Source organism: Scardinius erythrophthalmus (assembly GCF_964197995.2).
Source record: "Scardinius erythrophthalmus genome assembly, chromosome: 11".
NCBI classification, from domain to species: Eukaryota; Metazoa; Chordata; class Actinopteri; order Cypriniformes; family Leuciscidae; genus Scardinius; species Scardinius erythrophthalmus.
In genome coordinates this window covers 5,330,634-5,402,722 of record NC_138231.1, presented here as the reverse complement: position 1 = coordinate 5,402,722, position 72,089 = coordinate 5,330,634, and the positions used below count along the sequence as shown (strand labels likewise).

At 37.7% G+C, this 72,089-nt stretch overlaps 2 protein-coding genes across 2 annotated transcripts; both read right to left on the bottom strand.

Moving 5' to 3' along the window:
- Window positions 1–22,046: 22,046 nt before the first annotated feature.
- Window positions 22,047–35,874, bottom strand: tfap2b (transcription factor AP-2 beta; the record flags this gene model as incomplete). The annotated part of the gene is made up of 7 exons (XM_081378330.1): window positions 22,047–23,983; window positions 28,495–28,636; window positions 29,212–29,330; window positions 29,593–29,812; window positions 31,733–31,790; window positions 33,141–33,653; window positions 35,794–35,874. 7 exons carry the CDS (start codon window positions 35,872–35,874, stop codon window positions 23,683–23,685), a joined length of 1,434 nt encoding a protein of 477 aa, XP_081234456.1. The 3' UTR covers window positions 22,047–23,682.
- Window positions 35,875–41,684: 5,810 nt separating this feature from the next.
- Window positions 41,685–50,625, bottom strand: tfap2d (transcription factor AP-2 delta (activating enhancer binding protein 2 delta); the record flags this gene model as incomplete). Its single annotated transcript, XM_081378618.1, has 8 exons — window positions 41,685–41,901; window positions 41,984–42,097; window positions 42,676–42,817; window positions 43,327–43,445; window positions 44,277–44,442; window positions 47,334–47,394; window positions 49,435–49,932; window positions 50,587–50,625. 8 exons carry the CDS (start codon window positions 50,623–50,625, stop codon window positions 41,685–41,687), a joined length of 1,356 nt encoding a protein of 451 aa, XP_081234744.1.
- Between the last annotated feature and the right edge of the window lie 21,464 nt (window positions 50,626–72,089).

The window sequence follows — 72,089 nt, the reverse complement described above, 5'->3', positions numbered from 1 at the left end:
CTACTTGCGACAATTAAATTCCTCCGCCTAAATACTGATTTATAAATATTTCTCTACTCTTGTGGAATTCATAGAGGTACTTTAGCAAAAGATATGAGCTTCACATTTCTGTTTTCAAACATCTACAGTGTTTCTACTTTAAACCCATTTCCCATTAATTTACACTTAATAACAAATCTAAACTGTTGTCTGGTTATTGACAGGACGCCACAAAGTCTGTAAGCCAGAACATTCCTTATAACAGTGTATAATGTCTCCCGTCTGCTGTCTTAACTCATTCAATACTTATTTTAGCAACAAACATTGTATTGCAAGTGGATCAGACCAGCGGACAGTTGGTCGTGAACTCTGACGGCCGTGTGTGTGTGTGTGTGTGTTACCCTCATGAATGTGGACTGTTTGAGGGGAAAGACTGTTCAGATCTAAATCCCCTGAGTGCAGACAGGACCCCAGATCAGACAAACTAACCCCCCGGACCCTCCCACACACACACACACACACACACACACACACACACACACACACACACACACACACACACACACACACACACACACACACTCCCTCAGGACACCCAGCATTCAAACCACCTGTGGTCACTGCTCGTTCCACCCTGCAGCCACCTTTTAATGAAGCCCTGCTGAGGTGCATTCTGGGAGAATTTAAGACACATTTTCTGTGCCAGCCAATCGTGAGCATATCAAAGCCGACACTGTGACCTGATTGGATATAAATATGCAATCACGTGAATGAATGCATGACCGTATGTGATTGTGTCTCTTTCTAATGAAAGTGTATGTGTGGGTTTGTGCATTATTATCCATTTCACAACAAGATCTTCAGATCTTTATAGTTTTGACTATATATATATATATATATATATATATATATATATAGTAAGTAGAATAAAGGTTCATGGACACTAGGGGTGGGCGATATGACCATAAAGCCAATCTTATTTCACAATATAGTTATAGTCTTCACTGTATGAATTAAATATAAATGTATTCTTATTAAAGCTACAAAAGTTATCAGTCAAGAGTGGTAAGTTATTCTCTCTTTTGTTGGATTAAAGTCCCCATGAAATAAAAATTTAAGTTCTTTGGCTTTTTGAATGAATATGTTAGCCTAACACCGTGTCCTAACTACACGTGACGCGACGCCGCGACACGCGATAAAAGGTTATTTTCCATGTTATTCAGAGTTTTTGTCCTAACCAGGCGTGACGGCGACACACGGCGTTTCTAATTTAGAAACGGTTTCTATTTTTCTGCGACGTCGCGCTGGAATAGCCTAACAAACACAAAGTGTGGCAATGATAATCTCAGGTACTGTTTATGTGCTTTATTTAATGTTAAAAGCGTGTAATGTGACTTTGAATATCATTTAGTGCTCCAGCTTTGTAGCTGTAAAAGCAACAATGGATATAATTCACCTCAGATCTTGAAATTAAACAAATGGAAACAAGAACGTTAAAACTGTGAACAAACAAGTGTATTATTTGACAAAGATTGTTTTAGTAACTCAGTAGCCTATGTATTTTTTAAATGGTGTAATATTTGTGAATTTGATTATGTAGCTACTTATCCATTTTCTTGCGAGTGCCGTCAAGATTACTCTCTAGTGCTGTGCACTTGCCGCGAGACTCCGCCCACACGCCGTTCTGATTGGCTGTGATTTTTGATTGACGTTGTGGCGTCTCACAGTCGCGTCGCGTCTAGTGTGGACAGACACATTGCCTGTCGCTGGAATTTTATCGCGTCGCGTGTAGTTAGGACACGGTGTAAAGGTTATCTAGTTTGCTCCAAAACAATGATAAAATTCACATTTAGAAGATATAAGCATTCAAAACTTTTGAATATGAATGTGATGCACCAACATAAAGTACACACTTTTCAAACTACACATCCTCAGCATGACTATACACACTGTTTTGCCTTAGTAACAGTTTCATATTAAATCTAAAAGGGGAATCTATTACACTGTGGCTGTCATAAGCTGTCAAATGCGACTTTGCCGAGTTCAACGGCTCTGAACGAGCTGTGATATAAACAAAATGCTATTGGCTATTTTTAAAAAAGGGGAGGAGCTGCTTGACATGTCCCGCCCTGTCTTCCTGTTTCAGTGGAAATTACGTCGGCATATTGAATAATGCTGCGCATTTCAAGGCATGTCTTTAACATTAATGACACAGAGAGCAGGTTTATTAGGTTGCTGTCACTTTAAGACCGAATGCACAGATCCACTGATACACATCCAGGTTACACACAACTGTTTACTTTCACTTGAGGCATAGTGTGTTTACATGAATACTCCACACGATGGGCATTTTAAAATAACTGTGTATATTCGACGATTCAAGCGCAATAAGACGTGAAAGAGAATTCAATTTGCAAGCGCATGCTGAGAGACGTGGCTTTCTGTTCACACGCTTCATCTGTCGGTCATCGTGAGCACCACTTCTTTTTCACAGCTTATCGTGCTTAATAACTCTTTTTTTACATCAAGCACATCCCTTTCTTTTATAGTCTCATTCATGCGTTTCATTCAATAGTGTCATTAGTGCTGCGCTACTCTAATATATTTACATACTTGGATATACAAGATATAGCAAAATCTCTAAAGATTGTATATTGTAGCCATGTTTCCGCCACAGAATAAAACAATTTAAAAGATAATTGCGACTTTTTATCTCACAATTCTGACAATTCTTTTCTCAGAACAGCAATTGCAAGTAATAATGTCAGAATTGTGAGATATAAACTCGCAATTGCGAGAGAAAAAATGTATGAAAACGTTTCGCAAGTTGCGAGTTTTAAAGTCAGAATTGCAATATATAAAGTTGCAATTGCGAGTTATAAAGTCAGAATTGTGAGATATTCGCAATTCTGACTTTATAACTCGCAATTGCAAGTGTTTATATCATGCTATTCTGAGATTTTTTTTATTTATTCAGTGGCGGAAACAAGCTTCAGTTACAGTGAACTGTGCTTTTGTTGGTTAATCTGTACAAAAAAATGTTTCTCATTTTCTAAAAGAATAATGTTCATTCTTTCTGTCTTTCTACCTCTATAAATCTATTAAAAAACTATGCGGGTGCCATCAGAGATTTTAGTCCTAAGAAACATCTGTATGAGTAAGTCTGTAGAATTCATGAGCTATCCACAGTTCAGACTTCAATGACAGTAGAGTGCAAGAGAATGAAGAGGAGGGGAATAGAGCGAAATAAACCCCATGTTGGGAAGAGAACCGTCCCCTCGCACACGACTTCTCATCCTGAAGTGCAAAGCGGCAGGAACGTCGACTGCTCCTCCAGTTTCACAGATCAACAAACTAATGTTGACATCTATCGCTTTAAAAAAACAGGAAGAAAAATAATAAAAAAAGACTTTAGCAGCAAAAACTAATAATTGCAAAGCAGCCAATTAAATGGAGAGAAGGAGATGAAACCGTCTTATTTCCCCTGGTGAAACGCGCTTCTGCGAGCACATGAAAAGAAAAGAGGAAAATATAATTCCAGAAGCTGACAGAACTCATTGTTCGTGGAATTTTAAATTCAAAAAAGTTAATAAAGCAGCGGAGGAAGATGAAGAGAATTTGCATTTCTCAGATTAACAGCCTGTACAGCAGCAAAGGAGATCCACGTCGCCCGGGGTCATCATTTAAGAAACCTTTGCATATTTTATTTAAAAGTGGGCTTGGGTTGGCGGGGTAATAAGACAGACAGATAATGATTGGAAGGTCGGCCCTGCAGGGCACGTGAGAACACACACACACACACACACACACACACAGACGAGGAACGCGCAAATAGTTCTCCATAAGGAGGCCGCATCATAGATTACACTAATTACACACTGATCATTTATGAAACGTTTTCCAAAGGTTTTATTATTGTTATTGTTGTTTGTTGCTGTTATTGCATTCGTTATTGCGAGTGTGTGTGTGCGAGTGTGTGTGTGTGTGTGTGTGTGTGGTGTTAATGTGTAGCTTGGAGGTTTCTCCATTGCTCATATCGTGTGTTGCTCGTGTTGTAATGAGAAGAAAAATAATCTCACACTCGTAATCAGATTTTCGTTGTTTACGTGTTTGTTCGGAATGACCACAAATGTGTAATTAGAACAGCATTAATTTGTTTGTGCCGCAAATTATTAAAGCTGGAAGTTTTTGAAGCAATAAGTGCAAAAAAAACCAAAAAAAAAACCATGACATTCACTTTGCATTGCGTTAAAACAAGAAAGAATCTTGGATGGATGGGAGGAAAGAGTGACAGAAATAAAGAGAGATGAATGAGACTGCTGCTCTTAAACCAGCCTATAAAGGTCTGATGGTGAAAGTTGGTTTAAACGGTCTTGCATTTGAAAAGTGCCTAAAACCCTTCTACAACCCCATAGATTTTGAGACACAACAAATCATCCACTTACAGGAAATCAAACACAACCTCCTCATTACACACAAAGATTGATGTGGAGAATTAACTCAATATCATCATTTAAATAAATACACATTAACAAACGCCTGTTCTTTTATTAGTTCAATTTAGGCTAAATATAACCTAAATTAAACTACATTTCACAAAGAACATGTGACTGGCTCTTTCATACGCAAAACTCGTTGCCATAATTATAATTTGTTGGTGTTTGTTTGCTAAGTGGTTTTGTAGTAGTTGAGGTGTTTTCACTCATTGCTATGCAGTTGCTAAAGTGTTCTGGGTTGTTTCAAGGGTGTTTGCTTTTTACTGTCTTAAGAAGACAAAAACCTATATGGCCTGGGTCCCTCCTGCAATGTAAATCTATAGGACTTTTTCCCATTTAATCATCCACCATGTGAAAATCCAATCAGATCCTTTAGAAAAGTAATAGCACCTAAAGAAGTTTAGCATGAACAAGTTTCATACATGGGGTCAGGGGTTTGTTCAAAACTGTTTAAAATCAACCTCAAATAGCAGGTCGAAATCTTTGCAGTGTTGTGCAAGGTGGGTAAAATATTGTGTTGTACATTACAGTTCTGAATTATTCCATTTGGCTTTGTAGAATCTAAAGCTCATACTCAACACACACACACACACACACACACACACACACACACACACACACACACACACACACACACACACACACAGTAGCCATCCTTGACCTTAACCAGGCCTGCAGGGTTAGGACGGAACATTACAACAGCGTTTTATGAATTATTCATTGATTCACTCTGTCCTAACTCTCTCTCTCTCTCTTTCTTTTTCTTTCTTCCTCGCTGTCTCCACACTCTCTCTATCTCACTCGCTCTGGGCTAGTAGAGTTTGAGTGTGTTTTGACCGGTGCTCTGATACGGGGATACTCGCACCCGCAGCAGGTAGTTTGTCCTCCTCAGTGTGGCAGAATTCCCTGTAGACCCTAATTAGGGCTCTTAATAGCTGCCTTTATGACAAAAAAAATAAAAATAAAGGTTAATTCTAAATCTACCACACTCCAGTGAATTGCAAACAAGAATGTGTGTGCAAGTGAGAGAGAAATGTGTTTGGAATAGCATAATCCCTTATACATGCTATTGCTGCAATGCATACTGTGCAGAGTCTGCTTATTATGTGCATAAACACTCTATTACAACAGAAAACACTGCACATTTCCTACAATGCAGTAGCTCAATCTTTAAATTCCAGGTGCATTTATTAATTTACAGATGTATAAATACACCACTGATAAAAAGTTTGAGGTCAGTAAGATTTTTTAATGTTTTTGAAAGTCTCTTCTGCTCACCAAGACTGCATTTATTTGATAAAAAATACAACAAAAACAGTATATCGTGAAATATTATTACAATTTATAGTAACCGTTTTCTATTTGAATACATGTTAAAATGTCATTTCTTCCTGTGATGCAAAGCTGAATTTTAAGTCACATGATCCTTCAGAAATCATTCTAATATGACGATTTGCTGCTCAAGAAACATCCATATATGTATGTATATGCACCGCTTGCTGAATAAACGTGCATGGAGATGAGTAAATTGTTGCATAATGCCTAATTTCTATTTTTTTTAAAGTATACTGTGCAGTATTCAGTAAAAAGTAAACTAGATTTCCATGGTCGTACAGCATGGTTAGAAATTTTAAAGTAGCTGCTGAGCATTTCAGTTATTAGGAGACAGAGCAATTGAACCACTTAAATTATAAAAAAAAGTTTATAAAAAAAGTTTAAATAAGAAAAAAAAAAAAAATTATTAAACGAAAATTATTACTGTTTCGAAACAGTCCATAGAATCATTATCAGAGAGCAGCAATGCATTATGGGAGATAATCAGCACTGACCAGAGGGCAGAACTGCCAATCCAAGGATTAAACTCTGCCAGAACCTGACCTTCCTCGCAGCTAAACACACACACACGAAGACACACACATACACACATGCAGTTTGAATCACTGTGTCAGAATTTCCTCCTCTTTCTCTCACACGCTATCTCTTTTCCTTTATCTGTTCTCTTTCTCCCTCCTGCTTCCCTTACTTTACATATTTTAAGTTGTCTTTCTCCTCCTCTCACTTAATTTGAAAGTCAGTTTCTGTGATTCTCATGAAACCCGCCAAAAGCATGTCTGGGTCATATTTCACCACAAAATCAAAAGAACAAATAATAAATTATATTTTGTTTATAGAAAAGTTTGCATTGGGAAATTATTTTCATGAAAATTTAAGGCATTTAATCGTTTACTCAGTCCTTCGTTGTCCAAAACTCAATTCTTTTTTAGATGTTTGGCAAAATGACCACTACAGTTAAAGTGGATTGAGAACATGGGGCTGTCAAGCTCCATAAAATAAAAAAGCATAATGAAATATTGAATTTACAGATGCCATATCATAGGTTTGACCATATTATTCAGTAAAATCCTGCCTTGAAATTCTTGCTGACCAGCTGTGGTTATTAATGGCAGAAAAGAGTTGTTCAAACATTCTCTCAAACATCATCTTATGTGTTCATAAGGAATGGGAAAGACATGAGGGTGAGTAAATAATAATAACTTTTATTTTCTCACCAGGTCTGCATTACCTTAATGCAAAAAAGAATATATATATAGCTATATAAAACATTTAAATTGCAAAGTATTTATATAGCACAGTATTATCTGTAGTACTGCCTTTAATGTATATGCTGATTTAAATAGGAAAATATTGTATTACTGTAATGAGAATCTAATGAGAATCCCCACTGAGAATAATAGGAATTATAAACATTAGAAACTCAAAAATAAAACATCCAGACACATTACAGCAATGGGAATTTGTGGGTAAAATGTCATGAAAATAATGTCTCAATGCAAAAACATTCTTGAAGTCCTAAAAATTGCTTCATTTTCTTTATGCAAAACGAGATTTCTTTTGGGTGAAATGTGACCTGGACGTGTTTTCACCGACAAACATTTGTCTTTCATTTCACCGTGTGTCCAGTGTTCTCTTCAAGTCTGACCACAGCACCAACTTGACCAACAGAAACACATCCAAATGCGCCCAGGGCTGCGAGTCCTTCAGAAGACACACACACACACACACATTAGAGGCACTCTGACAGATGGATTCCTGCTGTCGGAGAGTAATGTGACCTTATGGAGGATTCAAGCATCATGTATGAGCGGCGGATGAATATTACATAAAGCGTTTGGAAAGCTTTCTAGTTATGAATATGAGGTTGTGTTCTTAAGCGTGTTTGTGGCAGTGTGGTTGTCTATTTTTGATGTGTGTGCATGTGTTTTTTTGCATTCTATATGTGACTCTGTACTTGCATGTTGTGTGTGTGTGTGTGAGGCCAAGGCCTGCTAAACACAGCCATATTCTGCAGATAACCGGATTAGGAACGAGGCGTATAATAAGTCTGTGAATGTGGCCCCTGGCGCTGCTGTAATCCTCTGCTTTGATGTCTCTCGGCTCCATCAGGTGCGAGCGGGCTCTCGGGCCCCGGGCTGAAGCTCCGCTTCGCAGCTCAAAGTGCCTCATTAGTTTTGCCTGTTTACTAAACTTGGCCCCTTGTGATGGAAAATAGTCAGATGCACAGCCGAATCCTGTCGACGATGCACATTTCTCTCTTCTCAGAAAGAGGGAGGGAGAGAGAAGGATGCCGGAGACATCTTGCAGTGTCCGAATTTACCTCAGCACCAGCATATGTTCATTATCTGTTTCATATACAAGCACTGGGCTAAATTATATTAGAGAAAGGATGTACATACAGTATAAGAAGAGCTTAAGCTGCATGCATTATAAAAATATTATAAGGATATATATTTTCTATTTGTAGGCTATATATTATTTAGATTCAAATGTTACTTGTGTGCATGTTTTTTGTATATTAATTACATTTATGCATATGTCAGACTCTTTAAAGTAGGCCTAACTCCATTTTATTAGTTCATGCATTCCCTGCATGGGAATCAAACCGAAGACCTTGCTGTTGCAAGCACCATGCTCTGTTTGAGCTAGAGGAATGTGTAGAACTGTTGTGCTATATATGCGTGTTTGTTTCTTACATTTGTGCTCAAGTGTGTTATTTTTTTGTGTATATGTGTGCTATTTGAGTGAAGCCTATATGTGTGTGGATGTGTGTCTCACTCAGCTGCAGATTCTAATTAAAAATATCACAATAATTAAAGTCTTCACTCTGACATGCACAGACTGCGCTACGCCTTCAGACATTCCCAGCTAATTAGTTAATTAATCCAAACGCAAATTATAAGCAATAATTAGTCAGTCAAGCTTAACGTGAAGTCTGGTGACTCGTAGCGTTGCTTCGACCTCCTTATGTTCGCTGTCTCTGCGTCTCCTCACACGGGCTCCTTCTTTTGGAATCATTCCTGCTCTGGTTAGGTAATTAATTTTCGGCTCTTAACGGATTTAACAGCAGATTTGACAACGGCTCCCGTAACGCTCCGGATTCAGATCGGACTCTCACCCTGAGCACAGCGACACAATTACACATCACAAACAACACAGAGCAGCGTGAAAGAGCTCTTATTAAGACATTAGACACACCTACTCGTATACACACACTACCCCTGATCATAGGCTACACACATTTGACGTTCTTCTTACACACTTGTTAGCTAAGGTAAGTATCAATATCATTAATGCTGCTCATACTCTGGGTTAGGGTTCTGAACAAATCCCCAATCATTAGCATTAAACTTAAGTGCGTAACTTTTCAAATGGATACCATTTTAGGCTGACAGAAGATAAAATGAAGAAGGGACCTAGTAACCACCAAAACACATTAGCAACTTAGTAACATGCTAAAAAACAACAACTCAGTGGGCCTATGTCTCAGCACCTGTGTATAGCAACGGCCCAGGCAACTGCATGCTAAAACCCCTCACAATTAAGCCCTTGTAAAATGATGTTGTTAATTCATCGTCTAACAAGGAAATTTACCATTCACTGACCTAAGAATCGTCTTCCCTCACGATAGTTGGCCAGTCGTGTCGTGTCTCCAATTTTCTGTCGTCTGTTCAAACATCAGAATTAGCGAGGCCCGAGTCGTGATGAATGAATCACTGCTTTGAGTCGATTCATTTCCGTGACTAAACGGTTCGAGATTCAGCCTATAGGATCGTTCACTCACGCACTGAATCGCCACAGAGTACTCAGTAAAACGGTGAAGACGTACTTTACATCAGAGAAAAAAAGAGAGCTGAATATGAGGTGAATATTTACCAAGGATCCGAATTTTTTAAAAATCTGCTAAAGCGCCCAGTAGGCTATCATTTGCCAGCGATTAAAGGCACAGTGTGTAAGTTTTGTCGCTAGATGGCGCGTAGTCAAAACAACAACGGCGTAGCTTAATCACACCGTAAATGAGCAAATGTATTACATATATATGTTAGCCTACTGACTGAAATTGGCCCAATAAATATATTTCACACTTAACATCATATATTTTAGAATATATTTCAATGTATTTTTTTCTGTATGGGTCCCCAAAAGTGTCAAAAATATATGTGGTATATATTCCAAATACATTGAAATATATTCTGAAATATAACAGAAATATATGATGTTAAGTGTGAAATATATTTATTGGGCCAATTTCAAATATTTGCATATATTCCAAAATATATTCTGAAAATATATTTCAAATATATTTCTTTTGTGTATGGGGTAGCTGAGTGCCTGGGACATTTGCTGTTTTTATTTTGCATTTAGATTCTGCAGTCGGCTGCTTCTTTCGTTTTGTTGTTTGTTTATTTTACAATTAAAGTTATGATTAGCATCCGCCTCCTTCTCCCCTGAACTTGAACTATGTACAGTTACGTTTGATCACTTAAATTTGCATTGTTTTATTTTATTCTGATGAAATAGCTGCAAGTGCTGAATTACTAGCCTACTCATACAGTTCACTTTATTTGACAAATTAAAATTGTGGGGTAACAACAGTGCTCTTTTACTTGGTCAGAACAATCACACTAAACATACATTTGAGTGTGTTGAAAGTTATAATGTTACTCTGTGCGTTTGCTCGGTGGCTGGAACGAGACACTTGTTACGCACTGCTGTAAACTAGATCGATATTAGAATACAATAAAAGCTGGATGACTTGAGTTACTAAATGGCATGCAATTATTTTTTAAATATATTATATGGTGGAGAAAATGCTGTACTACTGTACTAAAATCCACATGGGATAATCTCACAGTATAAAAGCAGCCGTACAAAATATGATTCAACAGTGTTTTGCAAGTTTATCTCTTTTAATTCTTTTTTTAACTGTATCCACTGCACATCCGACTGACTGCATTCTTCCTTTCGACTCTAAACTGAACTCAAATGGCACTGAGAATTGGGTAAGAGAGAGAAACATAAACCACTTAATTGGGGAAATTGAGAGATGAAACAGTGCTGATGACCTGGGTCTGTGGTGGAGTAGTGAGTTTGATGTGTAATTATGCGGTGCGGACTGGATCGACTCCATTCCTAGCTTCCGAACAAATGGTTTTTTTGGGGGGTTTAGACTGATGGGGCAGTGAACCCGAGGTTACCCCGTGAGTCCGTCCTAGAGCTCCTCCTGTCCAATTTTAGGGAAAAATCGGGTCCATCGGAGATGTCCAATGGAATTCTTAGGGGCGCTGAATAAACACCACAGACACAGTGTAAGAGTAAAACTATATGCAAAATAAGATACACCAGGGTTTTGCCAGTTGAGAAGTTTATTCTATGTATCATCTTTTTACTACTTTAATTTGATTCGAATTCCTTTTTTATAACTGTATTATTTATCTCTTTTAATTCCTTTTATAACTGTTTTAATTTCCCTTGCTTTTATTTTGTGCTTATTTTCTATGCAAAGCACTTTGAATTGCCATATAGTGTGATATTTTAATTCCTTTCTAAAGCACTTTAAATTGCCATAGTGTATGAAATATGCTATATATAAATAAACTTGCCTTGCCTTGCTACAAATAAAGCTCTTTCTGATTATGATATTTTAGCCACTTGACAAAACAGTGTTGTCTCATGGTACAAACATGTAACTCATGGTAAATCAAGAAAACAAGATTCAAACAATAAGTCTACCGTGTTTAGCTATATTAAAATGATTAGTATCTGTTAATAAAGTTATCCAGAAAGTTGCTCACAAGATGCATAATATATTAAAGCATGTTTGGTGTTTCCATGGTTTCTATGGAAGTAAAAACCGAAATCAAGGGTCATGCAGATATGATGTAATTGACAGGCGATGCAATGATATGGGCCGTCACACTGGTTAAAAATTGCTGATTTCTTTTTAATTAAACATTGTTTGGAAACATTTGGGATAATACAAGTACACAAGCCAACAAAATATTGTTCTAGTGGTTTTTGGATATTTTAATCCACAAATCTTAAATATTGTGCCTGTGAGAAGGTCATGCTCTAAAGGTTTCTTTTTTTTTTTTTTTTTTGCAGAATTGTCATGCATTTGTCTACTGCGTTGTTTTGAATTTGATCAATGAATTTTGACTTGATTTTAATTGATATTTTAATATAATTAGGTTGCTTTAGTTTTACCGGTCCCTTCTGTGAGTTCTTAATCACGATGGAGAATTTCCCCAGTGGGACTTTGAGTAGAGTAGAAGTGTTTAAGCATGTGTGTTTTATGATGGCAGAAGTGTAGAGCTGATTGTTGTAAATACAGGAACATATCAATCACTGTCTGACATGAGAAACTGAGTTTATGTGCTGGAGAGGAAGCGAGAGAAAGAGGAAAATGAGGAAGGGATGGACTGAGAGAGAGAAAGAGAGATTCATGTAGGAGCAAGTAAGCTGCCCCGAGGGAGCATGACTGCAGCTGTCAATCAGAGTTCAGACAGAGACTGACAGAGAATGACCTGAATGTGCAAATCACACACAGACACACACATAAAGAAGAGGAGAAAAAAGACAACATCACATTCCAGTTTACTGGAGACTCACATTTTGATACACGCAAGGTCTGAATTTGATGAAAACTGTACACTCACTCCAACAGTGCTTGAAGTTTCACTCCACACACACTGTTACTGTAATGTTCTGCTGCTCGTCTCATTTGATGGTCTTTTCATTCTTCCCATTGGGACAGAGGACAGAAATAACCGATACAAGTTCTTGGTTGACCTGTTTAGATTGTCTTTATGTTTTGGGAGAGACCACTATGATGTATTTAAAAAAAATATATATAATTCAGTCATTTTTTAAATGAATTTATTTCACTTTAACTTACTCACTAACTCACTAACTGGAACTTATATGGAATGGAGGACATTTTTGATGCATGTTATCAATTTTGTAACTGTGTGTGTGTGTGTGTGTGTGTGTGTGTGTGTGTGTGTGTGTGTGTGTGTGTGTGTGTTCCACAGAAAGATAAAAAATTATAATGTGGATTTCACAACATAAGGGTGAGTAAATGAGATGTTTTAACATTTTGGGGGCACTGTCCCTTTAAAGCTCATTCTGTAGCATTTGTAGCATAATTAACCCAATTTTTAAAATTGGACTCATCCCTAGTTAGGAAGTGGGATAGAGCCTGTTTTTGTGGATTTAACAGCAGAAATGTAAAGGCAAAATTTGTATTACTTGTCATGGCAACAAAGTTGTATAACTACACAGAAAGTAAGCTTTGTTCATACTAAAATCATGTTTACCTGCATTTTGTTCACATCCTGTGGCTGTATATTGAAACAATGAGAATTTTAATGTTTACGGATTCACTTCCATTGTAAGAGCCTCACTATAAACTTCTTAAAGAAAAATGAGGGAGTTCAAATACAAAATTACACCATAAATGGGCCTTTATTAAGGTTTAACATCTATTGAGGCATTAGTGTCCCAGTGTTGACGATTACACATCAATTCCATTGAATAGGAAGGTGACTTTTTCAATTGGAAATCAAGATTCTATTCATTTAGTAAACACTTTTATCCAAGATGACTTAAAATAGCTTTATAAATTGATTTAAACACTTAATATAAAGCTCTAAGTCTTTTTAATAACTACAAACTGATTAAGTGCAAATGACATAATATATTTAAGTAAAAGTAGAAATGATTGAAAAATCTGAATGACGCTGAAGAGGTAAAAAGACGCAGCGGACGAAAGAAATCACACACGCAGGCTGTCATATGCGAGAGCAGTGCCAGTGTTGTTTATGTTGGGTGGCACTCTGCACTCTAGGGGTCCTTGTCACAGAGAGTTTAGGCGTCCGCTGCAGTGCCTGTGCTGGCAGGATGACTGGTGGGCAGACACCAGGGCAGATGGGCCTTTCACAAGACATCCTCATCTCACACACACAGAGGGGGAGAGAGACTTTCTCACAAACACTCACACACATGCACACACATATATGCTGTCCACATTGCTGAGCATCTTGTTCCATGAAACAATGTCACAACCAATCAGTGTTCAGGAACGCCGTCGCCAAAGATATACATCTGCTGGACATCAGCACTGCTGAGAACCAAACACACACACACATTTACAATTATATTCTCATGTTCCTCGGTACTAATTAAAAATCACATTCCAGTGACTATTTTTTATGCACAAGTTTAATATTTAAATGACTACCATATGATTTGATATCTTCTGCTCATCAAGCTGCATTTATTTGAACAAATATACAGTAAAAACTGTAATATTGTGAAAAACTATTACAATTTAAAATAACTGTTTTCTATTCGAATATATTTTAAAATGTAATTTATTCCTGTTATCAAAGCTGAATTTTCAGCATCATTACTCCAGTCTTCAGTGTCACATGATCCTTCAGAAATCATTCTAATATGATGATTTGATGCTCAAGAAACATTTCTGATTATTATCAATGTTGAAAACAGTTGTGATAGGCTACATATATTTTTGGAAACTGTGATACTTTGATGATTAGAAAGTTCAAAAGAACAGCATTTATTTTAAGCATTTTTATTTTTAAATGTATTTTATTTATTCATTATTTTCTAATTGAGGACCTCAAAAAGAGGTTTTGATTGAACTAACTTTTGGTGTTCTACCTGCTTTCACACATAACATCACATATTCAACCAACCTAAGTTCCAAAAAGTGCCTTGTTGTGTGTGTGTGTGTGTGTGTGTGTGTGTGTGTGTGTGTGTGTGTGTGTGTGTGTGTGTGTGTGTGTGTGTGTGTGTGTGTGTGTGTTCATCCATCCATGTGTAAATAATAGTAGCCAAGGGCATGGATTTAGTCAGCATACAAGGTCACAGTGGCAAAGCCGAGAGAGAGAGAGAGAGAGAGAGAGAGAGAGAGAGAGAGAGAGAGAGAGAGAGAGAGAGAGAGAGAGAGAGAGAGAGAGAGACAGAGAGAGAGAGAGAGAGAGAGAGAGAGAGAGAGAGAGAGAGAGAGAGAGAGAGTGAGTTTGCTCATCTCATCAGAGTTTATAATTGTAATTGTATGTTCAACAGACTGTTCCAGACAAACACTATAAAGCTCACCATAAGCACAAGGATAATATTTTACATATTCAAACAGTGGCCTATATATTGTGAACGTTCATTTTTATTTCCCCCACCACCCACAGAGGCAGTGTGTGTGTGTGTCTCTGTGTCTGTGTCTGTGTGTGTGTGTGTGTGTGTGTGTGTGTGTGTGTGTGTGTGTGTGTGTGTGTGTGTGTGTGTGTGTGTGTGTGTGTGTGACATTCTAGAGAGAGATCACCAATGCATTAGTTAGACCTGCAGGCTCTCTGACACACGCACACACACACACACACACACACACACACACACACACACACACACACACACACACACACACACACACACACACACACACACACACACACACAAAGCAAGTCCAGTGGTGCAGGTTGGGAAATGAAGTATATGCCTGAAGAGAAACAAAGCACACTAAGACACCTGAAGCACAGGTGAGACATGAAACGTGCAAGTACATGTTCTGCACACAAACGTCTCTCTGTTTGTTTGAAGATTAAAGGGATAATTCACCCTAAAATGATCATGTTGCTCCATATTTGTGCTCTTCTGCATTGAGTAAAAACATTAAGTGCCCATGAAGATATGAAACTCAAAATAGGACAGAAAACCCATCATAAAATATTCCATAGGACTAAACGCTATATTCCAAGTCTTCTGAGATCATAGTTGTGCATGATAAGCAGACAGAAATTTAAATTGTTATTCACTGATTATCTTTTGATGTTTTTGGTCCTTTTTGAAGCTTGACTGCCCCTGGTTATTGTCCACTATATTGAATAAGAATATTGGAAAATACTATTTCATTCTTTCTAAATTGTAACATTTTAAATCAATGCGTATTGCATTTCTTTGTAATTATTTGTGATGTTTACTAGCATTTTCTAAGTGAAAATTGTATCATAGTATATCCTACATCATTTTTTTGTGTAATTCTCTTTCTGTATTTTTGTATTGCATTTGTTGTTGTTTTTCGTGTTGTGCAATTTATGTGCGCCGCAATGCCTCAGTTTCCCCCAGGGATTGAATAAAGGATTCTCTCCTGTCCTATGCCTTGGTTGGATAGAAAAGACCAGGAGTTTGGAGGCCGCCAGGAGGGTGAGGAGATGATGACAGACTTTTCATTGTTGCCTACACTAATCCTTTAGATTGTGATGGCTCAGATTGTTTCTGCATGTGTCTATGTTACTGAGAAGAACGAGTGTTTTCTGGATTCATAACCTTGACCTGTTTTTCTCTTGTCTCAGCAGCTGCTAACTCACAAACTTGCATGTAAGTACAAACACACACGCATTCACAGACCTGATCACAGAATCAGTTGGTAAATTCAACAGCTTCGTTTTTTTTGCTCATTTAATTACTTTAAAGTATTGCAGAAGTTCATTTGAAAAATTAAAGGGATAGTTCACCCAAAAATGAACATTCTGACACATATTTACTCACCCTCAAGTTGTGTCAAACCACTTCTGTTGAACACAAAAGAAGATATTTTGAAGAATGTTGGTAACCAGACAGTTGATAGCCATTGACTTCCATAGTAGGAAAAAAAAAAAATACTATGGAAGTCAATTACTATCATCTGTTTGGTTACCAACATGAGAAACTCATACAGGTTTGGAACAACATGAGGGTGAGTAAATGATGACAGAATTTTCATTTTTGGGTGAACTATCCCTTTAAATATTTAGTTGGAATTATCTTAAATTCAATGCCATAAATGTTTCAGGATCAATAATGGATATAAGTTTTTAGTGTTGGAATTTTTGGCCGAATTAATTAATTATTTTCTGATAATTCCACAAAGTTAATTGACAATTTAAGAGAGGAACTTTTGATAACTCTGTGTGTATTATCAGCTGAGATGCTGAGAATGACAAGTTCCCAAAGCAAATTCGAGGAGAAAAAGACTATAAGCTTGTTTATGATTGTGTGTGTGTGTGTGTGTGTGTGTGTGTGTGTGTGTGTATGAGTGAGTGAGTGAGAAGAAACATCAAAGCTTAACTTTATCAATCATTTACTCACACAAACCCAATGAGCCAAAACCACAAACACACATCAAATAAAACCAGTACCGCATTGGTAGGCATTACTGTGTGTGTGTATTTTTATGAGTCTGTGTTTGCTATACCTGGAGAATCGTATTGGAAAATTACAAAACAAACAAACACCTTTATAGCCTTTCTTTGTGCTTAACTTCAATGCAAAACTTAAAGTAACCCTTGGAGAATCTTAAATCAAACATTACCTGGAGTGAGCTTCTTCATGTTCCTTGCTTTGAAACTCTCATTGAACCGCAGTGTGGAAGGAAGATGCAGAGCTGGGGTAAAAGCATGGTGAATGAGGAGGTCATGGGAGGTGTTTTGATTCAATGAAGCATTAAACAGAACTGAACTTATGCATACAGAGACTGTACGCCACAACCATAACGACATCATGCTCTGTTAATGAAAGATGACATTGATTAACCATTCACTACTGCAAGAGGCCTATTTACATTCAGTCATTTAGAGGATGCTGTTATCCAAAGCCACTTACAAATGAAGAAACTCACAAGTGGTTTATCAAACAGGAGTCAATAATACTGCAATTTAGAGTTTCAAAAGTACATTTGTTTGAAAGCAGTTTTTCTAGATTGGTTAAATGCAGTGCCTGTTTTATTAGCAAGTGTACGTCTTTAGCCATTTCTTAAGGGCTGTGATGGTCATGGGCATTATGTGATATTTTTTGTGAATATTACTATACATACTTTAATTTGTAGAAAGATTATTTGGTAACACTTTATTTTAATGGTCCCTTTTGTAAATTCTGTTAACAATAAGTAACTTTGCAACTTCAAGTCAACTAACTCTCATTAGAGTATTAGCTTATATACGCTGATTTCACACAGCCGCCATTTTGAAATCGAAAGTGAGGCTCCGGTGGGAAAAACCCCGGAAGTAAAGATAAACAACAATGGCTTTGGACTACCAACCTAAAGCTGCTGCCGCGATTTACACTTTTGGATGTTAATATCCAATATAGGATATTTATATAGTTCATTCCTGCTTCTTTTTTTACTTTATGAATAATATAAAAAAAATATTTTATTTATAAATGAATTTCACTGTATATAGTCTAAAGTATGAAAGAAATGTATGTACAGTTTTAGAATTGACAAAACATCATTAAACACGACAATACGCCATCGCATTCACGACTCTCCTACATAGACAGTATATAAACTGGACACAGCGACCCCATAGGTTTCAACGGAGAGAAGTTGAAGCACATAAGGAGCAGTCATTTCCTGATTGCCAAGCGTACTGCGCAGACTCAAACTGAGCTTGACGACGGGGATGTGACGTGAGCAGCCTGCCTGACAGTTGTAAGTTTTCTAGCAGCTGTGCCAGACGAAATCGGAACCATTCCCTTCCGAATCTTGCAGAGACGGAGAGTGTGAGAAGGAGCTGTCCATGAGCTAGGAGCAGGAGCAACGTCATGACTCTCTATGGGCTTCTCCTTTGACTTTATCGGACTTTATGCCTCCGCGTCCCCCAAATTGCCCGCGAGCTTCTCTTCCTGTCTCTACGGTAATTTCCAGAGAGTCGCATGGTTTTGACGCAATCGTTAGCCTACTTTTACAAAAACTGCTTCTACGGGGCCATAACGTAAGATACAAGGTAATGGAGCCTTTTATACATTGTCGTGTTTCTTTAGAAATAAATAATGGACAAATGGAGTCTTTAAACGCCTCAGATGTAAAGTTATTCGCTGTCAAAGTGACGCCAAAATGAATGGAAGTCAATGGGATGCTAACAGCAGGTGAAGGCTTGTTAGCCAATGGCGGCTCCCGGGGGTACCTTCAAACTAATACGAAACGCTTACCCACTGCTCTCCTATGATTAAAGGCGACACTTCCGGTTTTCTTCCCACCGGAGCCTCGCTTTCGATTTCAAAATAACGGCTGCGTGAAATCAGCGTATTAACTGCCATAGAACAAATTTACACTTATTTTGCCATTTCAGTTTGTTGGTCAGTTTATATTGCCATTCATTTGTGACGCATTAGACACATTCATCAAAGTGAACGATAACAAAACCTTATTGTTGTGTTGTAGGCTATTATTTAATGTGCTGTAAAAATTTGCTAAATTTGGTAATACTTCAAAAAAAAAAAAACTGCACGTATCCATTTAAAAATGGACCCTTTTCACATTCTCAGAAGCGAAGTCGTCATTGGGCAAACTTCTATAGCAGTGAATGAGAAGCTTCATTCAATATTTGTGTGTGTGTGTGTGTGTGTGTGTGTGTGTGTGTGTGTGTGTGTGTGTGTGTGTGTTCCCATTTGCTACATGGGCTATAGTATTTTCACAACTTTTAAAAAGAGGAAAAACATAGAGTGAGATTGACAACGGCAGTCAGAAGAGAGAAAGATGCACTTTACCATCACTTCCACAGCCAGTATTAGAAACGCCCTCATAGCAGTGTAAACTAGTTTTTTTTTGTTTTTTTTTTTTGTAATTTGATGCAAAGGTAATATAATAGGCTACTAAGTATAGTGTCATACATTTACATACATTTTTAAAAAAAAATATTAGAATATAAAAAACCTTTTGCAGGATGTACATGCTGATGACCGTTCAAACGCACGAGGGCGCGTAAAATGATTGACAGATAGAGCGCGTTTATGATTGGTTAAAGTTTTCTGATTGGCTAAAAAGGCGGGCCGCTCCCTGAGGCAGATTTGATATCTCAGGACACTTCTTCTTTCAGTGCTATCTCAGGTAGAGGAGCATGTGTTTGCTATTCAGAACCTTTAAACTGCCTGATGAGACACTTTGCTTTTGATGTCCTCCTCGTCCACTGTGAACGCGTGTCATTGCCGTAGTAATCGCATATTTCCGTTTGTTTATCAGCGTGTTGTTTTGTCTTTTCCAAATAGTGACTGAAGTGGGGGTTATATTAAAAACGCCTCGATTTTTTCCACAGGCTGTGTCACGCTCAACGGGCTTTGACAAGCTCGCGCGCTGCTTATTATTCATGACGATCTCGAGCTGTTTCGGGATGTTGAATAGCCTATAATAATAATACACAGTCAGAGAGAAAAAAACAGCTCAGGATCAAATGGGCCAATTCTCCACGCCTGACACCAACTGCCGCCGAACGGTCGGATCCTGCCAGCCGCTCCCGTGATAATGAGCGGGATTTGTTAAACAGTAAATTAATGAATAATGAAATATCCAGGTTGATCAGTTAGGCTCGCGCTGCCTGCGGTCATCCCGCCTCGAGCAGGAATTACGCGCGCCCGGCGCGTGTCTGGATAAACCATTTTTACAGTCCATTGCGTGACAGCGAGCACTGGGACCTGAAAGCTCAGACAAAGCTCTTCTTCCTCCTCTCACCCCGAAAAAATAAGATGATGAAAAATAGACAAAAAAAAAAAAAATCTTTAGGCTTTATAGGACGCAATAGGCCTAGTCTGTTCCACCTCCGATCCATTTTAGTGACCAAGTCAGGCCTGAGGTCTATCAAGCAATCGATATTTTATGTTTTGGCATTGTATTCATGCCATTGTGTTTTACCTTTCCCTCTTTTGATCATGAAGGATAAAATTGATTTTTAATGACCGATTTTCAACTTAGCCTAGCCTATATATGGCTTCAACCAATCATGAATGTTTGGTTACAACTTTGGATAAAAGAGCTCAAAATTGTGTCAGCTGTTTGATACAATCAGGGAGCTTTCCTCTGGACTATTGGTATTATAGCCCATTAGGCATTTTGTTGATGCACATTTTATTTTTTATGCTCTGGGAAAAACATCTAGGCTACTGAATTTAGCTGTGTAGGCCTATATGATTAAAAAACAGCTATTGTTTAAAGTCAATAAGTATTATTGAGTAGGCTATAACAATCAGTGATATTAGATAGGCTATGGGTTTGGTCTTATGGGCTTTTGTTGTAGCCTATTGTTTTTTTTCTTTTCTTTTCTTTTAGAATGAGAACCGAGTTCGAGGGAAGGATGAAAGATCTCGGCTTGTGTTGTTTCAGGTCCCGTGGGTAAGAGGGAGGCTAGTCTTTTTTTCTGCTGAAGAGAAATCTCTGAATCTCGTCGAGATCCACGTCGCTCGCGGACATGCGGGTGCTGCACCTGGGTCACAATACTTCACGCATGACGAGTCACGCGACGGAACCCGCAGGCCACGCGCTCCTCCGCATTAAATACACCAGCGCGAGCTGATGCGCGCGGGGTCTGACCTGCGGCCGGGATATGAGTTCACTTTACTGCCACGACCGCGGACACACGCCTTCAAGGGATTGTTTTCGATCAATTTTGGCATTCTTTGCTTGCCTTAAAACGAGACAGGAAAATGCAGAATCAGAATTCTCATTTCCGTTTTACATTTACGATTCTTGTTGATTTCCGTTCTGCTGATCGCATTGTAAGTCAGTGTTTTGATAATGAAAATATTACGAGATGTTTATATAATAATAATAATATTCACAATAATTTTAGCCTAAAGGTCTTTTTAATGACCGATTTTTACGTTTTATATATTTTTTACAAATATCCCCTTCGATCTTCAGCTTTATGATTATAAACACCGCTTAAGGTCTAAAGTCATATTCTGACCTAATATTTATTAATACAACTGAAAGCACTTACATTTAATTGAATGCAGTTTATTTATTTCTCATAGTATTACCTCCCTTAGTTCTGTTAGTTAACTATTACAAAACAAATAGGAACAGTTTAAAGAAAACATTCAGGCTATGCTTTGAGTGAAAACATGTATTTTAGAGGTCTAAATTCTGTAGGCTAATTACTAATTATAAAAAAAACTAATGATATTTTTTTTTCTGAAATAAAATAAAATAGCCTATCCTTTGCAAATCCAATGTTGTAAAATGTCGCCTGACAGATCGACTTTGTCTAAAAATGTACTTTTATGCAAATAAAATGATTACTAATGATAGGGCTCCGTGAACATTATTAATCTGATATTTAATAGTTATTATGGACGTAGGCACTTTTTTTTTTTTATTAAAACTACTTTAATAAACGTTTTTGAACTGTCACATAAACGTGGTCTATGCATGAAACAAGAACGGGGTTAACCAACCACACTGCAACAACTACAATAAAACACGTTTTATTCTTATTTCGAGGTAAATGAAAATCACCAGACAAGAACCAACTTCTAGCCTTCACCACATAACACCGTATCTATGAAACAAAAAATACAAGATGCTATCTAAAACAAGCGTTCACCCACGCACAGAGACAGTCACAGATAGACGACCCAGTCTATTCCTATGTACATACGCCCATTAAATTAAGCATAAATAAATATATACAAACATAAATAAAAGAGCCTTCCTCGCACAGTAAACCAAATATTAACTTTGACAGACAGGCTATAATCCAGCTTGCGGGACTGAGAAAGTGCGCGCCCACGCCGGTAGAGGTGAGCGCGTAAAAGCTGCGCGTGGCCGTGTCCAAGCACGCGCGGTCACCTGTCCTTTCCTCAGTTTTATGCAGACTCTTTTTAAGTCTGTTTTCGAAAGTCTTTTTTTGTTGTTGACGCGGTCAACTCCACGGTCAAAGCAAGCTTCCATTCAGCTGATGTAGGGGTGTAAAACAAATAATCCATATTTAGGCCATAAAATGTGTTTTCTTTGTCTATGTTGATTTAAGTCTGTGTAAATGTTAGTATACATTTAAAAAAATACATAAGCAACAGATGAAATGTCATTTGGTCAGCTAAGATGATTGCCATGTTAAAAGTAACCTGCTGAAAATGTCCTCGCTCCTCACGTTTTTACAACCAGACAGCACTAGCAAGAGCAGTTTCAAATACAAAGAAATACAACCAAAAAATACAAAATTGCTCTCATGTTCATTTCTCTTTCTTGCATTTTTGTAGACAAGCTATTCTGAATATTGCCCGAGGTGTTTGAAAGAATATGTTAAATCTCAGAGTTTTGGTTTGTAATCTTTATATGAATAATCAGTCTGAGGATTGCTGTGATTATAACGTATATGTGAATCTTTGTCGTAGATCATACTACGGATGTAACATCAGTGATGGACTGTAACGTAACTAGCGTGATGCTTTATTGCAGCACATTTACAGCCTCTTTTTGGCTAACACAATTCCATTGCAATAAAATCTCCTAGATTTGAATAATTTGTCTCTCTTTCAAGCAATGGAGCAACTGTTTCGCTTAACAACCACTTCAGTCTTTTACAGACGGATGTTTGTGTGAATTTGTATTACTGTAGTCTTGGCGAAGGCTGAATGGAATGTATTTAATATTGCAGAACTGTGCACCAATAATTTTGTATAATAAGAATAATTAAATATAGTAGCTAAAAGTGTCTCCACCAATGTCCCAAGCAAACCTGTCCTCTCATGTGCTGGCCATTACACCGATGAACACTCAAATATTAGGTATCAGATTCATGAGCATGTGTGTAAAGGACAGCCTGCGTCTAACATCATGTGTCAAACGTTTATACACAAAAACACACACTCACAAACACTCCTTGAATATGTTCACACTCGCACACCAATGAGATGAAGATGGTGGACGTGTCACGGCAGACTCGTGTCCTCCAGTCTCTTGTATCGTATCGTTCCTTTCGTTTCCCCGTGATCTCTTGTCCAATCTTCAACCCAGAATGTAAAACGCAATGTCATAAAACTAGAGTTTATAGAATCTCTGAACATCTCCAATGACTCGGCCTCCTTGATATCGTATTTCCACAGTTCATTTCCTGTGTTTTTCCTCTTTCTCTCCGCCTTTGGAGCCGGGTCCGTCTACAGATGTGTGTCGGTTGGAAGTGGGGTTGTTCAGGAACATCTTGTCGAGGCCTTTAAGGGCTTCAGTCAGGTAATTCTGCAAAGCCGTGAGGGCGGCGCAGATGGCAGGAGAACCAAACCCGTGCGTGATGAAGCTAAAGTGTGACAGGCAGCTCTGGATTCCTGGCTCCAGGATGGGCGAAGGCCGAGAGTTTCCTAATGGAGTGCGATCCTGAGCCAACAGGTCCGTGAACTCCTTACACAACTGCCTGAGAAGAAGAAGAGAGACGATTCAAATCACAGACCATCCAAAGAAACACAGCCAAAATTCATTTCTCTTTCTTGCATTTCCATAGACGAGCTGTTCTGAATATTCCCCGAGGTGTTGTAAAGAATGTGTGCTAACACTTTATTTTAGTGTCCTTGTTACATAATGTAATACCATAGTAATAACAGTAAATTATGCATAACTAACCCTCAACCAAATCCTAATCCTACCCTAACCCTATAGTAAGTACATGTAGTTCATTAATATTACTCAGTACTTATAGTTACACTGTAACAATGACACCTTAAAATAAAGTGTAACCGAATGTGTTAAAGTATAATCTGTTTATGAATAATCAGACCGAGAACTTCATTTGTAATGAATTGCTGTGATTATGCAAAGTATATGTGTGTTTTATAGTTGAATCTTTGTCGAAGATCATACTATGGATGTAACATCAGTGATGGACTGGACCGTAACTAGCGTGACGCTTTGTTGTTGCACAGAAATTTGCACAAGAGAGACCATTTGTGTTTAATTACGAGGAAATCTTGCCGGAGATGGCGGCCAGAGAGTTTATTGAATACTATAAATGAAGAATTAGAGGCTAATTTGAAGTGATATACACTTATGAGCAATAATTACTTCTCACAGTGGAAATAAATATAATGCTCCTTTCAACAATGCAATAATGCACTAAATTCATATGCTGTCTGATAACTTTTGGTACTACACTGTTAAAATAAAGCTTCTTTATTGGCATTCATGGTTCCACAAAGAACTTTTAACATCCATGGAACTTTTCCATTCCACAAAAGGTTCTTCTATAGTGGAACATTTTCTTGGTTCTTTAGGGAACCATAAATGGTTCTTCTGTGGGATCACTGTGAAACCTCTTTTTTTGGAAGCATTATTTTTAAGAGTGTATTGTGGGTATTGTTGTGTTTATTGTTGCTTGTCTCGTGTGGAGTGTCTGTACAAGGTCACTGTATGAACTTTCTTATTCTGTTCACTCTAGAATGAAAGGTTGTGTCATCTGTATTTTGTTTGAATTCATTTTTCAATAAACATTTTATCACTAGAAAAAATAAATGACCCATTAAACATGAAAGTGTTATGCAATCATGTGAGACATTTCTCATCATATAGAAGGATATATTTTATATATTAAATATTTGTTTCTAAGTGTACACTTAAAGTTTTTCTTAGCAAAGCTGTAGAAGAACCTTTTTTTTTTTGTTCCCCAAAGAACCTTTCAGTCAACGGTTCTTAAAGTCCGCGTGAAACCGGAAGTTGCAAACGACTTTTCTCCAGTGTTGTGACGTATTTCCCAGTGAAACTGAATATTGAACAGAGGGCAGGGTTTTACTCTAGCGCTCCTCCTCTCCATCTCTGCTCATAGCAGACTAACGGTTTGAGGGGAGTGGTTAAGCGTTGCCCAACCCAAGCCGTCAAACCTACGTCATCAGAGAAGGAACGCCATTCCGGACTGGAAGTAACTTTTCAGACTTTGATTAAAGATTACGACGGCAAACAATTTTTTTCTGTGTATTAACTTGCACGGATTCTTTTTTCAACACAAGACTAGTAATATGCGCTAACAAAGTAAATAGGGTCAATTTTGACTTCAGTTGGACTTTAAAATAATTGTTTTCTTAGTGAGAAGAACATTTAATAATCAAGGAAAGGTTCCATGGACGTTAAAGGTTCCCTATGAACCATCGATGCCAGTAAAGAACCTTTATTTCTTTACTGGCGTGTGAGGAGTGTGAGGGAAAAGTTATTGCCAAATGCTCCTTTAAAGATTTTAATAATGCACTAAATTTCATTTATGGGCAATTCCGCACAAAACTGTCACATCCATAACGCCAACTAAATACCATGGCATTGTGTTGGCGTTATGGATGTGACAGTTTTGCGTGGAATTGCCCTTATGCTGTCTGCCAGGTAAAACAATTTGTATGATATGTTCATTTTCTATTTGTATTGTAGAAAATATGTATTGTTGCTTGTCTCATGTTGAGTGTCTGCAAGGTCACTACAGGAACTGCATTTCTTATTCTGAAATAATGTCGACTTAAAATGCCATTAAATGCACAACATTTTGCTAATGGGACAGTGTGGGGTTTAGACATGCTCTGCCTATAGGAAGAGTCAGGTGGGTTTGAGGATCAATCACAGTTGCACTAGTATTAACTGTTTCCTATCCAATTCCTTCACCATCTACACAGCTGGGATCCAATCAGAGAATGTCATCACATTTTTCCTGGCACATCAAGCATGACAAATTCTTTATTCACATTTATCAGAACATATCAGACGGTTTGTGCTTGATCTTCTGTATCAGTTAAGGAAAAGCGACCTGCTCGCTCATGGATTACAGTATACATTTTTAAAGAAATGAATTTAGGTCATAAGTTGAATTAAACAGTCAAATGGAACAGACGCCAACCCTGATTCTATTAAAAAGCCCACAACAGAAGCTGTCAACTTACTGCCATGGATATTCCTACTTATTTCTTTATATATAAATCTACATATTCTTTTAACTTTGTGTGAAATATTGATTATAAAGGAGAACCTCATACATAATATCAAAGCCACATTATAACTCTGAAAACCCTCATCCATAAATTACCAACACTGTGACTTTAGCATTTGGACATTTATGATGAAATAGATAGAATTAGAAAATAATTAATGAAAACTTTCAATATGTGAGATTCTCACATTGCAAAAGCACTGTAAAATAAAAAAAAATCAATAAGTTATGACAACATGTTTTTATATTGCTTTAACTCATCAAAATAAGTTTTAATAAGTTAATGTTTAAATGTTCAACTTTTTTAAGTTATAAAAGATTCAACTATTTTTTTAATTCATTTTATGGCAATTTAAGTTGAAATGACTTAAAGAATTCAAGTTGATTGTACTTAATTTAAGGCAGCAAGCTAGCCATTTTTTTTATGCGTATCAGACCCATGTTTGTGTCTCAATGTCTCGTATAATCATGATGTGATTGTTTAAGACATTCTTAATTACCTTGAGTAATAGAAAACACTTAGGAAAACAGGTGCTCTGACAGGTTCAGTAGCTCTGTTGTGTCCCTGGGAATCATGGGTAAAATACCTATCTCATCCCCCAATCACATGACCAAAAAGTCTCCAAAAATATTTCTGCAAAATGTTTTTTTTTTTCCCATTTTTTTTTTACAAAAAGTGTAACATCTAGGCTACTTTAAATGAAACTCCCCAGAGTTCATTGTCCATATGTGAGAAAAGAGATACAGAACTTTATATCATCAGAGCAAAGTCTGCATATTTCTGCTTCTGAGAGCAAAGCCCATAAATTAGAATAAAGCCATCAATTTAACTTCCAGTCTACTGGGAGTGTGTCTTTATCTGTCATTACAGTGGAATATGCCGTTCTCAGCGTGTTTCACTTCCTGAAAGAGGTAGTGCACTAAATATTCATGCCTTTCTTGCTTTGGGGAATCAAATAGGGAAAAAAAAATACAGGCAGAACTTTTAGCCATGCGCCCAGATGGCCTGACATACTAATGACCTTTCAACATTTGACCTTATGTCTGCTTACAGTTTAAATATGGATCTTGTGAGTATTGTGACCAAAGTATGATCCTATATTAATATTATCAGCAAGATCATTCATATTTTCTGCTCTTTAACACTTGCAGCGTTGAAGTCCTTTAGCCTACAATTGATTCATTGTAAATATTTTTGAAAAAATGCATGACAAAACATGAATGCATATTAAATTCTCATGGTTTTAACAGCACGTATGCTACCCAAACGTACTCTGTTCGTATTATAATAATAATGCATTGAGGTGTAACGTAAGAATCCGAGCGAACGATCACACTTCAATCTCTAAAAGGTCATTTGTGACAAACAGTTCAAATGCCTCCAACTGACAGTGTTGCAGAGCCCTGCTGCGGCATCTGCAGTTGTCTGGGCTTGTCAGATTTTGACCCACATTCGCTTTCACGTCTCAGAACCACAAACAGTCTTGTTGTCCAGTCGGGAGAGCGCAGCGCGCGAAGTGCCGGAGGCGCGTGCAGGGGCGGGGGCGCGGGCGCGGGCTGACTGACGGGACTTTGACAGACAGACTGTGAAAGGAAAGGCGAGGGAGGAGGGATGACCTTAGGCAAAACTTCAAGGGGAAAGCTGGCACTTTAAGACTTGAAACATTTCACTTAAATATAATGAGTTTCTAGCTCGGTGCCAGGGTAAGATGGATAAGAGACGCACGCGTGTTTCTGCTGGGCCTGAACTGCCTCATTAGAAACCAGCTAAACGTGTCAAAACGCACCAGGCACTAAGCGGACAGCCATCAAAACGACCCACTCCCCAGCAACCCGTGATGGATTCCGCATTCACCTCTAAATGTGGCTACACATTTGCTCAAGCGATTCCCAGCTTCCAGTGAAAGCAACGAATGCATAAATATCACTTAAGCATGCAACAAACACGTTGTGACACGTATACTACGTACTTTGTGGCGAGCAGCATGTTCTTCCTCGAGTGCAGTTCGTTTGGATCTGTGTGTTGTCTGTTCAGATATTCAGACACAGCCTTTGTAGGAAATTCAGTTTCGCAAATGTAGCCAAAGTCCCGAGCCAAATGAACAGCTTCTCCTGGAAAATGAAAAATAAATACAATATAGTAAAAGGGAATTACTGGGATACTGCACATTTTCGCATAAAATATATTTTATAGGCTACTAAATTACAGCCTAGCTGCAATTGAATTCAACTGGAGGGAGAGATTAACCAAATGAAAAATTGTGTTGCAGCATCAATAAGACAGTCACTCACAACAATAATTATATGAAATTAGCTATACTGGATAAAATTTCATTTTAGTGCTTTTCCATCTGTTAGCTATAACTATTTGCGCTGCATTAAGCAAGATAAGAAAATCAGATTATCGAAACTCTCAAAGCAATAAAATTGCATTTTGCATCATGATCGTGGTTCATTCGTATGTCCAAATTTTCATTTAGGCTTAAATTGTAGCCTATATAATTATTCAAGATGCACGATTAAACAGACAAACTACAACGTTCCGATTAAAAAAAGAAAGAAATAGTTTTCCATTGGAATTGGTGATTATTTAATGAGGCTAAACTCCAAAACACATAGTAAAAAATCTAAGACATGAGGAAAAGAATCAGTGAACATGGGAATCAGAGTCAGATGTCCTGCTTTACCTTCTACTAGAGACGTCAGTAAAGTGACATTCGCTGCTTTGCGTCTCCCCGCGGGCAAATTCAAGCCGATTTTCTCCAGCTTTTCCCTCAGTGATCTGCCGCCATTTTTCGACTTCGCTCTGATCAGAAAATGGATAATTAGATATGTTTCATTACGGATTGACAGCATGAAAATGTATAATTCAAAACTAGATTTCTTTTAGGCAGTAATAAAATAAAATAAAACTATTTCTCTCTCTCAAAACAACAACAAAAACGCTAAGTCAGAAAATGCTAACAGCAGAAACCTGAAGTTTGAGTTTCTAATTGAATGGTTTTTGTCTTTAATGCATTGACCTCTACACTGCTTATGGGTTCTTCTGGCGGATATGATGTTCTCACCTCCGCAAAACCCCGCCAAGCAGAGAAGCGTTCAGGCACTCTGGCGGAGACAGGCGTCGTTGGACCTCGCCAACAGTGACTTTATATTTGGATGTGGAGCTGAGAAGCGACAGGCGTCCGGGAACCGAGCAGAAAACCTCGTTCGCGTTCACGGAGATCCCGCCGATCAGACCGTCTTTGTTCATCATCAGAGAAGCGACGCTCTTGTGAGGAACTGGAACTGTGCGAGAGAATCAAACAGAAGCTATAGATAAACTCACATTTAACTACTGCCGCTTTGCACTACTTGCTTCACAAAATGACGATAAAACAAGAGGTGGTACTATTTTAAAACAATGTCTAGACTAGTTACAGACAGCCTGTGAGAATATTATGTAATGTAAAATCTTGGCACATGAAAGCGCCGTGAGCTCGAGCCCTCGGCTGGCCAGGGTCACCCCGCACGCGCCCAGAGCTGCCAGCGCGTGCTCCTGTTTTCATACGTTAATTCCACGTTCAATAGAAAGCAAGCCAGAATTGTCTAGAAATTCAAACAAGCGCGGAAAGCCTGCAGTTTATGGAGCATTTTTTATGGAGGTTTTAACGCATCGTAAATCCTTTATTTAAAAATAAATAAATAATTAGCCTACATTTATAACACTATAGCCTACTTTGTTACATTACCTTTGCATCAAATAATAAAAAATAAATAAAAATAGTTAAGGGTGTTTTCTAAGGGTGGTTTCTCGCTGTGGGAGTTACTATCAATCTCGCTCTATTTTCCTCTCTCTATTATAATTTAATTGTGTAAACACTATTATAGGCTAGAGTTTTTCTTTTGTTTTTTTGAGCAAATGGGAACACGAAAAATATATTTAGCTAGTCTCTCATTCACCACTATAGAAGTTTACCCAGCTATGACGACTTCCGCTTCTGAGAAACCCGGAAATGCGGAAAGGGTCAATTGTTATTATTCAATTAATGATATTAGGCTATCTTAGCATGTTGCCAACTGTAGCCTATATAGCTATCATCAATGGTGTTATACTGAAAAGGAATGTGGATTCCTTGGTCCAGTTTGTGTGGTTAGCAATAATAGTAGGCTAGGCTATTCAATGTGATTGAAACTGTTTTTTTCCCCCAATTCAGTCACACTTTCCTATCAGCTTTTGTTTCCACATTGGCATTTTAACACTACTATGCTCATTTGTTGTATTATCGATTGGTGATGGACACAAGCTAATAACATTAACCACTTATTTTTCACCCCCCCCCCCCCCCCCAAAAAAAAAAAAAAAAACCACACACTCTCTCACGCTGACCGTCAAAGGACGTCTACTAACTTAAGCGCTAATGGGGTAACGAGCGCGCGTGCCCGCGGAGATCTCTACAGGGGATAATAGAGAAAACGAGCTGTAAACGAGCTCACGAGATCTGTGCTCAGAAAACCATCCATCACAGCTCCCACTTAAAGGCCTTCTCTTCTGGGAGGCCCGTGTTCCGTTAACTAAATTACCGGCAAACGTCCCTCATAACGGACACATATTAACACGAGCCCAGGGAGTGTTGCTGGAGCTCTTATGACTGCATGAACGCCTTATCTCAGAGTAAATATGTCAAAACCTCCGTGGAGAAATTATGTCAACAAAGTGGTGCTGAAATGTCGATTTTACAGAGTCATGTTTCCGATTTTTGTCCAAGAAAAATTTAGATAGGCATAGCCTACATAAATCTGGAATTTGCCCTAATAGGTCTATGAATAAAATAAAAGAGACAGCTGATAAGAACTTAGCCTACGCCTTCAACGATGGTCACATTTATTTCTAAATAGCCTACGCTGTTGTTCGTTCCTAACAGTAGCTAGCCTATGTGATTTTAAAATAATATTTAATGGCCTCCAATTCCACTTGGTTTGAATGGGCGTCCAAAGTTAAGATAATAGCCAGGTGACATCATTTGAATACCAGATGTGGTTTAGCGCATGCGTAAAGGGGTGTGCTAAGGTGTGTTCACCTGAAATGACTGTTTGCCCTAAATCCATAAAGCAGTGATTATTTATATCTGCTCGTTTTCCAAAACGGTGCTGTAGATAATTGAAAATATAAAAGTATCACATTAACGTAAATACTGACATAATTCTTCCAGCTATTTTCTCATTTACCTTTTTTAATGACTGACTGATCCAGGACGTTCATCCCGCCGTTTGCGTCCTCCAAAGCCTAAAAAGACATCATAATGTGAAAGCATTTAACGTTTGAACAAAAGCCACAACCAATAATAAAAATTCAGATAACTTCAGGAAACTGACATTTTGTTTAGTTTAGAAAAAAATAAAGTGAATTCGACCAGAGACATTGCCAAAAATAAATAAATAAATAAAAATGCATTTCAGGAGCAAAAAAAAACAACAACCTCGGATCCAAATAGTGAACATTAGCAATTGAACTTTTTTTTTTTTTTTTTAAATAAATAAGTTTAGGTCCCATATTTCCCACTGTTTTGTCCAGAATTACAATTTTCCATTTAAGTTTTCTAAATGAGCTTTATTAATGGTCCTGCTTTCTTCAGGAAACGTAAACTAATCTAGGTTTAATTGAAACAAAATAATACATTCAAAAAAAAAAAAAAAAAAAAAAGGATAGGATAGGATGTCAGTTTTATAATTATTTTGGGAAGAGAGTCAGACAGACATTATCCAGTCAACTGAACGGGGACAGGCCTTGCTAAAAATTTATATTACCCAGAAACTTGTCAATTGACGGAATCAGACATGATGTGTGCAGAGAAATATTGATCAAAAAACAGATGGTTAGAAATGTGAACCTAGCTTTAACAGATTTGCTGTTTGTAATCTTTTCATTCCATTGCAACAATTCCTTTCAGTTTACAAGTTTTCTTTCCTTAATCCTTTTAAATATTATTTATCACGTAAAAATAACCAATTAAAATGTGTTTACCACGACAACAAATTACTGAATATCAAGCAAGCCTTTAGGGTATTTTAAATATTAAGCTCCACTACTGTTACATATATAGCCTATAAGATAGTTTGGACTCATTTTATTAATAGGATATTAAGAATTCAATCTGTTAAAATATTTAGCTGTAACATGTCAACGAAAATGTCAACAGGTCAGAAAACACCCTGAAAATATAGGCGACAGAATTGTCATAATAGAGCTGTACTGCAATTATTTAAAACAGTATGAAAAAAAAATCAAAATTCGTTAAATAAAATTATTAACTCATCTTAACTGCAAAAAAAAAATCCCAAATGATTTATTCCACGTCTCTGTGCAATTTCTACACTGTAAAGAAATATTGTTGGTTTAACTTAAAAAGTAAGTAACTTAGTTGCCTTAACATTTTAAGCATACATTGAAATTTAAAAACATTGCTTTAATCAACAGAAACACACAATATCATATTATCTGAACCACATCAAATATCTAAATTGATTTGACAAAAGAAAAAATGTTGTGATAACAAAGAATGAAATTTTATTTTTTACAGTGTATCCTCAAAAAAGGATTGGTTGTCCAAGCCAAAAATCATAAATCATAACCAACCTGCACATCCTCCATGCCGTGCGCCAGGCCGTGAAGGGACAGCCCGTCTCCCATGCCCTCGAGCCCGTGATGCGCGGAGTGGAGCAGCACGTCCGGTCGGCGCACGGTCGAGTAGTCCCGCCGGGGGTCCAGACCCGAGAGCTGCGGTAAAGAAGCTCGAGGCTGCGGGAGTAAAGCTCCGCTCTCCGTGCCCACGTCCTGCCGCTGACGGGAGCCCCATGGGTGCTGCTGGGGCTGGTGGAGAGCGTTCAGAGAGTACGGGTCACTGACGTGCGAGTACGGATCCTGACTCTGGTGGTACGGCAGCGGCTGGTACGGAGGAGGAAAGTACGGTGGTTGGAAGTCCGAGGACGGTGTGTGTGAGAGCGGCGGAGCGCTGGAGTACGGACCCTGAGAGACCGAACCCAGCTGGGACAGTCTGGAACTGTGGCTCGGTACCCCATCATGGCGGTCCTTCAAAGAGAATATAAACACGGTTACATGCGAATCTATGCAAACATTTGTTTTAATGTTCTATTTGAGGAATAAAATAAACTTTTATGGATGTCATTGGACCGGATCCAACAATAGCCTATCGAAAGGATATTTAGCAACATATGGGCGTCCGTAGCGAAAGTACATAAGCTTTTAAAATATGAATATTTTCCGACTGTAGGCTATGTAACTCCTCAAAACATCACAAAAAAATGGGGCAAAGTCATAATTAAACGGGTAACTATGTACTCGCAACATAATCAGTAGACTAAAAGCCACACGTCGCCTTTCCCACAACGCAACAATGTTGGTGTTCTCAGACTCACCGTGGAGGAATACGTGTGCACTAACATCTGTGCGGAAAGCGCGAGCTCGCGGAGAGCAGAAGGACACGCGACAGCACGATACACGCTCGCCTGAAGAAACGCGCTCCTTTCTCAACTCCTCATGACCACACACTGAACAAAAACGTGTTTTTTCAGCTCAAATGACTTCTCGCATGGGAACCCTGTTGCTCCAGGTCTCGGTTGTGCTGTTCCCGATCCAGAGTGCGCAGTGCTCCGTCCGTTCGCTCGCTACACCTCCTCAGAATAATTGTTATTCATGACTCCTCTAATATTGCGGGAATACTTAAAGCAGTGGAGAGCAGCGGAGCGTGAAGGCGCTGCTGCTGTAAGTGACGTTCATTCAGGAGGAGGAAACACTCGTGCTCTGTTTTATTCCCCTCTCTGTTTGAGGTCCGGTATGCACGGGTCTAGACCTCTTTCTTTTGCTATTGTTGTCTTTTCTGTTATTGTTGTGTGTGCAGAGTCCATTTATCTCCAGCCAGAACAAACGAATCTCCGGAATCAGCTGCTTTGAACAGGGCAGATGGACTGAGGCCTTATTGACGAGCACTATATCCTCTCACATACTTTAATATGCATTATAACCACTACATCAACTATAGCTATTCAGACACTTACCGTCCCAAACTCACAATAGCAAATTCAGATTCCACCATCAGACACTTCCTTGAGTTTATAAAAAGAAGCCATGTCAGTTTACCTCTTGAAAAACATGGGGGAAAGCGTCTTTATACAACATTCACCATAACTATAGCCAAATGATGCTCTTATTATTCCATACTAGTGTTTAAGCAGGCCCAGGTCTTTGAAACACACACTAAAACATTAACTTCACTGCACTAATATGATAAAGCACTTTCGATGCATCATCGGGGTTTAGAAAAATGGTTGAAGTAAAAAAAAAAAAAAAAAACAGAGCCAGGTTTCAAATTTTGACTTTTTGCACCGGGTGACATTTTAAAGTCCCCCACTAATGGAGCCCCATTAAACAGCTCGTATAATGGTCGATTTCACGGACTGGGGTCGAAGTGTTTAATTACGCGCGTGACGGTGACTGTGAGAGAAAAGCCATGTGTGACTCTCTGGGTCGGCATCCCGCGAGGCTTTTCCAAAAACCACCACGAGTCTCTCCCACGAGCTCGAGACCATTCAGGGGAATCCACGGGACTCCCACGCGTGACTCTGCGTCCTCTCCTTTCCGGACGCGATTCTCTCTCTTATTAATAAATCTATCGCACAGTCTCAAGAACATTTTTCAGTGCATAATTATTTTTTTCTTTTGTTTTTATGCTAATACTTAAATGCTTAAAATATCTAATTCAATACATAAAAAACAATATAAATGTGTAAAAGCGTCCCTCGATTTAAACAAAAAACGCGGTTACAGGAGCCTAATTGTTTTATTTTTAACACATTTCTAAGGCTATCATTTACGTGACTTATAATGTTAAAAACTCTCCAGGAAACAAATTAAAAATATATTTTTAAAGGAAATAAATCAACCTGCTAAAAGTTACATAATAAAATGGTAAAATGGATTCAAGAATTATAGAAAAGACCGAAGTAAAATATGACATTTTTTTATATTAAATGTATAAATATATAGGCCTATCAATATCTTTTATATATATTTTTTTTATTTTATTTTATTAAACCTTTATCATTTGATTTTCTTCATTATTGTAATAACCATCATAAACCCAAATAGACAAATATTTTAAGAAAAAAAATCAAATCACGACCAAATGCAACGTAACTTTTGTCGTTATATAAATAAACCATACAGTGAAACAACACAGATGCGGATGCAGTTTGTAATATCTTCTCTTTACCTCGTATATATCTTCATACTTGACATTTTCCACCAGTTTCCACAGCATGTTCGCGCGCTGATCCCTGTATAACGAGTGCATTCATGTGAAGAGTGAAGATCTCAACTCTCTCTCTCCCTCTCTTTCTCTCTCTCACTCACTCGCTGAAAACGTAAAGCTCATAGAAAAATCACCGATTCCCTTTCAGTGTGTTCCTCTGCGTGTGTGCTCGTGCTGTAGCGCAGTTGATACAGTGAATGTCTAATGTTAAGTGTGTTGACTTTGGGTTGCATGTAAAGCTGCTGCGGGGGGATTCGCTGAGACTCCAGCTCCATCATCAACTGCAAATGAAATGAACGTTTAACAAACGTTGCAGTCTGCCATTTTACAGGACCGAGTCAACGTGTGAACGGGGGATTTAAAGGAAACAGAAGAAAAAGTATTATAACCTCAAATAATCAATAGTTCTCTACATTGTAAAATAAAAAATTTAAGTACAATCAACTTGGATCTTTAAGTTATTTCAACTTAAATTACATTGAACTGACTTCAAATAATGAGTTAAATCCTGTAGCCTATATCTTATTAAAAAAAAAGTTAAACTTATTTTAGTGTCAAAGCAATGTAAAAACATATGAAGTCATAACTTATTGATCATCTCATTTTTTACAGTGTAGTTCTGATATATAGTTTTAGAAGTCATCCCACAGGCTATGAAAAAGGAAATGAGAGGTTGGTAAACTCTCAATTGAAGATATAGAAGGATAACCAACTGTTTATTCAGTGAATAAGAGAAATCATGCTTTTGATTGATCAGTGTTTTGCTACAACTATCAGATTTCTGTCAGTGCTGTAAGCAAACATTACCTCAAAGCCAATCGCATGAAGGGAGCGAGGTCAGATGTCCACAGCTGCCTCTGATATAGGCCTTCAGATGCCTCGGTGAAGGTCCAGTGCGCCCCCTGCTGGTCACTGTCAAACTAAAGCTAGCCTACTTAAAGAGACAACAAAAACAACGCTTCGGGTTGAGGCTTTGACTGCCTGTAAATTGAATAACGAAACGTTTCAGAGGTTCAAAGAGTTTTACTAAACTTCATGTAGATCTGAAACCTCATGATCTGAAATTTCGGACATCCAGAAGAACTCAATCCAGCTCCTGCAGAGTTAAGCCCCTGCCCTGCTCTATTAGACACCTGCCTGCAACTGATCCTTCGCTAAGCCCCGCCCCTGGGAGAGCCCCGCCCCTTGATACTTCATTAAGAGTTAGGAAACTAATCCACATGAATTGAGTGGTTTAGTCCAAATTTTCTGAAGAGACTCGATCGCTTTATATGATGAACAGAATTTAGTCTTTTATTCACATTTAAACATCAATCAGCGAACATAAACAGAAGCTCAACCGAACCTGATTGACACAGGAGATCAAACCTCATTGGTTCTTGAGGAAGCTCAAACATGCTGCGTAACTCCAGAACGAACCTCAGTTCTAGCACATCAACATACCACAACTGATGTGTGAATTGATTAATGTTTATATATGAATAAAAGCCTAAATTCAATCTGTTCATCATATAAAGCGTTTGAGAATCTTCTGAAAATTTCGCTCAATTCATATGGATTAGTTTTACGATGTCTTTATTAACTTTTTGATGCTTCAAAGTGGTAGTTGTGTAGCTGTCAAAGGATGGACAGAAAGTTCTCAGATTTCATCAAAAATATCTTCATTTGTGTTACGAAGATTAACGAAAGTCTTTGGAACAACATGAGGGCGAGTTTCATTTTTGAGTGAACTATCTCTTTAAATGTGTCTATTTGGTTGTAAAACTGTGGGTTGGAATGAACCGTGACAAGCATTTTTTATCTATCATTTTCCATTATTAAATTACGAGATTATTAACGAGATTAATAACTGTAAATCAGAATTGAGGCAAACACTTCTCACAGTCAGCTAAGAGAGACGCACCATTTTAAACTGAATTAAGCGATAATTATTTCTACCGTGGTAGGCTACTGTGAACTCAGTTTTATCAAATATACAATGGCCTGAATCAACACGCAAATGAAATGAAAACAAACATGAGTTGAAGCAAGTTTTTACTGATTTTAAACATGCAAGACTAAACATATGAAATCCAAAACATGCATACCAATGTTCAAAAAAATTAAGAAGAGAGAGAGAGAGAGAGAGAGAGAGAGAGAGAGAGAGAGAGAGAGAGAACACTTGCATCCTCTCGCTTGGCAACACATTTTTACCATACTTTTTGAATAATTTTCGCTAAATTGCGTTCAAAACTGCGCAAGAACACACATCAAAGATTGACATTAGACAATGTCAATACATGAGCAAAAGCTTACCTAAAATGGCGGACAAAAAGTCTTTAAAGGAGTCTTTCAATTTATAAAACAGCAAAAATATTCGTGAGGTAACAAAAAATTATTGTAAATGGAAAACCAATTTATTATAACAATTATTGGTTACCGTTTAAATTATGAGAGAGCAATTTATTTAAATACAGACAGTGATTTAAGTTTATCTCCTTGTAAGTAGGGAACAATTCCTCCTTCCTGCACAAGGGGTCACCGGGTCACTAGAAATACCCTACAGTTTTCTATTTTGGAAGTTTTGTTACTGACAATTAATTTGCATTGTCAACCTTTTTTCTACATCTCCTAATGTTTTCCAGAATGATTTAAAGAAACTAAACGTGTACTGTATGACATTTTCGTCCCTGAGCCTGTGAGTCTAACTGAGCTCACTGATCTTGACCCAATTTGAAGTGCTCTCAGATCTGTTGCATTGGCCACTGAGATGCTGCTTGACGTATGGATGAGTGAAAATAATCTGCCATTAATGTTTCAGGAGCCCCGCTGCCACAGAGAAAGTGCCAGACCCACACACACACTCACTCTGGGCATGTCTAGAGGCCATGACAGATGTCGGAGTTTGAGAGAAACTAGGCTCATTCTGCACAGACTGTGATTAGAATTTGAAACATAATCACACATTCAAATTCTCAGAGAACACAAACACACACACACACACACACACACACACACACACACACACACACACACACACACACACACACACACACACACACACACACACACACACACACACACACACACACACACACACACACACACACACACACACACAAACTCACACCTCTGGCATTGCAAAAACATGTTTTACATAAAGCATAAAGCTAAGAATATTAAACAATGACAAACAAAATAATGGTTTGTAAATAATGGTTAATCTGTGAACATTTTTTTTTTTACTAAATGTGCAAACATATCAAATAGGCTATATATGAGCAATTTTAACATTATATATATATATATATATATATATATATATATATATATATATATATATATATATATATATATATATATATATATAATTTTAAAGTTATAGCATCGCATTGCCATTACACAAACCAGCCACAAGATGGCGCACGAGTAACATGATAAAGATCCATTGAGTTCTTGTTGAAGACCTTCAGAAGAAGGCAAAAAGTCTTCAACAATGATAAACCTAATCCAGATGCTTTATTCGTCTTCTGGACTCTGGACGATGACTTGTAAAAAATATTAAGCTTCACAAACACGTTTCCCATCAGACCTTCAAAGTTCTCTCTGTATGCGAACGTTCACGCTAAATCTGAGGGGAAAAAACAACTCACAAAGTGAAAATTAAGTGTAATAATAATAATAATAATATTTGTAAAAAAAAAAAAAAAAAAAAAAGCGAATAGCCTAGTTTTTGTTATACGGTAAGTAGTCTAATTATAATTATCTAGGCCTATGTTTAAATAAACTGCCAAAGCAATAATTAGCCTAGGTTTATAGGCTATAAACATCTATCGTATGCGTAAAGAATATCTTTAGACCTTCGTTTAATTTGAATAAAGTTGTATGTAATTGTTAGGCTACTATTTATGATTTATTCAACTCAAAACCTGAACAGTTGGTGGAACAGTGACTCAATCCCTTGAGAAATTGTTTCTTTAAAACACTGAATGTTTGTTTAAATAGGTAGGCCTAATATTAAATGCTAATTGATTGGTTTTGAGTTGCCTGGACATTTCATTGGCATTTTATGTTTTGAACATGTAACGTTTGCAGCCTAACGTTAGGCAAGGCTAATTAATTATGCTAGGCTACTCACGGCGTAAACTAGGTCGACTTGAAGCGGAACTTTGTATTAGAAATCGCCCAAACTGATCAAACACACTCGTAAACCATAAATGCGCTAATTACTTGTTTGGGTTTCCCCAAAATTGTGTTATTTTGATATTTAGGCTAAGTTCGTTAACGCTGACGCTGATTATAGAAACGTCCTCAGTACTGAGATCAGACAGCGGCTTCCTTCAAAAAATTGTGAATATGAATGTTCATCGCTTTTATCTTGTGAAAAGCTTATTCGCATCGATCTGTCAGTCGGTTATTGACTTTGTAAAGCCTTCTGGTGCAACAGCATGTTGGTCTTTCTCTGCTGTTAATGATCTGTGCTGTTTGCTTATTTATCCCACATCAGCCTAAATGCTTTATTTACATTTAAAATATATTCTATCATAATGAAAATGTATTTTGTCCAAATAATCAAGTTACCTGTGTGATTATGGTTTTTGGAATGAATAAAATGTAACAATTCTACAAATAAAGCTACTGTAAAAAAAGAATTGTTGGTTTAACTTAGAAAAGTAAGGTAGGCATTAACATTTTGAGTTAATACAACGAAGGAAATTGGTTTAATCAACAGAAACTCAAAATATAATGTTATTATCTGAACCACATTAACTAAGTTAATTTTACAAAAGCAACAAATCATGAAAATAATTTCTGCAGTGTACCAGCTTCTGCTCTCTCGTTTCATTATCGTTATTTTCATTCATTATATTCTCAGTGAATGAGTTTACTGGGTATTTTTGTTCTCTGTGAATGAGGTACAAGTGTAAGTGAGTGAAGAAAAGCAAAAACTTTCCTCCAGCGTTCATTTTAAAATTCTAACAGACTAAAACCCGCTAATAAAGGTCTTCAGGCTCATTGAAGGAAGGTAGATCTCCAGACAAAGGATGAGGAAACGCCTGAGAGGAAGGTCAGTAAAAGCCACTTATTTAACAGAACAAACGTAGTGAGTGAGAATTTTTGGCTTTAGCAGATTAAGTTGAATATGTGATTGATCAGGCTAATCATTAATGCATCAAATCCATAACTGTTGCACTGCAAATACACATAAAATATCATTTGTATTCACACAAGAAGCACATGAACTTCAAGCCCAGTCATGCGAGTTAATATAAGACTTTGAGCAATATGCTTTATTGAACACCAGTAGTTTGCATGTAGGGTTATTTCATATATGTAGTTCAAAGTCTACAAGAAAAGATTGAATTTATATATTTATATATAACATTTTTTACAAATGCAGTCAAGAGTTTGTGTTCTGGAACAACAGTGGGGAATGTCCGCTTCAGATGGTGTACAAAGTTTAACATGCACAATATACAGTAACTAACGCAACAGGGAAAGTTGCCTGTCATAATTTACAGTCTCAAACTGACCTCAAATTAGGTCATGGCAGAAATGGAATGTGAGTCTTTTAATAAAAGATATTGGATCTTTAAACTAATTACATACAGACAAACTTTAAGCAAAATAACTTATTCAATAACTTATAAAATAATGAAAATGGTTAGTGTTTTTTTGCGTAGTGAGAATGAAACGACTGGTTTGTACATACAGGGAAAGCTGAGGTCGTAGGAAGTTATGCCAGTTATATAAATAAAAAGAATACGGAATAAAATCCCTGTAACCCCGCCCCAAGTAGCCACGCCCTGAACAAGGCCCGCCCATCAGGGCTCGGATCAGGAATCGGGAAAGCGGCCACTCTTGCGTCAGAGTCATTCTGTTTTCTCGATTTTACCGTCCTTCGTCTGTGCCTCGCTGGATTTGCGCAGTGTTTTGTCCGAGTTGGAGTTGATCTGGCTGGTGTCTGGCGTTCCTGCGCTCTTATTGGCTGAGTGTTTCTCCAGGTAATTAAGCATTTCGCTGAGGATCGTTTGAAAGGTGCTAAGAGCCGCGCAAATCGCCGGCGTACCGAATCCATGCGTGATTAGACTGAAGAAGACAACAGAAAATGCTTATTAACAACAATACTTGCATTCGCATACATGTTTGCATGCAGGTTTTGACTCTATACCTGAAGTGTGTTAGATGTCTCTGAATGTCCAAGTCCAGAATAGGTGTTGGTCTAGAGGAACCGAGTGGAGATCGATCTTGACTTAACAAATCCTGGAATTCCTTACAGATCTGCCTGGAGACACAAAGCCATTCGAACACGGTTACAAGGACGCATCCGGAAAATGCATTGGAACGCTCACAATAAAACAAAAGCGCCATTCCTCATAAGTAATGCATGAAGGAGATTTAATGAGATCTTAGTTTTCATGTCACACACATGCATGAAAACACATTATTTCCTCCAATCCTCAGCTACAAAACCTTTTCCAAGATCGAATTCTCTACGGTGCAGTTTCGCATCTGTTTTTGAAGATGTTCATACGTACACTCTTAAAAAGAAAGGTTCTTTATTGGCTTTAGGTTCTTTATCTATAGTTCCATGTAGAACCTTTAACATCCATTCCAAGGTTCTTTATAGTGAAAAAGGTTCTTCTGACTATTAAACATGTTCTTCACATTAAGAAAAAATGGTTCTTTTGGGAACTGAAAACGTTTCTTCTATGGCTTTGCTGCGAAATCTCCATTTTGGAACCTTTGAGTGGATGTTGGTGCATATGAAGGTCTCATTATTTCAAGACTTTAAATGTCTATCTAATAAAGTGGTAAGTGTAAACAGATTTGGCTGAAAGCACTGAAGAGTTGCCGTCTTACTTGGTGGCCAGCACCATTTTCTTGCGCGCGTTCTGTTCCTTTGGTTCCGTGTGCTGGCGGGCCAGATGCTCCCCGACCGCTTTAGTGGGAAACTCTGTCTCACAGGTGTAACCAAAGTCCCGAGCCAGATGTAGCGCTTCCCCTACACACACACACATGAATTCAGTTCATTCTCTAAATGTTGCCTGGAAAATTGCATAGATGTTGCATCAATCTGTCTCATATCATTCCAATTCATTTCGAACTTCCCTTGAGTAATAAATATTATGTCTGTGGACTAAAAATATTTCCGACTCCTTCTTTTATGGTAGAAGAGACGTTTCAATCTTAACAGATTTCATCCTCAACAAAAATGAAGAAACTCAACCAGATGCTTTTCTGATGTAAACTCTCAGATAGCAAGGCAAACAACCTAATGAATTACAAAAATGCTTTTAAAAAGAAATGAAATGAAAACAAGTTGCCATTAAATTTCGTGCGGTTTTACTAATCTCAGAGTAAAATTGCTTTCTTTAAACAACTTTAACAAACCAAATCCTTCATAAAATTAGTCACTCTACAATCGTCTAGCATCATATGAAATTAGCATTGAACCAAATAAGCAAGAGCATCTTCAAAAAGCAGCATTTTTAAAAGGAAAAGAGCACAAACCTTCCACTAAAGAGGTCAACAGCGTGACGTTGGCTGCTTTCCTGCGGCCTGCTGGGAGATTGAGTCCCAACCTGTCCAGTTTCTCCCTGAGGCAGCGACCACCGTTCTTTGACTTGGCCCTGACCCACACAGATGGAGAAAGTCCATCAGTAACACACTTACTTACACGCGTGCACTGCATGTGTCACATTTCATATCCACATGCCCTTCTCATCCAAAGCACTTTTACATTATTAAACCGTAACACTCTACAAACCTACATTCTTAAGTGAGCACATGAGAACTGTAGCTGTGTGACAACTAAAGCGAGTCCTTGCATTTTTCAATGAATACAAACAGATCGCAGAGCTCAGTTTGCTCATTCATGTCCATGCATCGCTATAATGAGTTTTGGCTGCAATGTGCAAATATTAATTTAACAATCAATACCCAATTTTTCCTTTATATAGAAGGAATTTTTGAATGTTTTGCAGGTGATTCTTGTGTTTTTGCAGGCGTTAATGAACCTGTGCATTAACAGGATGTTTTGTCCTGTGTGTGTGTGTGTGTCTTCTCGTCACTGGCCTCATTTCTGCTCTCCAGTCTGTGTCCCTCATCAATAATGGAGCTTCAGCTTCACTGTTCTCATTCCCTCTCCATCTCTCTCTCACATACAGCCACATTCTCTTCTCTATCTCTGGTTTAAGTGTCCATGTCCCATCTATTTTTCCTCTTTCTGTCGCTTTCAGATGTGTTGCATTGTTTTGCCATTGAACTATATGTAAAAAAGGAGTCTTCCTTCATATTTCAATGATTGGCAGTCTTCGGACTGAATGTAGCTAACATTGTTGTGCCAACCAACACTGACCCTGTGCTACTCTTGCTGTATGTTCTTAGTTGGTTCAGATTTTGATGCTTTAATATATAGTTTTTCTAGAGAGTTTCAGGTGTGTTAAAAGCAGGTCTCTTACCTTCTTAAAATGCCACCGAGCAGTGAGGCATTGAGACACTCTGGAGGAGACAGGCGGCGTTTGACTTCGGCGATGGTGACCTTGTACTTTGAGGTAGAGCTGAGAAGAGAAAGTCTTCCTGGTACAGAGCAGAACAGGTCTGTGGGATTCACTACACACGTGCCACCTGTACACAACAACAGACAACATGTCAAATCTTTACAATGACCGGCGACGGCGCTGGCCTGTTCTGTTAGGGTGCAAATGAGAAAACCACCAGAAACTGATTAAAGCTTCTGTCAGATCGCTGGGAAAAAAAGATGCATAATCATTCATAATGCTTTTATTTTGCTACAGCCAACTATTCTGAAGCTCTGCAAATGTAAATGGGTGGTCCATGCGCATAAAATATATATGAATGTATAAATGAATGTGTACTGTAGGTGGGTTAAAAAAAGAGAATTGGGCTCAGCTTTTTGCTTAATAGTTGATTTTAAAAGGTCATGTGGTGTATAAATTTACATGAATTCATAAAAACCAGAATTTTAAAAAAGTGAAAATATTCCATATTGTCATAATATGAGCTCATAAAACCTGCATGCATTGCATAATAAATAAAAAATGCTATCAATTTTAAATGCAGTAGCATTGCATTCCAACTTCACTAAGTTTTTTAAGTTAAGTATGAACAATTATGTTTTGTACAGGAGTTGTCCATTTGTGCATTTATCAAATATTGTTTATTTATTAAGCTTTGTATATCAAATCCATACTATAGATAGATCAGTTTATGTTGTAAAGATTTATAAATGACATGCTCAGACTGAGCTGGAATCAATGTGTGGCTACCTTATATAGCCACGTGTGTGTGTTTGTGTTTGAGTGTGGATGTGTGTGTTCCTGAAGGGGTTTTCTGGCTATAGTGGGCCTCTAACCTGCTCCTCATCAGTCACCCTAAAGCGCTCTGACAAACCCAAGATCTCTGCTAGCATGCAAGTTCACTTCACATTAATTCCACCCAAAATGTTTTGATTCAAAGTAGTTTGTATTTTATGTTGCCAAGGGCAATTGAAAAAGAGCTATTGCCGGTAGTCTGGTCGCGCGCGCCGGGCCCAGAGGCGATAGCGGGTATTTAAGCGCGAGGGAGAGTAGCCCGAGGCAGCGCGCGAGCGATCACAAAGCGAATCAAGCGCTTTTTGCGAGTTTGCCACGAAAATTAAAGAAAAAAAAGACATAGGCCAAATGTCATTCTGTTTCTATTTCAACTGTAGCGGTGGTGTGTTTACACTCATCACCCAGCACCCAAAACACACACACACGCGCGCGCGCACAGAAGAGAAAGAGTGAGTGTGTGTGCGCGCGCGCGTGTAAAGGCGGGGTGAAGCTTGATCAAATTCCTGAAAGCTAAGAGGGATAATCATGATTAAAACACAGACGACTTTTCTAAGTAGGATCCTCGTTTCTTGAGTGATTTCTTTTGAAAAAGGTTATCTGAATATTCAACGAAGCCAAAGCTGCAGTCAGTGTGAACAACATTAATATGATCTCCACTGAATTTGGAGCCGCGCGGCATTAACATATCAAAGCGTGCGCCCGAGGCGCGAGAAGCTATCGATACCGGAGCGCGAGGTAAAGCAATGATTATTGGTTGTGATGGTTGGAGCGGCGGAGCTCGCGGCTAAATCCTGCACACCATTAACTGGAAGTGATGGCGAGCCCAACACCTAGACAGAGTTTATTAAAAATTAAGCGCCCAAGACACCGTTCTCTTTATGGCAAACTCCACATGCGTGTCGATCCGCTGCTGCTTTGAAGAGACATGCAGACAAAGATACGACTAATATTAAGAAAATATTACGAAACGTGAACACGATTCGATTCATCCACACAAGACTCGCGATTTTACAAAATACAGCGGTAGACAGAGAATAATACAGACGTTCTTCTGAGATTATCTCGAACGTCTGTCAACGGAGAATGACCTTGAGAAATGTGTGTTTTATCGGGGTTTGAACGTCTGAACAATATAGCCTACAGTCCCTTAATGATGCGTTCTCTGACTAATTAATTATCAATTTTCTCTGAACTACGTCAGCTAGAAAAACAGTGCAAATAAACTATAAAAGTAAACGTGCTTTAAGATTAAAGATAACATTAATTTCCATTAAATGCACGTAAAAAACACCAACGTCTATGACAACAAAACATCAAAATAATAATAAAAATAATCTTACATTACTTGACATTTGCCTTCAAAAACGTTAGAGAATAACGTTACGTTAAAAGATATCAATTTGCGCCTTTTTGCTTGAGGAAATAATAGAGAAATAAAAAAATATATATATATATATATAAAAAATGTAATAATTCAAATACAGTATGCACTGAATGTAGCCAAAATTAATTACCGATACTGAAATGTTTATTATTTCTTTGTTGTAATTATTTATGATGCAAACAATAATTTAAGAGTTAGGCTACTACAATTAATGTATTAGGCCTGTTGATTGACATTTACATTAATGCAATTCCTTTTGAGTTCTTCCAACAAAAAGACAATTAAAAAAATATTTCCCATATTTTTTACTAAAATGATACAAGACCTAGCCTACTTGTTTTTCGTTTTTTTTTTTTTTCAAGGGGGGGGGGGGGGCTCAAATAAATGGATAAAACTAACATTGAATTTTATTATTTTGAAATTAAAATGCTTATGCTAAAATATTAAATCATTGTCTTGTCACTGGAAAGCAATTAATACATTATAGAAATATAATTTAGCATATTTATTTGAGTTTTCTATTATTATAAAATACTAAAATCATTTGAAAGGACTGACCTTATGAAAATTTCACTGACATTTTTACTCAGAATGTGCTAGTAAATTTTAAAAAGAATAAAAGAAGGAAACAATTGGCAACACGTTGATTTAAAAGTGAATTAAAAGTGTTTTAAATTTTAATTTTAATTTAATTTTAATTTAAAATTTTTGACAGACTGAATGTTTTTTACAGTGTAGAAGGGATGAGGAAAAATATGAAATGATCAGTGAATGTGTATGAGTGAGTGTTGTGACCTTACCTCTCCGGATCACTCCTCCTTGGCCATTTAACACCAGTCCGCACTGACCGTCAACAGATCCCTAAACGCAGAAACATAGGCTATATTAACTTGATGATCAATATTGAACAAATCAGTTTTTGTGTTTGACCAGGCATGTTAAACAGACACATTAAACAGACCACGTGGTTAGTTAAACTGCAGAGGTAACGGAACCTGTTACATTGTAATGTCAGACAAAGATTATTATTTACATTTTCTTATCAGTGATGTCATCAGCTAAAGGAACACTGGATTGCATCAAAAGAAAAGAGTTAATCCGTCTCACGAGCCACGACCAGTCTGGAGGCCAAGTCAGACACACACATTCAAAAAAAAAAAAAAAAAAAAAACGCATTCATTCACACACATATTTCACACACACACACACACACACACACACACACACACACACACACACACACACACTCACATCCATACTGACACCATACTGGCGTGCTCTTGTAACCCTTTAACAAACTCCTGCTCTATTTTTCTTTTCCCCGCAGTTAAAGTGATTATAAAATCAATATACAAACCCGTCGGATCAGGCATAAATTACGCGTGTGCGTGTTAAAGGTGCGGCAGCTTCTATTGTTCCGCGTGCCAAATCTGTTTAGCGGCTCAAAGATGCGCCTGTGCGCACGAGACTGCCCGCATCTGTTCCGCGGCCTTCACCGCGCGCACGGTTTCATTCAGCACCAAAGAAAGGTCCAAAACCTTTTCACGGGACGTATGTGTTGCTGTCTGTTCTCCTGTGGGCCTTTTTTGTGTGTGCGCGCGTGCAGAATGTCTGAACACGCGACAGCAATACCAAAACTAATCTTTACAATTTTTGTTTTGAACACGCTTAAACTTCCACGGCTATACCACGCACAAAAAGTGCTAAAAAATAATGTATTGCAAAGTTGCATCGATATTAAAATAGAATTAAAACAGTTTAATATGATGTTCTGAAATTGCATTCAAATGTAAAATAGCATATGTAAAATTAAATACTGTTTAAGAAGTTTTTTTGACCACATTATTTAAATAGGCCCTGAAAATCAAAGAAGATGGGCAAATCAAAAATTAATTATGCAACAGTTATATAGTTTTATTATTAGTCAAAGCAATAAAAATGTATGTATTTACTTCATATATTTTATATTAGTCATTAATACCATTGCGCAATGCTCTAATCTTTTAGAGAGCATTTTACTATTAATTCTAATTTTAATTATGTCGGTATCATTTAAATACTCAATGTACAATTGCAAATTTTATTCTAGGCAATAAAGTAAAATGTCCAAAATATCACCCGCTATCTAGAATATTTTCTCTCAAATACATATATTTTATCTATTCAATTTCACTCTCTCGCTGCATATTTTTATAAGGACTTGATCTTAACATATTTTTGACTCACCAGTTAAACTTGAGCTGTTTCAGATGTCTGTGCATAAATAACCAGTTGATTGACATTAAGTCCTAAATTGGATAAACTACGGTGCTCTACTGCGGAGGATTTGCCTTTTGTTCGCACTTTTTCAAGCCCTTAATCCGCCTTTTAACGGAGGAAAAAGAAACCGCGGCTTTACAGCAGCGAGGCCCGACATACGCGCTGCTGAATTCAGACTTCTCAATATTCACTATATTAAATATGTAAAATCCGCCTGTTAAATCAACTGAAATATGGTGCTTGCAAACGTTACAAAATATAGCTTTAAAAAGTATTGTTTCACGTGTTGGGAATTGATGCATTTTTTTTTTTTCACAGCTTATTTTATTTTAATTTTATTTCGAGATATATACAGTGTTTTGTGTCTTATTAAATTAATTGTGCGAAAGCGAAAAGGCCGAAAAGAAAGGAATCGCTCGGCCTCGATTTTTCTTTTTCGATCTCTCCGGATGTTTAAGATTTTTTGTTGTTGTTGTTGTTTTTTGTTCAGGCCCTCGGGCACTCATTTCTTCTGTTCGGGCAGTGAAAGTGACTATATACAACATCCCTGAAGGCGTCGACTTCTCTTCAGCCCGCGTGTGAGGCGATGGCGACACATTTGAGTGTGTGTATTTTGTGCTTGAAGTACGGTAGAAGTTGTACCTGTAGGTCATCGGCCCCCGGTGGAGGCAGCCCTAGACCCGCCCCGGGCAGCAGTCTTTGCTCGGGGTGCATGCCGTACTGAGAGCCGTGGCTCATGATTGACAGGTCATGCCTGCGGTACGCGTCCAGACAGCCCAGTTCCCGCCGCTGTTCGTCCAGGCACGAGGACTTGAGCGCGCGGGCGTTGTGAAGGTTGATGAAGTCCGCCGGTTCGCCGTGATGCAGCTGCTGGTAATACTGCTGTGAGTGATGGAGAGAGTTTAACGAGTACGCGTCCGGGTTCACGGCCGGGTGGCTGTGCTGGAACTCGTAGTGGAAGGACTGGTGGTGTAAGGGCGTGTACTGGTGGTTCGTGGGAAAATACGGGGAGGCAAATTCGGTTCCGGTAGCTGGGTATGTAAGCGGAGACGATGAAGAGTAAGCGACAGACGAGTTGGCCACAGATTCCAAGCATCCGAGTTGCATCAAACGGTAGCTGTTTGATCCGTCGTGACGTATCTGTGCGGGGAAAAAAGAGAAAAATATGAGGGATGTCATTTACACGCGCTCGCAGCGATCCGCGCGCATTTCTCACGCGGCGGAAACTCAAACCTTCCCCAAACACACAAACACACACAGCAGCTCAAAGTGTCTTTAGAAAAGTACCTGACGGCGATGTCATCTCTCCGTGCCTGGGAGGGAGTGCGTGAAACACACTGCAAACTGCTCCACGAGCTCACAGCGTTTTTTCCCTCCCTCACTTGTCTATCATTTGCCACGGAGTGTGTTATTTGACTATATTATTATTATTACTACATCCGTGCAAACGACATTAAAAGCTTTTTGTCCCAACAATCTACGCCCGTTTCACTGCAGGTAAGCACAAGACACGATAATATGCACTATACCAATAGCTTACTTACTATAATAAAAAACAACGAGCAAATGGTTCCAATAACTGTGGAGATTTTTACATGCACGTTCGAGACCCGAAAAAAGCAAGTAGTAAAATGTAATTTCACCAGAACCGAATAGGCTAGTATTTATCCTCCTATCCTCAGAAGTCTTAACTTCCATTCCGCTTTTCTAAGTTGTCATAATTTTCCTCCATGCGATGCTATACGCTAAATTAAATGAAATTATTGTGAGGTGATAAGAAATTAATTTAAATACCTCCGCATCGTGCACCAGTCCCGGAAATGTGGCTGACATTCTCGCGATCCAATAACTCGATTTCCTCGCGCTGTTGGACAAATGAAAGAAAAAAAAAATCCCCAAAATAGCGCGTGAAAATGAAATGTCGCCTCGCGCAGTCGGTAAAAGCGGCTGAAATGCCTCCCCTCTGCACAAAGCGCTCCCTGGCTCGGATTTTGTACTTGCTGGGTATTTCTCCGGCTGATGTCGTAGGTCCCTTGGTAATATAGAAGTTTTGAAAATTAAGCATCAGCATTGAGGAAAGGGAGGACAATAGAGAGAGCAGCCTCATCCCTGGAGACACGGAATAAATATTGTATCTTCGCCTAATAAGGAACCAAGTGCGCTTTCAACATTTTTGATGATTTTTGTGGACATTTCTTTAAGGTCGTTAGTGCTTTCTGTAGAAGGGCCAGTTTTATTTGTCTCTGTTTTCCTCGCGGCTTTACCTTTTACCTGCTTTTTGGATTTTTCCCCCAACAACACGTAAGTTTAACCCGGTGTATATTGTATCACTGTAATTTTGATTGCACGATTAAACGTTATGTTTCGTTATTTCACTTGTTTATAGTGTGCTTTTAATCGGTTTTATTCATTTCTATTTAAATGAAAGATAGACACGTTGCATGAAAGCAAATTTAATCGGAAGTACAGTTCATAGTAGAACGGAAATTTCCTTTTACTTTTTCTTAATTATTATCACACAAAGCAATTTTTCCATTTTAATGGAAAAATTCGTTTGGAAATAATGTTACGAAAACATTACACAGCAGAATAATATCGAATGTACGAATTATTTAAAGAATGTTTTAATGCTATTGTATAGGAATATCCTATTTATAGACTACCTATTTATCATCGGTTGTACCTTAAATAGACACACACATTTTTTTATAGCCCAATTAATTTAGTGTTTTGATACTTTCATATACGTATTTTAGCAATGGCTTTTGAACACATCGGTGCTCTATGGTCACTTTTGATTCAGTTTAATCCTCTTGCAGCTAATTTGTTTCTGTGGTGTCGTTTACCGAACCGGGACAGTGACGGTCTGACCCACGCTGGAAGTATTTTGTGCACGTTGAGGATGAAGAGTGGAGCGCGCATGGGGGGGGTCATCGCTTAAATCAGCATGTCGGTCAAATTTATGCTTTAAGAACCACACAGGTGCATGACAAGACACCCATATTACCCACAGCCTGTGATAAAGGTCCGACATATTAATAACTGTAGGCTATATGTTTTCCTAGGGAAATAAAACAGGTAGCCTAATGACGTTTAACAGTTCATAGGAAAGACTTTTGCTCATGTGCAAATGTGAGTGTGTGTTTAAGTGAGTCCCACTCGTTCTCAGTGTTTCTGAATGTCTCCTCCCTCCCCAGCAGCAAAATACTCTCAACTCTTTAGGTTTTGGTGTCTGCTAGAGGTTTGGCAGTTTTTAAGCGTTTAAAATGCTGATGCTCCCTTTATTTAACCCAAATTACCGCCATTACCGCGGGCTCGCGCCCTCGTGCATGAGAAGGGCGCACGGAGACGCCTCGAGCGCAAAGGGAGGATCCTCTCACAAACATACACATATACTGACGTATTTCGCTTCATAAATGTTTTACTCGGAAAACAACGTGAGAGAAGGGAAGCCTCTTTTTATTTTCATTTAATGGGCGAGCTAAAACGACTGATGTTATTTTAAGTAGACACATTATTGAGCTAGCAGGCCTACACCATTGTCCCTCTCTCTCTCTGGTAAACAAAACAGAAAGGAAAAATAAATATGGTCCATGAAGACCAGGACGAATTCAGATTAACATGGCACAATGTAGGCTAAATCAGCTAAGCTAATAAAATCATAGTGATTTTTAAATACATAAATAGGCTATAGCTAACAAATGGTATGTTGCATAACTAAAACCAGAATAGTGGAGTAAAAATTGCTGGTCGTTGTGCTGTAAATGCACTGTAATGGTCTCGGAGTGACGGTGGATATGAATCGCCCATGGCAGGAGGCTCTTATGAAATAACACGGTCTGGTTTCAGATATCTAAGGCCTCCAGGCAGACTGTAAATTACACGATGTGAGCGCGAGAGAACCTGTCCTCTCACGTGAGGGATTAGAAGCTTTCGCTTGTGTAGTCTGCGAGAGCTCGCGGGATTGAGAGAAGCACCAGTTGCACGGTAGACGGTCTTAATAGGGCTTAACGCGCACAGCAGCGGATGCACATATGCACGCTGTACCGGTCAGGGCTCGAGTCCATCTGTTCGGTCTGGATGCTCTCGAGATCGTTTCACCACGTAAATCCGCCACCAATCCATGGAAAATTAGAAATAAAAATAACAGATGCAAAATGAAACTTTAGAGGAGGTGTCCAAGTTTGGCCCAGAGTTGACTGTAATTGATTTAACATTGGATTAAAAGCGTCCCAAACTGTGACTGGCAGCTGGCTGCCACCATCATAAAGAACCGCAACAACAATCATAAGCCAAGACTGGTGACTCATAAAAGCCTGAATTAATTTCCAACCATATCAACATGCAAGATCGAAATGTTTTGGCCGACACTCAAACATAAATATAAAGAAAGGTTTTCAAGACGAAAACACTGATATAAATCATGAAGACTGATATCAAGATCTGTTTAAACATGGTGTTTTTATCCAAATGTTTTATCCAACATTTAGCCAATTTCACGATGGCTAATCTATGAGCAGATCAGTTAGCTAAAATGCTAAATTGCTGGATATATGATCGTTCAAAAGCCACATCTGCTTATTAGACTTGCTGATTAAAAAACAGACTTTAACCTATCTACAAAAATAAAAATGCTTATCAGAGCGTTCCTTATTAAATTATAGGCTACACAAAAAAAAAAAAAAAAAAAAAAAAAAAAAAAAAATTGCTGGGTTGTTTCAACCCATGTTTTGGTCAAATATAAACAAACCCAATCCGTTGGGTTTAAAATCTTATTTAAAAAATGTAAATGTGGGGTTGTCCGCCTTTGACTAGCATTATCTGAATCTGGAAATATAGCATATTTGATAGAGACAATCAAAATGTTTTAATTAAACTTAGGCCAAGTACGCTTTATGTTGACAATAACGTTTGTTTGACAAGTGGCCAAGTTAAGTTCATCTAGTTCGCGGCTCAATATGGTGTCGGCGTCCGTTAAGTAACGGCTATTCAGCTTTCTGCACTAAAACACGGAATAAGGTGTTTACCAGATAATTCTAATTACAAAGTATGCAGTCCTCATCGATGTGACCTACATTTACCACACACACACACACACACACACACACACACACACACACACACACACACACACACACAGCGAGTTTTATATGCTAATAGATTTGGAGGGGGAGGGGCACAGCGTCAGTTTCAGCGCGTGGTGTATTTAATGAAGTGCTCTAAATTAATTTTCACTCTGTTGGGACAAAAACACGAGATATTTGGTTAATTTCATTCAACAGTGTACATTTATAACATACAACTTTATGTTTGACAAGTAGCCTATAGGCCTACATGATTAGACTCTAAATTGACCTCAATCAACACACGAATAGGACTCCGGCTGGATTGTCCGGTCCTTTTCGTTAGATTCCCAAGTAGAATCAATAATAGTGAAATATTATACTGTCAGTTAAACTGTTCGTAGGATTTTAACTAGGCTTAGGCTACTTACACTCTCTAATAACGGTAGCCTACAGCTTTTCTCCCGTCTCCTATCTGTCAAAATATGTGCCGAATGAGATGTCTTGACAAACGACCAACTGCAAATTCATTCATTCGTTCATTCAACAAACAACACTGACCGTCAGTGTATTATTTTTCCTTGAGTGAACTAAACGGAATCTTAAAAATTAATTTAAATCTAGACACGTGCCAGATGCGCGCAAAATGAGCGTTAATTAAAATGAGCAATCTGCCAAAATAACGGTAGACCCCTGACACACACGCATGCACGCACACAAACAAAAAGTCACAAAAAAGTACTGAAGGCCTCAAAATGTTCACATTCTAATATACATCTTTAAAAATAATGATAATTGCTCATTTATAGGCCTAGTTAATAAAATGCAGCCTACATAAAAAGTTAGTCTGCTGTGTAAAAATATACTCAGTTAAAAGACGTGTTGAAATTTCTGACAAATTAAAATATTAAATTCTACATCTGAGCATCTGCTCGATGACATAGTATTTAACTTCTGTCATCGTTTATTTCCGTCTCATTTCTTCATTAGTTCTGAGTCAAAGGTCCGTTACAAACGGAGCGTTACGGTCCGGTGAACTCAACCAACTTCTGGATAGGCGACGCTCCGGTCAGTCTTAGAGCAATGTAAGAATCATTCCAACACTGTACATAACCACAGCAGTGGTTAAAATCTCTTCATTTTAAAGTCCTTTGTGTGTTAAAATGGGATTCATCTCAAAATTCAAAGATTACCCCAACCTGAAGAGGACAGCTTGTGCAGTTGACCAGCAAAAGTCATATTAAAGTCCAATTTCGGCATGAAAATGGATCAATACTTCATTATGTTCACCAGAGGCAAAGCTACAGTGAAGAAAACTCAATTGTATTACATGAACAGCCTGATTTGTTGAATGGCCATTTTAGTGAATGAAGATAGTTTGATTCTTTTAATCTAGACCCAGTTTAATCCAATTTCATTTAATAATCGAGATTAACTCTTGTTAGATCTCTTCTACTTATCTATAGCAGAGGTCATTCAACAAGCTAACAAAAACTATCATTAAAACAGTAGTTGTTTATGAAGAAATTCTAAAGTTATAATCCAACCTACATTTAGTAAAAGCTTTACAGCAAGCAGGTCACAGCTGATTCAACACTAATTATGACATGTATCAGTAAACCACCAGCAGCAAATACACAAACCCTTGACGGTTAAAGTTGTTCTACGCTCTTAAAACTAAAAGTTCCTTATTTGGAATCAATGGTTCCATGAAGAATCTTTAACATCCATGGAATCTTTCCATTCCACAAAAGGTTCTTTATAGTGGAAAAAAGGTTCTTTATATTTTTTTTTACATATTCTTAACATAAGACAAAAAACGGTTCTTTTAACAGCCGTTCACTAAAAAGTTCTTTGGGGAACCAAAAATGGCATCACTGCAAAAACCTTCTTAAGGAGCCTTTATTTTAAAAAGAGTATAGTACTTTATTTACTGTTTAGCTTCCATAAAGTATCTGCCATGAAAAATGTGTCCAGTTCAAAACCACTGAAATCTGATTCAGCTTAAACCAGTTCAAATGGGAACACTATTTCACTGAAATCCAATTAGAATGGATAGTATTCAAGTGGCATACTCATGTCAAAGAAGCTTCTTTTTATATGCTACGTCAAATAAAGAAAATAGTAAACTTAGTGACTATTGTAGTGCAACCTGTCCTCTCAAACACACACAGATATCATATTTAGTGCAACTCAGTCAGTATTCATTCACAAAACAGTGTGCATTTATAAAAACATGTTGGAATGCAACAAAATGATGGTTCTCTGAATGCATGTAAATCCACAGTGTGTCTGCTGAGTGTGTGTGTGAGAGTGTCAGAGACCCTCAGGCCTGTACCAGAGGGCGGGATTAGCTGTTACGTTCATTCAGCACAAAATGGATTCCGATATCAGATAGAGCAGGGCAAGAGGTGTATCTCTCTCTCTGTCTCACACACAAGCAATCTCCTCACTCACACACTCACTCTCTCTCTCTCCCACTCGCTTATACATCCTGACTTTTGCTCTTTGATCGCGTAATTCCTTTGTAATCTGTTAAACGAGGTCGTTTTGTTTATGGATATGAGCTTAATCAGCAGCCAAAACAAGAGAAAAATCACATACATGACACTTGAACACGCTGAGAAAGACAGAGACAGGCAGGGATATTGTGTAAACTCTGGGAAGAGCGAGTTAGAAGGTCAAAGGCTCGAAGAACAAACTTTTACTTGGGATGATTTGGGTTTTATTCCCGTTTCTGTTTATTAACAGTCACCCGAAGCTGGCGTTTACTAAGAAACAATCACTTGAAACATTTCTCATTGTGAAATCCTTCCAGAAACACATGGATGGACAGACAGAAACGGAAAGAGAGCTGCAATGAAAAGACAGATAAACAGACTGACAGACTGGCAAGGAACATTCTCAACATACTAAGCAGATCTGACGAAAGAGAGAAAAGAAAAAGCAGAGAGGAAAGAGAAGTGATGCTGTTGACTTCCTGGAGCTGAAGTAAATGAGTTTCAGCAGCAGTTCTGAGAAACGCCGGCTTGAATAACACCTTCACTGGAAACACAACTGTGCGGAGAGAGGTTGGAAAGTTTGAGCAACAGTGGCATCAACTCACTATTAGTCCAGTGCTAAATTTATTTCATTTTACAATTATTCATTTGGGTTACAACTTACAAAATGAGAATAATTACAGCAAACGTGGTTAATCCAAGGAAGAAATAGTAATGTTTAACTTAAAAAGTGTTTAACCTCTTAGGAAGACTGTGTGTGTTTGCAAATATACAGTTTCTACAACTGATTAAAATTGGAGTTTTGAATTAAAATGAATTCTACATAACCAGTGGGGGGGGGGGATATAAACAAATTCTTACAACACGAAATTAGTAATTTTATATTACGATCGATAATGATGTATATCATAATATAGTTGTTTTTGCTTTGAATAAGGTTTTATATCAAAACTGTTGATGCCACTTAAATTGTATTATAAACTCTGAAGCTTACATAAGACAAGTAAGCAGTCAGTGACAAAATTAGAACAAAGACACAAATGAAATAGACCTACCTGAAAAACTTCAAGCACTAGAAAAAAGAAATACTATAAATTGTATAAAGTAATAAAATGTATACAAAAACCTGCATAGTCTTCACTGTGTAAATTAAATATACATTTATTCTTATTTAAGTTACAAAAGTGATTTAGTCAAGACCAGTCAGAAATTTTCTCACTTTTGTTGTTTGATTAACATTAATGACAGAGAGCAGAAGGGTTATTAGACTGCCATTCATTGCTGCCTTGAATTTTTAAGTACAATCAACTTGTTTTAAGTCAATTTCAACTTAAATTTCAACTTACATTGACTTGAAAACTGACATTGACGTGGGAACTGACTTAAAAAATGATGAGTTAAAGCAATGTAAAAAACATCCGTTGTCATAACTTATTGATCAGATAATTTTTTACAGTGTATTCACACCAGCGCCATCTTTGATTTTTAACGGGAATGAAAGCGAGGCTGCGAGGGAAAGACATATGTACATCTCTTCAGTGGGTTGTACTGTAATTGAATGGGTTTCTGGATTGTTCAGCTGACGAAACACTGCAAAAATCTTTCCTAGAATTTCAGAGACAAAAATCTCCAGACGACAAGCTGTGGAAAATTATAAATGATCTATAGGAGCTTTACACAGCTTTTTTAAAAGTGGATGGCGTTGAAAACACGGTAAGTTTATCCCTCATAGCCTCGCTTTCATACCTGTCATGGCGCTGCTCTGAATAAGGTCCATAAAGGCCGGTTCACACCGAGACGCAGGTCAGTGGAACGGAAGAAAAAAGCACGCGGTCTAGAGACGCGTTTTTTAAACGTTGAACTTGTTTTAACTTGAAAGCAGCATTTTTCAACAGAATGCCGTGTCATGCTGCAAAAGACGCGAGAGCAATGGTTAAATACGTCAGTCTAGCACGTGTTTACATTGAAAAACAATGGATAAGTAGCGCAGTGGAATGGAAAAACGCACACATATACGAAATGAGTTGTCTTTTATTGCGCTTCATTGGTTTAAAATCACAACGCAATGCATAAAAACACATTCAAATGATATGCTTTCCTGACGGCATAGCAATGTCACGTGACGTGAGTGTAACCGCGATAGAGGCATTGTCCAAAATCTCTACCAGTTGACACAGTTAATCATGTCTGCCGGTATATCGCCCACCTCTACATATCCAGATGAATGTTCTTAAAAAAAAAAACTTGTAAAAAGACAAAAAAAAAAAAAAAAAAATGTATTCAGGAAACAATAAAATAATGCAGGAAAAACATCTCAGATACAAAAATATCACCAAGCCCCCCCTCCACCTGGACACACCCACGTTTGATTGACTGACTAAGAGTTCGTCCAATCAGAGAGAGGCTGTTTGCGCAGCACTGAACAGCTGGATCAACAAAACCAGGAAGACGTGCTCAGAAATTAATCGAGCTTTTGATCTATCAGTCATAATGAGAACAACACTCTTCTCAAAAAACACACACATACACACACAGAGAAGTGCACATGCTCAAAAATACACCAAATACACTACCTGCGCTCCCAAAAACACACACACTGAGAACCTGTTCAAAGGAAAGCAAAGAAATAAACAAAGGAGAGAAGGCAACCCCTCCTCTCCTCCGGGAATTTTACTATTCTGCACTTCTCGGCTTCTCTCATCCCTCTCTTCCCACAATCCTTTGTGCTGGGAATAAAGCTGCTGATTATGAAGCCCAGAGCACTGAGACTCTGCTCACCTGTCAATCAAATGGTAACCTACACACACACAAGCGCACACTCAATGTCAGATACCCTGTAATATACCATGTCTTGTATAGACATTAACACCGCTTCACTTCGACACACAATATCAGGTGGCTGGAAATGACAACTTCCGTCTAAAGTGTGTGTCCGTTTTCCTGTTCTCATTACTGTTGACATCACATGAGATGCACCAACATGGTCTTGGTTTAGTGTTACAGCTACCTGTTAGGTTTTCCTTCACAGTATATCACGATGTTCATGTAACATTAAATGCTCACGTAATCATCTACAATAACAAAAACTGTATAATTACAAGCAGAATAATTCCACACTGTAACATGAACTCTGTAATTAAACATGTGATTGTGTATTGTAATATTTTGTGTAATCTGCTGTATCGTAACATATGTACAATAACAATGTGTAACTGCATACTTTTCACACCCTGATTCGTATAATAAATACTGTACTATGTAAATGCACTGTGATGTGAACTTATTTAAAAGGAATATTATAATATATAAGTATAAAATATATACTTGTCCTTCCTTTTCTTCACAATGAAAAAGACCAAAATGATTTTACGGTGAGGCACTTGCAGTGGAAGTAAGTGGAAGATTTAAAATGTGACATAATTTTATAAATACACTTTGTTTTCTGTTAAAATATGTATATTATTTGAGTTCTAATGCTGTTTGAACCATAATTTTTCCGTTTTGGGATTTTGGGGCTTTTACGTCATTGCACTGTCATGGAGACGAAGTTGTAAAATTCAATAACTTCACACAGAAAAGGTTAGCAATTGATTGTTTCATTCTAAAAACATAATCATAACAATTATATTGTTTACATCTTGTGGCTTCACTATTAAAACAGTGATTATTTTAACATTTACAGATAGCCAACTCTACTTCCATTGTAAGTGCCTCACTTTAACCCAGATTTTATGTTCATTATTTATTTATTTTTTAAGAAAAAGAGGGGCACGTGGTGATTAATGTAAATGTTTGTGGTAATTAACATAATGCCACAAATGCTGTTGATTAAACTTCACTTGGGAATATAGTATTGTACACTATCAAAAGTTGTGGGTTAGTAATCGTTTGTTTTTATGAAAGAAATTCATACTTTTATTCAGCAAGGATGCATTTAATTGATCAAAAGTGAAAAGACATCTATAATGTTACAAAAGATTTCTTTTCTTTTCTTTGAACTTTCATTTATAACATAATTTTGATTAATTTGCAGCACAACTGTGTTCAACATTGATAATAATCAGAAATGTTTCTTGAGCAGCAAATCATCATATGAGAATGATTTTTGAAGGATCATGTGACACTGAATACTGGAGTAATGATGCTGAAAATTCAGGAATAAATGACATTTTAACATATATTAAAATAGAAAACATCTATTTAAAATCGTAATAATATTTCACAATATTACCGTGTTAAGCATTTCCTGATGCAGCCTTGGAAAGACTTCTTTCAAAACGTTTGAACAGTAGTGTATGTATTGTAATCTCTCTGAATGTGGTTCCAGTGTTTCTTTGAGCTGTTTTACCGGTGTCATCTAGTCACTGATAAACGTTACCATAAAACCAGACTTTCTGTCTTTCATTAAAGAGTGCAATAATTACCTGAGTGGCAGGTCGGTGTGCAGTTCACCCAGCGCTGTGTGCTTTACACACACACACACACACACACACACACACCAAGAGAAGAGACTTTACAAGAGGTGTACGGTTAACTCATGCGGCCTGCTATGAGGTTTCCATAGAAACGGCTCTGTCCTGCGGCCTAGGTAATCCACAGGAGCTGAGTGTGAGAGTGTGTGCTGCGGTGCAGATGGGTAAATGTCGAGAGGAGAGGGACCCTGACCTGCCAAGAGAGCGGAATTAGTATTCACACAGTAGGTGAACCCCACTGTGCTCCCTACCGCTCACTCTATCTCTCCCTCCCTCACACACACACATATATCTGGCATACACTTTCATACATCTGATGATGTGGAAACACTAATAGTGCTGGAAGAGGACAGATCAATACTGCTCTTCTGCAACACTTCATTCCAAACATTCAGTTTCCAGCAAATGTGGAATCTCATTTCTGCACCAAAGAGAAAAACACTGATGAATAAACACATTTGCAACACACCCATCTTGCGTTGAACTCAATTAACTCTTTCCCCGCCATTGACGGAATTTTCCGGCTTTCCGTGTTTTCACTGTTATATGGTAGGGGGCGCTATTACAGTCATGATCAGAAAACACAGGAGAAGAAGAAGCAGAAACAAGCGATCTCACATGTACAGGTGAAACTCGAAAAATTTGAGTATCGTGCAAAAGTTATAATTTTGATGATTATGGCTTACAGCTTATGAAAACCCCAAATTTTAATATTACATGAAATCAATAAAAAAAAAGGATTTTAAATACAGAAGTGTCAGCCCTCTGAAAAGTATCATGTATATGTGTACAGTTATATAAACTAAATATATTAGTTTCACCTTTTTATTTGAATTACTGAAATACACAAACTTTTGCACAATATTCAAATTTTTCGAAATCATTCAACATTAAACAGCGTATAAATCAAAACTGCTTAATGTTACTGAATGAGAAGTCGACCGTGGATGAGCTACAGGACTGTGAAGCTCTGAGGGTGTTGATGGACTCGATCCACTCCATCTGTGTTTTGATTATCATTCTGAAACCAATCTGGATGAAGTCTTTGACAGAAACGCTATTTTCTCAACTTCTTGTTAAATTTTTTGCTGTTTTATGAAACCCTCATTCAAATGTTGATAAAAAAGAGAATGCATGAAGCTAAACTAAAACATTAACATTTTTTAAATTTTTTTCAGAAGGTCTGTTCTTGCTTTTGATTTCTTGCTTGTTCAGATATTCATTCAGCTAAATATGCTGATGGCCATGAAACTTGATTAAATGTGAATGAAAAATTATTAAAAATGCTGGTGCTGGCTGGCAACTTAAAAAAAATACTGGCAGGGAAAGAGTTAAATAATACATCATCTCTTCTTTGGATTTTACTTAAGGTGAAGTATGTAGTTTCTGCAACACTAGTGACACCTGGCGGAAAAAATAACTCGTATTTTGCAAACTGCAATTTGCGTGTCACGTCGCTCCTCCAGCTCTTACGGGTGTGTGTTAAACAGGTCTTAAAGGGATAGTTCACCCAAAAATGAAAATTCTGTCAGTAATTACTCACCCTCATGTTGTTCCAACCCTGTAAGACCTTCGTTCATCTTCGGAACACAAATTAAGATATTTTTGATTAAATCTGAGAGTTGTCTCACTCCTCCATATGCTTCTAAGGGACTGAAACTTGCTGGCCCAGAAAATGTATTAAAGACATTGTTAATATAGTCCAAGTGACTCCAGTGGCTCAATCTTAAGTTTATAAAGCGACGAGAATACTTTTTGTGCGCAAAAACAAACAAAAATAACGACTTTATTCCACTTTTCATTTCCTTCTCTCTGGGCCTCGAGTCTTTTCACGTAGTGTTTAAGCGTAGCGCGTCTGTGTTGCACGTCACCACGTAGGCTCACTATTGGCCGACGCTGGTCATGTGTGATACGTGGTGACGTGCAACACAGACGCGCTACGCTATTACACTACATAAAAAAACCTCGAGGTCCAGAGAGAAGGAAATGAAAAGTGGAATAAAGTCGTTATTTTTGTTTGTTTTTGCGCACAAAAAGTATTCTCGTCGCTTTATAAACTTAAGATTGAGCCACTGGAGTCACTTGGACTATATTAACGATGTCTTTAATACATTTTCTGGGCCAGCAAGTTTCAGTCCCTTAGAAGCATATGGAGGAGTGAGACAACTCTCAGATTTAATCAAAAATATCTTAATTTGTGTTCTGAAGATGAACGAAGGTCTTACAGGGTTGGAACAACATGAGGGTGAGTAATTACTGACAGAATTTTCATTTTTGGGTGAACTATCCCTTTAACAGGTAAAAGCTGCTGCTTTCAATAAAAGGTCCAACATATTGGCAATACTTTTAGATGTGTTGCTATGTGTCATGAGTAAACAATTGAGTAAGCTAACGCTAACGCTGCCCGGAGTGCATTTTTTCTTCACCAAGCGCATTTTTTGGCATGACGCCAAAATTTGGCAAATAGCCACAACTATTTGAGACTGTCACATCAAAGTAAACATTATAAACTTTCTTTCTGAACGGGTGCATGATGATGTTGTATTAAAGCGTCCATTAGGGCGTTGCAACTCAATGTCATGTTCGCTTTAATGTAATCATGACCTGTGTAATCTAAATGCAGCGAAATTTGGCTTTCACTCCTGTACCCGAATCTGAACGTCTTTTTCCCTGTAACACATCGTGGTCCCACACCCTCTGGCTCCGCCTGCTACGGTAGCCACGCCATACACTCACACTATAGGCTGAGCTGGAAAGAGATTGACAGATCTGAGCGGATGTTTTGAATGATGGTGGCTAGTGGGGCTCAATGTTTACACTTTTGGGAGAGATAAACCCATTGATGACATACAAAGGCATTACATTAATCCGGATAGATTTGAAAAATGAGTTTTCGTTTCAAAACGCTCTCCGTCCACACTAGCGTTTTCCAAATGTTTCTCATCCACACGTCAAAAAACACTAAATTCACCTCACAGCGCATGCGCTAACCCTCATAAAAGCTCACTGAGATGATACAGATGGGACAGACTTAATAAAGTTATCACGCAATTCTACTGGCAGGATCATTTTATTTAGCAAAATATCTCACCAATTCACTGATACGGTATAAAACGCGCTGCTCTCATGTTTTGCTGCAGGACAGCAAATGCGAGTGAATTTTCTGTCATCTTTGCAGGACTGTGATATTGAAGAGTGTGCAAAGCAACATATTTTAACAACTGTGTGAAAGTGAATAGCACATAACAGGCACAATACCGGTATAAACATGAATATCTATGGGTTTAATATGCGTCACATGACTAAACTTACTTCATCGTTTTTTAAATACCTCAGTTTTCTCAGTCCACACTTCAACAAGAAAACCACGTTTTCTAATGTATCCACTTTGGAGAGCATTTTCGTGGCTAAAAAATCCTTCTCAGTGTGGATGGAAGGCCAAAACGGAGAGAAAAAGATGCGTTTTCAAACGAAAATGTATTAGTGTGGACAAGGCCTGATAGTGGTCAATGAACTATAAACTGGGTTAAGAGAATGTATTTTATCATTATAAATCTTATATATATCACCTTTAATTTGGCTGCCTTTAGAAAACCGAGCAAATTAACGGAGACAACGTTTAGGGCTAGAGAAAGTCAGGTCAACATGAATCAGCATTTGCAACCAATTTCACTTCTGTGATGTAATATTTTCAAGAGATACCGAATGCTCAATGTCAATTAGAAAAAAGGTAGGGACGGACTTGATTTAATCTACTGGGAACTTATTTGGATGATGAAAAGTGGGTGTTGCGTACCAGAATGCAGTCAGATTTGAATGCATACCTTTTAAAACACTGAAAAGAAAATTAGTTTCATGCACTGAAAGACTTCAAAAACATTTTTGTCTTTGGAACAACATGCATTAATAAGCTGCTCACAATTAGACTGGGAAACATGCATCAAGAAAGTAAATAAATAGGGTTGATTATGATTTCATGTGTAAAAAAAAAAAAAAAATGACTGGTCATTTTCTTTTGCCAGGACATTATCCAGTAATATTACGGACATTTCCATTAACCCTAAAACACAACAATTCAAAATACAGATAAAACACCAATACCGCAAATTATTTCACATTTATCTAGTTCATTGTGGCCTATTTTTATGAACTTTTACTACTGTGTAGACTATAGCTTGAAGGCTATAGCTTAATATCTACACACACTTGATTCAGGGATCAGTTGGGGTCCACATAGCTGTTGATTTCTTCATAGTAAATGAATTGTAGGCTGCAGTTAGATGGTTTTAGATTTAGTTGAAAAACACATTTCCTTCCCCTGATGACACTGCTGGTTAACCTAACATGGAGATGTTTTACTATGAAAGAAACTGGCTTCTTCTTGTGTGTTGGTCATTATGAGCAATGAAGCAACATGTGTCATCACATTTAAAGGAATAGCCAGAAAAACAAAAGGATCACTGGGGTTCGATACAGAACTCTAGGGTTCTTGACTCAGTTTAAAATAACCATTTAGGCCAAAAAGATTCTATAAAAGGATAAATGTCTAAAATTATGACCTGCTATCATGATTAACAGTTTTCTAGTGATAAAGTATGTTTATACGCTGTTCAATTCATAAAATTGAATTAAAAATTAATTGTGACCCGATCTGGCGAAATGAGTCGGAAGTCGCAACGTTCCATTTTAAGATACGGGCCGATTATGTGGAAAAACAATGAAATAATAGATTTAAAAAAAAAATTTTTTTTTTGCTAAATTTCAAAGAACAGACATTCAAAAATAATCTCCTGAAGTTTCATAGTCCAGATAATTGAGTAAAGGTATTTAAATGACTATTAAATTTACAAAGTTTTACTAAATTCGCCGGAAATGAATATAACGTTAGCTTTTCTCAACTCCTCTCGTCACCTCTGAGCATTTCCCGGGAATCCCCTCAAACGTCTCTGCTCTCCAAATATGGTGTTTCACGTTGTATAGAACCAATCAAAAAGCTTAGAAATGTACACAAACGCTGATCATTTGTCAATGGGAAGCCCCGATTCGACTGACCGGCACGCGATTGGTCCAGCCATCCTCCTGTCAGACTCGCAGCGCTCTGTGTAAACAAGCTAGCAGATCTCCTCAGAAAGATTAAATATTATTAATTTGAGAAATGTCGCTGTCAAAAGAGAGCAAAGTCACCAAAAAGTCGCCAAAAGCGTTGAACTCACTAGAGGCTTCTAACCTAAGCTCTGCTGCGGGTCAGCAAGAGTGGCTAAGGCTAGTCAGTGATTTTTTGGATCTGGAGACGTGTCATCCTCTGATGACAGCGACAGTGAAAGTGACAGCCCTGTGGTATTTATCGTGTATGGATGTGAGTGAGTGCAGTTATTGTGTGTGTGTATTTTTCTGCAAGGATAATCCATTACAATGTGTTTGATTTATTTTAACCCAATATTTAACTGTTGGTATCTCCGTTATGAATTTGTTACACTGTTATTGTCAACTAGCCTACACAAAGACGATTGCATAGGCTAACATTATTTGTTCTCTGTTTCCTTGTCTCTCTGCCTCTCGCACTCTCTCTCTCTCTCTCTCTATCTCTCTCTCTCTCTCACTCTCTCTCTCACACACACACACACACACACACACACACACACACACAACCTCTCTCAAGGAAAACTGTAGCACCTCTGATCAATCTTTCTGATTTTAGTCAATGTTTGTAAAAGTGCCTTTTAAATTATTTATAAAAAAAAAAACTTTAAAATAATTTGAGCTTCAGCCTGGTTTAATAGCATATATTAATGTCTTTGGTCACATTAAGCTGTACAATAAATAGTTTATCCCTTTAAATGCAATGGATTTTGAAAGATATCAACAAAAAACGGGCAAAAAACTTTAAAAGCGATTTTCTCAGGTTTTTAATTGAAATAAGAGGACAGACGACCATAATTCAAATGTGTATATCTTAACAACCATTCAATGTATGACTTTGACTAGGATATCATTTGAAAGCTTATGGTCTCCTCTTACCATTAATACCAAAATCTCAATTTTGAAATTTGGGTCACTGTGACTCATTTTGCTGGATCAGGTCACAATTAAATATAATTAATGAATTAAAACTGAATGCATGAAACGATCCCATAAAAGTTGCCCTAAAAGTTTCTATATATGAGGCGCCTGAACCCTTTAAGGTTCTATTAACCTTTTTCTTCTTAGAGTGAACATAACACATACAAATAAAGATTATCTTATTATTATACATTTATTCACTAAATAGAAATAAATATTTTTACTCACTCTCATGACGTTCCAAACCATCTATATGACTTGTCTTTCTTCTGTGGAACAAAAAAGGAGAAAATATGATTAGTGAATTGTGATGGTCACTCTTTTCCTTGCATTTGCAATGAATGGGAACTAAAACTTTCAAAAAGGGATGCAAAACCAGCATAAAAGTCAGGGTTCAGTATGCATCATATCATAACTTTGAAAGTGGAATATGTTGCATGGACCACTTTTATGATAAATACAAATATTAATACATTGTACTTTTATTAAATAGATCAAAAGTGACAGTTAGGACATTTATATTGTTACAAAAGTTTGCTATTTCAAATAGATGCTGTTCTTTCTATTCATCAAAGAATCCTGAAAAAATAAATAGTATATCATTGTTTCCACAAAAATATGAAGCAGTACAACTTTCAACATTGATCATAATAAGTGTTTCTTGAGCAGCAAATCATCATATTCGAATGATTTCTGAAGGATCATGTGACACTGAAGACTGGTGCTGAAAATTCAGCTTTGATCACAGCAATAAATGACATGTTAAAATACATTCAATTAGAAAACAGCTATTTTAAACTGTAATAATATTTCACAATATTACTGTTTTTACTGTATTTTTGGTCAAATAAATGCCGCTTTAAAATAAGAATAAGAGACTTCATTCTTATTCTATAAAAAACATTTATTAAAGTGATTCTATCGCCTCAGCAACATGTTTTCATAGTTTAGCACTGGACACTTCTTCCTACACTAATGAATCTGAGAAGTCAACAGGTTGAATTACGTGTTGGATACATCAGAGAGCAAACAGCACTAGTTTTAGACATTTAGAGAGCAGAATCCTGAACTAAATAGAAGCTAATCAGCAAAGCTGCCTTTAAAAAAAAAAACCTGAAAGCGATCTCATTACGATTCAAAAGGAGACTGACTTCATCCCTGATGAGCTAATGCTAAGCCCATGCTAAACGCTAGCCCTTTACTGCCCTGCCCCGCCACACCCTGATGCCCTTCTGCCCGCCTGCGCTTTGACGGACAGCTGTGGAGTTCTGGACCAACTCCAGCCAGCGGGATTACGCATGCAAGTAATCTCCCATGATGCCCTGCGGCCAAGCTAGGGCGTGCTGCGCCTCTGCTCCTTATTAATATGCATGAGAATGCTAATGAGCAGGAAGCACACAGGTGAGCTCGCTCAAAGAAGCCAGTCACAACACAGGAGCCGATATTCTAATTTCGCGGCGCAGACCTTCCCACTCGCCGCAGAGACAATATCACATTCTCTCACACACAGCATGATAACTCGCAGCTTCTCCGTGTGAGGAAGATAACCTAAACAGCCGACTGTCTGAAGAGACGCACGTCTGGATTTTGCAGAAACTCATTCCTGAAATGCAGTGTCATGGGTGCCAGTGAGATGTTTCAAATCAAAACCTGGTTTTAGATAAAGGTTAAAGGCAAAAGCCATGAGCAAATTCCCTGAAGCCTCTATCAGTCAATCTGAGTTTAAACACACACACACACACACACACACAATACTGTGACAATATTACTGCAGTAACAACCTGACAAGATGATATGAAGAATGCTCAAGCATCAGAAACATACAGTTGTGGTCAGAGTTATTGGTAAATATGATCAAAGATGGCTGTAAAAATAAATCTGCATTGTTTATCCTTTTGATCTCTCATTCAAAAAAATTAGCAAAAATCTAACCTTTCATTGAAGTAAAATAATTAAATGTGGGGGGAAACTCAAATTATGAAATAAATGTTTTTCTACAAAACACATTTGCCACAATTATTGGCACCCCTAGAATTTTGTTATGATCTCTGAAGTATATTCCCATTAATATATATTTTTTTTAGTGCATCAGGGTGACTAGGAACATGAAATTGTCCAGCCATGACTTCTTGTTTCACAGAATATGAAGAAACACAAAGGCCAAATTGATTGTTGAGCTTCACAAAATAGAAAGTGCCTGTAAGAAAATAGCTAAAGCATTGAAAATTCCCATTTCCAACCATCAGGGGAATAATTAAGAAGTTCCAATCAACTAAAGATGTTACGAATCTGCCAGGAAGAGGACGTGTGTCTATATCGTCTTAATGGACGGTGAGGAGGAAAGTTTGAGGGGCCGAAGACTCTCCAAGGATCACAGCTGGAGAATAGCAGAGATTAGTTGAGCCTTGGGGTCAGAAAGCCTAAAAAAAAATATTATAATAATAAAAAAACCTACATCACCATATTAGTGACCCTGGATCACAAAACCAGTCATAAGTCGCACTGATATATTTGTGGCAATAGCCAACAATACATTGTATGGGTTAAAAATATCGATTTTTCTTTTATGCCAAAAATCATTAGGATATTAAGTAAAGATCAAAGATATTTTGTAAATTTCCTACCGTAACTATATTAAAAAAAAATATTTTTTGAGTGAATGCAGCACAATCGCGAACATAAACGGAGAACTTAAAAAGGCGATTTTCTCAATGTTTCGATTTTTTGGCTCCCTCAGATTCCATATATTTAAATAGTTGTATCTCGGCCAAATATTGTCCTATTCTAACAAACCGTACATCAGTGGAAAGCTTATTTATTTAGCTTTCATGTGATGTATGAATCTCAAAATTGACCCATGTGACTGGTTTTGTGGTCCAGGGTCACATGTTGTTTGGGAGGGTTTCAAGAAAAATCCTCCTCGCTCCTCCAAAAACAAACTCCAGCATATTCAGTTGTCAGACACGACTGGAACTTCAAAAGGGACTGGATTCTGGTCAGATGAAACTAAAAAAAGAGCTTTTTGGCAGAAAACCCACCAGATGGGTTTGGTGCAAACAGGGACAAAAAGTACCCCATGTTCACGGTTACATATACCACTGGATCTTTAATGTTGTGGGGCTATTTTTTTGCTGGAGGTCCGGGACATCTTGTTCAGATACATGGCATCATGGATTCTAGCAAATACCAACAGATAAAAAATGTAAACCTGACAGCCTCTGCTAGAAATCTTATAATGGGCCGTGGTTGGATCTTCCATCAGGACAACGATCCAAAACAAACATAAAAATAAACACAAAAATGTGTCACTCACTGAGCACAAAATGAAGCCTAAACCCTATAGAAATGAGTGGGCTGAACTACAGAGAAGCACCAACATGGATCTGGGAATCTGAAGGATCTGGAGAGATTCTGTATGGAGGAATGGTCTCTGATCTCTTGTCAGGTGTTCCCCAAACTCGTCAGGCATTATAGGAGAGAAAACTCCGAGCTGTAATCTTGGGAGAAGGATGTTGCAAAAAGAATTTAATAAAAGGGTGCCAATAATTATGTCCAACGTGTTTTGGAGAAAAATACTTTTTTTTCATAATGTGATTTACCCCCCACTTTCAATTATTTTACTTCAATGAAATTTTAGATTTTTGCACATTTTTTTGAATGAAAGATCAAAGGATAAACAATGCAGATTTATTTTTTACAGACATCTTTGATCATATTTACCAGGGGTGCCATTAATTCTGACCACAACTGTAACTATTAAGCAATTATATTCAGATGTTGGGATCATCCTGGTATACAATACCAGTTTGGTGTCAGTAAGAGATGAAAATTCAGCTTTGCCATAACAGGAATGCATAACATTTTAAAGTATATTTAAATAGAAGTTATTTTAATTGTAATATTACTGTTTTTACTGTATTTTTGATGCAGCTTTGGTGAGCAAATAAAAACATTTAACGAAATTTAACGAATTAACAATAAACGAAAAATAACAAATCTTTTTTTTTTGTATTAATAAGAAAGAATGGCTGCATCCAAAATCGCAAACTTCCCTACTATATAGTAGGCGACAAACAGTATGTGACAAAAGAAGTATGTCCGAATTCACAATACTACTGAAATACTACTTCCAATGAGATCCTGAAGTGTGCAAATGATGGACACTTACTATCCCATGAGGCCACGGGAGAGGATTTGTGAATGACAATGAAGCCACGCTGACTGACGCTGGTAAGTCACATGATAATGACAACATACTACACACATTCCTACTATAAAGAACATACTTGTTTAGCCATCGTGAAGAACGAGAGTATGTGATTTGGAACATTCCAAATAGTTACCATGGTGTAAAGTGTATGTTCAGTTTTGGTTTCATTTTCACTGTTCTGTCCCTGTTTTGCCTGCCTGTGTTCCCTAGTTAGTTTCCTTGGTTGTTAATAATTTCCACGCACTTGTTTCTGTTCAGTTGATTACCCTCCCTGTGTATTTAAAGGGTTAGTTAGGGTAGAAAATTCTGTCATCATTAACTCGCCCTCATCCAAACCCATAAGATTTTCGTTTATCTTCAGGAACACAAATGAAGATCTTTTTGATGAAATCTGAGAGCTTGCTGTTCCTCCATTGATAGCTATACAACTACCACTTTAACGCTTCAAAAAGTTCATAAAGAGATCGTAAAACTATCCCTAACATTTATATGTGAATAAAAGCCTAAATTCAGAAAATTTAGACTGAGTCTCTTCAGTAAATTTTGACTAAATCACTCAATTCATATGGATTAGTTTCACAATCTCTTTATGAATGTTTTGAAGCATCAAAGTGGTAGTTGCGTATCTGTCAATGGAGGTAAACAACTTCCCACCTTGTTAATACAAACTTCCCAGGAGGACATAAACGCACCATTATTTGAGCCTCAATATGCAGGGAACCGAGACGGTGACTGGGACGCTAAAAGTCAAGTTCATCCTCAGGAGCATCTACTGTACATGTACTGTACTCCAATGTTAATGTCTCTATGTCAAATCTACATTTATTTGCTATTTGACTTTATGGGCCCTATCTTACACCCGGCGCAATGCAGCGCCAAGCATGACGCAAGTGATTTTTGCTAGTTTCAGCCCGACGCAGTTATCATTTTCATGTCCTGCGCCACATTGTTTAAATAGCAAATGCATTTGCGCCCATTTGTGCGCCCATGG